General features: G+C 33.3%; 4 protein-coding genes and 1 pseudogene across 4 annotated transcripts; 3 read left to right on the top strand and 2 right to left on the bottom strand.

The window, feature by feature from the left end:
* The first annotated feature begins 6738 nt into the window (after window positions 1-6738).
* Window positions 6739-13362, top strand: LOC113742637 (serine/threonine-protein kinase 52). Its single transcript, XM_027270518.2, has 6 exons — window positions 6739-7498; window positions 9219-9340; window positions 11743-11939; window positions 12042-12216; window positions 12625-12759; window positions 12902-13362. The coding sequence occupies exons 1-6, from the start codon at window positions 7099-7101 to the stop codon at window positions 13106-13108; spliced, it is 1236 nt and encodes a 411-aa protein (XP_027126319.1). The 5' UTR covers window positions 6739-7098; the 3' UTR covers window positions 13109-13362.
* A 748-nt stretch (window positions 13363-14110) lies between these two features.
* LOC113740815 (bidirectional sugar transporter SWEET5-like) lies at window positions 14111-18859 on the bottom strand. The gene is made up of 6 exons (XM_027268334.2): window positions 18676-18859; window positions 17219-17255; window positions 16716-16932; window positions 15842-16000; window positions 14604-14723; window positions 14111-14438 (listed from the first exon to the last, which is right to left on the bottom strand). Exons 1-6 carry the CDS (start codon window positions 18716-18718, stop codon window positions 14301-14303), a joined length of 714 nt encoding a protein of 237 aa, XP_027124135.1. The 5' UTR covers window positions 18719-18859; the 3' UTR covers window positions 14111-14300.
* Window positions 18860-26251: 7392 nt separating this feature from the next.
* LOC113743085 (U6 spliceosomal RNA) lies at window positions 26252-26348 on the top strand (annotated as a pseudogene).
* A 3490-nt stretch (window positions 26349-29838) lies between these two features.
* LOC113741793 (bidirectional sugar transporter SWEET5-like) lies at window positions 29839-33029 on the bottom strand. The gene is made up of 6 exons (XM_027269418.2): window positions 32825-33029; window positions 32327-32363; window positions 31503-31719; window positions 31056-31214; window positions 30810-30929; window positions 29839-30209 (listed from the first exon to the last, which is right to left on the bottom strand). The coding sequence occupies exons 1-6, from the start codon at window positions 32865-32867 to the stop codon at window positions 30084-30086; spliced, it is 702 nt and encodes a 233-aa protein (XP_027125219.1). The 5' UTR covers window positions 32868-33029; the 3' UTR covers window positions 29839-30083.
* Window positions 33030-41633: 8604 nt separating this feature from the next.
* Window positions 41634-42002, top strand: LOC140005486 (uncharacterized). Its single transcript, XM_072046486.1, has one exon. The coding sequence runs from the start codon at window positions 41634-41636 to the stop codon at window positions 42000-42002; it is 369 nt and encodes a 122-aa protein (XP_071902587.1).
* Window positions 42003-72089: the final 30087 nt, after the last annotated feature.

The following is a 72089-nucleotide window of genomic DNA, read 5'->3' on the forward strand; positions in this document are numbered from 1 at the left end:
GATAAAAATAAAAAAAAAACACTCTCACAAGGATATCCTAGGAAAAAATAAAGGACAAATTTCACTTTGCACCCCAAACTTGTATCAATTTCTCACTTTACACCCTAAACTTCAATTTTAAACACTTTGCACTCTAAACTCTCAAGTTTGGACACTTTATACCCTAAACTCTCAAATTTTTTCTGTTTAAGTACAGTCAACGATAGCTTTTCCAAAATTAATGGCATAAAAGATCCAACAAATTAATGATAATGTGTCAAAAGTAATTCAAATGTGCCAATATATCATAGTAAAAATAAAATAATACATTATCATTAATATGTACTATCTTTTATCCCATTAATTTTTCTAATAATGTTAGTAATTGAAACCATATAAATAAATGATAATGTGCCAAAAATGGTCAAAAAAAAAGCAAAGGAATCGTACTTCGAACAAAACAACACATTGTCATTAATTTTTATTGCCATTTATCTCATTAATTTTGCAAATGTAATCATTAATTGGATTTAAATGGGATGAACTAGAGAGTTTAGAGTGCTAAGTATCCAAAATTAAGAGTTTAGGACTCAATGTGTCCAAAACTAAAATTTAGGGTGCAAGGTGAAAAAGTGATATAAATTCGAGGGTGTAAAGTGGAGTTAATCCAAAAATAAAAACTCTCAATAGAAAATTTTAGAATAGAAAAATCTCCCACTAGAAAACTCTAGGAGAGAACAATCTCTCACTAGAAAATTTTATGAGAGAATTTATTCAAACAAAGGAAATAAATGTAGGGAAAGAGTTCCCTCCCAAGGGGAAAGACCGAATTATCTAGTCTCTCTCCTAGGGAAGAGTCAAATGAAGTATTGGTTGAAAGAGCTTTAGAGAAAAGAAAAGGAGAATAAGTTCTAGGGAAAGAAGAAAGAGAAGTTTAACAACATAAAATAGTACCACTAATATTGTCAACATTAATCTAGTTATTAATAGCACATTTATTGATTCTTGGGTTAATTCGACTTTAAACTCTTTAACTATATATAGGTTCTTACTTTAATTCTTAAACATCAAAATGGGACACTTTAATCCATAAAATTTAAATTATGTCCTACTTAAGTAAAATCTATCTAATTTTAACCTAAAGTATAGAAAGTGGGCACATTTTAAAATGTGCCCACTTTAGACCCACTTTAGGGTCTAAAGTATAAAAAATTTTATTCTTTAAGAACTATAGTGGGATAACATTTACTTATATAGGACCTATTTTTATATTTTATGGATTAAAGTGTCCTACTTAAAGTTTAGAGATTAAAGTAGAAATTGGGTATAGTTGAAGGGTGCAAAGTGAAATTAACCCTTGATTCTTACATGCCAAATTCAAGTACGTGCAACAAAATCAGAAAATTGATATATGACCAATGAAGTTACCTCATTTTGAAATCAATTTCTCTTCAAACAGATGAGCAAAAATATTGGAAAAATTGGTCTCCTCTCATTCATAGCATGTATATGTTTTTAAATAAACATGATTAGATTTTATTTTTTTAAAAAAAAATTTAAGTGGGGGAGAAGTGAGACTTAAGAAATAGAGTGGAGGAAGGGCTTTTTGAACTCAAGATCTCTAAATTTTGAGATTTCAATTTTAACAATTATATCAAGGCCTTTTTAGTATCTATATATATATATATATATATATATATATATATGAAAGTAACTATTTTAATAATTAGAGTTGTTTCTTATTCCTATGTAGCATGCCTAATTGAAGAGAATTAATGAATTTTGGGTCATTTGGGTTTTACCCATATTGAATATTATATTATATGTTTAAAAATTATCCCTAATTTTAAAAAAACTAATCTTATCTTAATGTTATTTAAAATAACTAATCTTATCTTAATGCTTTCTATGAAATTATTACATAGAACTAGAGTAAAACCTTTTTCAAATCACATTTATTAAAATCTTATATATTCCATAAATTACTTCTTTTCGCTACCATATCATTGATTAGTATTTAAATTGTTCATCATAGTTTACCTTAATTTTGAATTAACTTAGTACAAAAAAGAGAATTAACTATTATATCAACAGATTTACCAATATTGTTGAAAACTAAATATTTATTGATGAAAAAAACTGGATTATTGGATCTTTTCTACTTAATTAAATGTGAATATATAGTTCTAGATTTATAGTCATTATAAAAATTTAAATTATCTAAAAGAATATTTATAAAAAAAAAAGAATATCTACCAAGTTTTTGATATGGGATACGTTATTTGATATATACTATCATATTTTAGTGAAATTATGTGAACAAATTTTTAAAAATTAGTAAATAATTAAACATTTAGAATACATTAATTTTTAAAGTTAATATGAATGAACATGTATGATTGTTGTTAATTTTCATATTTAAAATATTCATATTTGTATAAATTCACATAAATAAGAAAAGGGACCGTGCTAAGGCACTGGCAAAATTCTAGAGTTTATACAAATTAATTAAGTGTATCGCAAATTCAGAAATTGTAATAGACTTAATTTGTGATACAACTTTCCCTCAAGTATATATGAACATGCACATTTATTTAATGTATTTTATTTATATAATTAATTACTTAATTCAAAGAAATCAATAAGGTCTTGGTCTCGTAATCAAGATTACAATCCTAAAAGCTAGACATTTTGAGTTCAAATTTTACTAGTTAAAATTTATTTTAACCTTATGTTATTGTTTCTCTACCAAATGTGGAATAATCTTATGTTAGTTGTTGTATTGAATCAAAATTTGCGGGTTACATGCAGTTTAATCTGTTTTAGAAAAAGGAATCCGCCATATCAAAATAAGTTGAGGGATCAATGCTTCTTTCACCTCCATCATTTTTGTGCTTCGTTCATTTCATTTTTTTCGTCTTCTACTTTCCTTTTGAGAGAGGGTCACTCACATCATCCTTGGAGCTAGGAAGCAACAAAAGTTCTTGCTTGCTGGATTTTGGGATTTTAACTTTTATTTTTGGGAACAATAATGTATACATTGCAATTAATTTTGACTTGTCAAAAGCGGCAACGAAGTTGCCACTAAACAGTCTTACGTTGACTCCAATTTCTTGAGAAAATGACATGGTGATAATTCGAGTTTGGCATCTTTCATTCAATCCAATGCACCAAATTCTATCAAACATCGCATGCATTGACTAAAATTCCACAATAGCTGCACCAGATGGACCTCCCCAGCCATGGCTGCCGTTGCATCATGCATGCCATAGACACACCAGCATCTTTAGTCCCGTTTAGTGGAGGCTGAGATGAAGAGGAATACATCTGTACATCTTTCTTTATCCATGTAGTTATTTTATTTGTCTCAAACTGAAATAGTTTGGTATTATGTGAACCGTATGCATAATAAGCAGCATGTTTTGAAAACTACATCAGCTCGGTTGGTTCGATTGCTTGATCGTGAGTTGATCATGATGATACTGATCCAATTTTCTATTAAACTCAAAAAGTTAAATTGAACTAGTCAAACCTAATCAAGAATCGATTGAATTGATCAAAATTAGTAAACTTGAACCGTTGAATTGGTTTTGGCTAATTTTTTCCTTTTTTTTTTTTTAAATACATTTCAATGTTATCCAAGTTGTATAATTTTAAAATAAGTAAAAAATTTAATTCTTTGATCAAGACTGGACCGATTGAACCGGCTCAACTTTGATGGAAAACTCGTCCAATTTACTCGAAGTCCCGGTTTAGAAACATTGAGAAACAGAACTATTCCAAGGTCAAGCTATTTGTTATTCAGTTTCTTAAGAACTCTAAGGGCTATGCTAAAGAAAATGAGGCTTGAATTTATGTTGTGATATAACAAGCCACCAGTAGATATGCCCTTTAACGCAACTTGACATTTTCTCTTAACTTAAATAAGGCCCCGTTTGGACAGCCATTTTCTGCCAGAAAATTGCATCGTTTTTCGTGATTATATTTCCCTATTACCTTTTTTCCTCACATACATCAAATCGTTGCAGTAATTTTTCTATAAAAAATCCAAGAAAATGCAGTCCAAGAAAATCATTACAGTAAATTCCTTGTTTGAATTGGACTTTTTTAAAGACAATTTTTTTGCGTTTTTTGTGAACATATTTTTAATCATCTTTTACCTCACATACTTCAAATTATTACAATATATTTTTTTTATAAAAATTTTAAAAAAATAGTAATTCAAACAGAATTACATTTGAGAAAAAGAATTACAAACAGAATAAGCAACGATAGTTTTGAAAGTAATCGGGGGTCTTGTTTTTCAACTACCCTTCCCTCACCAAAAAGATTTGCTTTCTTCAAAAACTACAAAAAGAGAAACAAATTTTAAAAATTATAAAATAAAAGCACAAAAGCTACTAATGAAGCAAGACTTGCTTATGGAGGAATGCTACTAAAATGTGAAATTATCACCTTATTTGTCCACAGCCTAATAAAAGCTAGCTAAGGATTGTGAAGACAAATATCAATAAGAATAAAGAAGTAAAATAATCATATGATCATGAAGAGAGAAACAATCCAAGCAGATAAATATACTTTATATTATCCAAGTTATTCCGAGGTCTCTTATGCTTCTTTATATATATATATATATGTACATATATATATATCCTTAATCTTGTCGTCAAACGTGGAATATAATTAGTTTTTGTCGACGCTATATTGGATGACTTGATTGACTTGTTACTTAGTCATGTATAAAAGATGAGGATTCTCAAATTAGCCACCCTGCAAACCTCATTTCACAAATAAAAAATTGTGGAGTGAGAAAAACAAAAGAAAGTACTCCTACGTAACCAAATAATCTATTTAATTACTATGAACAAAATCCAAAGCGGAGAATAATTTATTCAATCTGTCATCAGAACTGATATGATTCCATAAGATGTTTAGTTATGTAACTAAATGATGTAAACAGGATTACCGGACAATCTGAAGATTTGACCGTCTAAAGCGGGTCCAAACTTGACTAATCTGGGGATTTGCAGAAGATTGACATGATTCCTTTGTCGAATTATCAATTGAAAGATTGGCACAATTACGTAATTAGTTTCTTGGCCACATATCTCTTGTTGAAAACGGCTAATAATTGATTGTTTCATGGCAAAATTAAATCTGACAATACTTCTAATTGGCTTTGGATCCCCACACTTTTTTTTTTTTTTTTTTTTTGTAATGTTTGGCCAATAGTGTGGTCTCAGCACTGTAAAAATAAACTCTAGCAACAAAGCATGGACCATGACAGAGTTCATTCAGAATTCTACTTTACTCTTTTTGGATATGAACTTTGTTTTCCTGTAACATTTAATACTTTTTTTTTGAGGGAACATTTAATAATTTAACCCAAAAAAAAACAATTTATATTTTGTGATTGAAAGGATCAAAAGTAAAATCTGGTGTGCTGTCTATTGCTCCATTGATAAAAATAAACTAGTTTTGCTTAATACTGATTTGGTAATCAACCCAAGGCATATGATTGAGAAAATTCTGATAAAACCCTTAAGAGTTTAATTCTGTATTAGCACTTTGCTTGTGCAATCAAAGGTATATACTTTTAGGTTTCACCCTCCTATCTTTGTATTAATGTAAATACCATTTACCTTGATTCGTTGTTCAGAGCTTCAACTATTCTCAACATTAATAATGTTCATCTGATTGAATTTCAAAGCATCTAGTCATATATTTTCAAATAATTATTTCATCTATAAGTTGTCAAACACGCTCGAATACTGAGTAATTAAACTGTGATAAACTGACCAAGTAGGGTACTAAATTTTCCACCATCTTTCTAATTGATTAACGTTGCTTATAAAAATTCTTAAACCCAAAAAGGAGAAAAAATCAAACATATAATAGCTCATACCACAGCCAATTTACTTAATTTTTTTTTTGAAGTTTCTGTTTTACCTTTAATTATTACAAATAAATAAAAAGGGTGGCGAGTCAAATACAAGATGCTTGAAATTGTGGTAAGGTCAAGAATAAAAGTCATTAGTCACGATTGAATACTTATATCAACTCAAATCAAGTTAGTACCAGCACGCACCCTGTGGATTGATGATGTTGATATGTCTTTGGTACATATCAAAATTATGTCGATGTAAACCTATGTCGATGGTACCTTTCATTTTTTTTTTCGGAGACGACAACTATAATATAACCTAATCTATTCTACACTAAGGGGGAGGGGGCGGGCCTAAGGAGGCCCAGAGATAACCCGGAGGGGACTGAATCACCACCGGACCAAACAGGTGCACAACACACCCACCTGAAATTTTTGAAACAAACCACTTAAATGTGGCATTTTGGTGGGAGGCAAACCTTGCCTCCCACCCCACCAAGCTAGGTGGTGGCCACCAACCCAAAGGCTGGTGGTTATGTAAACTGGATTTCATGAGAAGCTAATAAATTGGTACATAGTACTACTTCTCGTATAATCTATTTATTTTAGACTACAGGGAAGGAGGAGTTTAAAGAGACTATGTGCTAGGGACTAGTAGGTACAGAAACCTTACTAGAACAAGAGAGTGTTTTGACACAATTCTTGAATTTTTTTTACTACAGATGAAATTTAAACCCTCACCTACAACCTAAACAGGAATTTTAAGACCCAAGCTCAGTGGTTACACTAGTATATATAACATTAAACAAAAGTAAATAAAAGCAAATGATTAATGAGAAAAGAAAGAAGAGGAGACCTCTTGGTCCAGTCTACACACACACACGTTGTCTTCAGGCAATTCCATGTGCCCACATGCCACTCTGCTCATACAATAATACTACTACTTCTCCCTACAGTTTTTCCTTCTCAAAACAGAGCATTTTCCCCATTTGTAATCCCATTTTTCCCACCTTCCCTCAGCTCTTCTCTTCAAAATTCCAGCATCCCACTTGATTGTTTTTTGCAAATTAAGAAAAGGGTCAGTTCCAGTTTTTCCATACACATCACAAAACATATAGGATCAATCAAGAAAAGTCAAGAAAGAGTTTTTCAGAAAGATTTTCTTTTTAAATATTTTTGGGTGTGTTTTCTGGAGAGAATTGTTAAAGGGTTGTTGGGAAGAGTAGGGAAAGAAAATGGAGAAAAGCAGTGATGGATTTGTGAGAGCTGATCAAATTGACCTAAAAAGCTTGGATGACCAACTGGATAGACATTTAAACAGAGCATGGACTCTGGAGAAGAACAAAAAGAAGGCACAAGATGACTTTTACATCAACCCCACCACCACCACCATGGCCGTAGCCCCTGCCCCCACGGCAGTGACCGCCAATAATAATAGTACCACGGCAGCCGCCGCCGCCACCACCACCACCACCACCCCCACCCCCATCCCCACCATCACCACCATGAATAAAGCTTCAAGGAGAAGACATGATTGGGAGATTGACCCCTCAAAGTTGATCATCAAAGGTGTCATTGCTCGTGGCACTTTTGGCACTGTCCACCGTGGAGTTTATGATGGTCAAGATGTTGCCGGTCAGTCACCTACCCATGTTTCCAGCTATAGTTTTAGTCACTTCTACTTCGTTTTAGGAAATTTTGTTTGTTAATTAATCTCTTTTATGTGCTAATTCTTAATATATTTTCCTAAGTGACTTGTTAATACGCATAATTAACCATTTAAACTTCCTTTCTTGATTTCATTTACTCTTGTAAATTAACATTTAAATAAGCACTTGGACTAACATAAAGTAATTGGATTATTCAACATTTCTGGATAGCTATTGTTGTTTATCTATATTCTTCCTCTTTTTTCTTTTTGACTCAGTTGTGTTTGTATTTTCTGTTTATGTGCGTTAGTTTATTTCTTAACGATCCAATTATTGGTCTAATCAACTAAATAAATAAACTCAAATTGTGCGTGGACTTTCAAAATTTTGCTGGCTTCATAAATTGTGTTTTTCTATTTTTATCTTGTTTGTCCCAAGAGAACAGAGTCCATCCAGTAAAATGATTAGTAATATTTGGAAGCAAAATCCTGAAATCAATCTTAATTTGGTCGGTCCAATATAGTTAAGGTGGGTCTTTCTCTTCTTTTCTTTCTTCCCTTTTCCTAGAGTAAATTAAGGTGGATTTTTCCACCGGATTCTTTTGCATTTTTTCTATTAATCTTTCTACACTGTCAGTACGAATATATATTTTTTTTCTCTCACTTTGTTAATTAATTTATTCCTTTTTATTTTTTTGGGGGGGGGGGGGGGGGGGGGGGGGGTGGGTTGATGTTGTTGGTGGAGAGATTAGAGATTACTATTTCTTGTTTAAGGGAAAGTGTATCGTGAGACGTTTCATGAAGATAGAAAGGCCTGATATCCTTCTTTGGTAAACATGTGTAGCTGTAGCAAAGGATAAGAGTCCTCATTGGGAAGTTTTTAGGATAAAAGGTGCTGGGGTTGCAGTTGATTTTTGGGTTAGTTTTGTTTGGTTTGAAGGGAAATCATGATTCATGACTGTGTTCTTATGGAATCCGTGACTCGTGGCACGGGTTTGCATTGAATTTGCAGGTGACTGCAATAACTGGGCTGATGATGCTGTTTTTCTGAACTTTCATGTGACCCCATCTCTCATTTACTACTAATACTAACTAGTAAAGTTACAACAGAGACATTAATTTATGTCAACTTGTCAACTGTACCAAGAAATTAGGATCTCAAATTCTACAGTCTCTCTTTATTTTCTTTTTTCGATTTTCAATTTTCCTTGAGTTTAATATAGTACATGCAAATTGACTCATTGCTAGAAATGGTTAACTAGTAAGCTTGTGACCCTTTTCGGGAGTTGTTCTTCAGCTATTACTAGAAATGGTTAACCGCCCTGAGGGGATTAGAATCTTGGCCAACAACTTTAAAATCTTAAAATCAGAAAATAAAAAGTTCTTGCAGAATTTGAGATTAATGGATTTGATAAGGCCAAGCTGATGGACCTAATCTTGTTCGTGGAAATTGACACCCTCCCACTTCCCAATCATACACTTCTAGGTTATTGTACTCAGGGGACCCCCCGGGTGGGGGGGGGGTGGTGGGGGGATGAAGGAGGGAAGGAATAAAGTAAGGGAAATTGAAAATTTTGAGATCAAAACAATTTACTTACTTTATAAGATTGTCTAACATTCACCTGGTGGTATCTTGTGCAACTGAAAATTGGTCAAATGGAGTGCACTGAGTTTGTTACTTATGTTTATGGTTTCTTCCTGAACCAGTTAAGCTGCTGGACTGGGGAGAAGAGGGTCATCGGACTGAGGCTGAAATAGCATCATTAAGGGCAGCTTTTACCCAAGAAGTTGCAGTGTGGCATAAGCTTGATCATCCTAATGTTACCAAGGTCACAATTCTAGCTCTTCTACCTTTGCAGTGCTCACTGCTCTCAAATATTTCACTATCTAACTTATGGGCAGTGAATTCTCTTAGATTGGGGAAAAAAGGGGTTGTCATGGCCTTTTCCGTCTCCACATCAGGGCCATATGTAGGATTCCATTAGATGTTTGTCAGTATCTTATTGTGCTTTTACTGAATTTCCTTTCCCCTTGCATGCATTATGGATATACAATACATGAAACCTCTCTTTCAATTGTCTTATAAATGGCAAATTACATAAGTTGAATAAGAGTAATTTCTTTTGTAATAGTATATAATACATATGAAGAGTAAACTAATATGGTGAAAGATTGAGAATTATTAGCTTCTCAACATGGAGCTTAGTTGCTTTTTGACTCTAGTGACAAGGGGTTAGTACCTTTCTGGTGTATGTGTTATTAATTGATATGATTAAAAGAGTCAAACCTCATTAAGAAGTTCAGCATGTGTATTCTGTTATGCTGAAATTGTCTTTAGGCATGAGTAGAGGCATCTTTTACTTTTCCTAGTTAAGTTATTTTAATTTAAAAATCATTTAATTCAAATGAAGTACAGATTATTACTTGGCCGACATCCACCAGTAATGCAGGTATCTTGCTTTCAAAAGTTGGAATCTTTGATACTTAGACCAGTGTTTTTTGATTCTTGACTTCATCGCTTTGAACCTATAAAAATATCACATATATCTGAACAGTGTTCTCAATGCAAACGCATGTGGTTTACAGAATTCTTACACTTTGAAGTTAAATAACCGTCAAGAAAGATGGAGCAATGGTGAATAACATAAACAATAAAAGGTTTTGACAAGACTAAAACATCATGATGCACAAATTGTCTGTTCCTGTCATTACATCCTGAGCATAGAAGACCTAATACCATACATCATACCTAGAAATAACTAGTCTGACTAGTCTTTGCTGCCTTAGCCTCAATTCTCATAGAATATGGTTCAGAGAGCTGTCTTTTGATTAATAGTTAGGGAGGTTTATTATATCAACTCAAGAAATGGCCAACTTACTTTACAAACCCTTTTTTTTTAAATTTTAATTATTAAGTGTGCAGAGAATAGATGTTGCATATAGCTAAAATTTGTTCGTCTGGCTCATTTAGTTGCTATAGTTAAGCAAATTTTCTGGATGCCTATCAAACTTGTTCACACATCACTTGCTAGGGCAACGCTTTGAGTTATGCATGTTTGGTTAGTTGTTCTACCACATGCAATTATTGAAAAGTTGTCTAGTAGCAATATTTGCTCTCAGGAGGATTCAGTGGTTGCTTCTGCATCTAGTAAGGACAGAGTTAGAATGTGTTGGACATTGCTCATACATATTTTATACAGAGTTAGAATGTGTTGCATCTAGTTTGTGGGTGGAATATCCTTTATACAGCAAATAAATGTCATATCACCATGGTAGTATTCCTTTCCATTCAAAAACCATTGATGGCAACATGCTGATATGAGCGTCAACATTATGTGTATTCAAATATACAGATGCAAATCAACCTTAAACAATTGAATCACATAATTCACTTACCTTGCATGTAAGAGTGCAAGATATGAAATGAACATTTGTTCTTGTCTTGTTTTAGAGATAACCGTGTTGGAAATGTGTTGCATGTCCCATTCATCTATATAGATGCCAGTATTACTACTCTTTTCTTGAAAGTAAAAACTCAGTAATACTCTTTTCTTGAAAGTAAAAACTCAGTAACAATTAACGACGTAATGATCATTGCCTGCACTAATTGTTTCAAAATGGTAAACGGCAATCTGCTCTCGTTCTACTTATGAGATTCATATATTGGCCGATCTTCTTACTTCCACATATGACATATATATGTGCATATTATTTTCCTTGTATGTTTAACAGTTGTAACACTGTATTATGATTTCATTTTCTCTTTCATTTGTAGCTATTGTCTTGTACTCCTACTTGGTGGTCTTTTCATCTTATACACATTTGATACTGTTAACAATTTGAGGCTAGTAGAAGAAATGATGATTGGCTTTCCATTTGCTCTGTTTTCCCTGTTTCATCTTCTTAGTCAACCCCCAAAAAAAAAAAAAAATGAGGCCATGTTACTCAAAGTTGCTATTCAAATGTAAGCTCGCTTAATCATATTGCAGAGGATGACAAGTGGGTACTATATCTCATTTTGTGTGGACATAGAGCACCATATAGTTAATTGCCTAATGTATAAGACCTAAAGATAAGCAGCTAGAGTTCATGAATGCTTCTGTACAAGGACTTTTTCTGGATAGCGGTGATCTGTATCGAGTTTTACTTTTGCTTCTATCTAGCGAACAAGTTTTTTCAACACTACTGTGTCTTTTTTTTCATTTGTCCTGACATTCTTGTCTGTTTGCAGTTTATAGGTGCAACTATGGGCTCTTCAGAGCTTAACATACAAACAGATAATGGTCATATTGGGATGCCTAGTAATGTCTGTTGTGTAGTAGTGGAATATCTTCCTGGAGGTGCCTTGAAAAATTACCTTATAAAGAACAGGAGAAAAAAGTTAGCATTCAAAGTGGTTGTGCAGATGGCACTTGATCTTGCTAGAGGGTACATCAGTTCTGAATCCTGCTTTGCTAAAGGAATCTGATTTGCTAATTTGTCATATATGAAGATTTCTGACCTGTTTTCCTCATTCATATACTTTTGTAGGTTAAGTTACCTCCACTCCCAAAAGATTGTTCACAGAGATGTAAAGACAGAGAATATGCTGTTAGACAAGACACGGACGGTAAAGATAGCAGATTTTGGGGTTGCACGGGTAGAAGCCTCAAATCCAAATGACATGACTGGAGAGACAGGGACTCTTGGCTACATGGCTCCCGAGGTACATTATCCATATCTCTGGCTGGATTCACATTCCATGACTGCTGTGGTTTGTATTTTGCATTCTAGTTTATGCATACCTTTCAAATCGTTACTGCACGTAACACTAGAGGGCTCTATTTATTTTGTATCTTTCCATTCTGATCCTACAAGAAATGTTGATCAACTGGATCCTGTTTTTGTGCTGAAATTTTAAAGCCAATGTACCAAGTTGCGTCAGATGCGCTCCTATCATGCCAATAAGACATGAATCTGGAGAGATTCCTATATAGGGAGACAATATACAACAAGGATATTTGTCTTTGTTATTCCATTGAAGATTAAGACAGTTTAAGAAAAAGCCTAGAGACAGGTTGCAATATCTCTTTCTTCAGTTAATTCATCTCATACTTGAAAATTGTGGTTACAGGTTCTTAATGGTAACCCATATAATCGGAAATGTGACGTCTATAGTTTTGGCATCTGCTTATGGGAGATATATTGCTGTGACATGCCTTATCCTGACCTCAGCTTCTCTGAAGTTACTTCAGCTGTTGTTCGCCAGGTATAACTTCTCCCTCCCAAGTTTGAGTGTCCTGCACTTCTGCTGCAATCGTCGGTTGTATTAATAGTCAAATAAAGCCGTCTGTTAGTTTTCAACATAATTTTTTCTTTGATTCACATTAGAATTTATGATTTCTTGATAGAATCTAAGGCCAGAAATACCAAGATGTTGCCCAAGTTCGCTTGCAAATGTGATGAAGCGGTGCTGGGACGCTAATCCTGATAAGCGGCCTGAGATGGATGAAGTAGTTTACTTGTTAGAAGCCATTGACACATCAAAAGGTGGAGGAATGATCCCTCTTGATCAACCTCAAGGGTGTCTTTGTTTCCGAAAGTATCGAGGACCGTGAATACTCTTGCTTAGGCACATATGCTAGTAGCTTAGCTTAATATCATCTCCTAAACCTCACAAATAGTAAGAACTGGGCTTCCAGTTTCATGCATTGAGCTGCAGCTCCGCTTCTATATCAAGCATTGTAAAGCTTTGGTTTTGCTTCTTTTTTATTCCGGTTTCTTCAATCGTTTTCGTGATTTTAGCTCTCTTATTTTACAATTTGTATATCAAGACATCTCGATATTTCATGAAATTTGTGCATTTTTTTAACCTTCTTTTTGTTTGTAAGTAGAAGATCTTGAACCTAGAATCTCCTACTTACAATTCTTCCCTCTCATCCAGAAATTTGCATATTAAATTGACTTTCAAAATCAGCTAGAATCACCACCTATAATACAAGTCTATATGAAGGTTTGTTAACTTTGAGTAAAATGCAATTTCCTTCAAGGATTTCCTAAAATGTGTACAATGAACTGTTGCATTTACGTATTAGATTTTGAAAGAACAATTTTTATTTTGATTTACTAATTAAAATTAATTAGTAGTATCTGCCTTCGTAGGTAACTTTTCTGGGTAGGAGACCAGAGCAAGTCTTTTTCTCAGTTCAATTAATCCGGGGAAAAATATACCTCTGTAATATAAGTTGCACCACTACACATTTATTATTGGCAATGTCTTGACGAAAAAATATTAAATGATCAAGATACAAAACCGAATGGGGTCAACAAACAACATACTCGCATTTTTGACAATAAACCAAAATAACAATGTTCATGCAAGAATACAAATATAGCTTTTTTAAAATGTGTTTTTTTAAAAAAAAAAAATTCTAGTAGGAGAGGGATGGGATTTAAGAATCAAGGAAGCGATAGGGAATTATAATTTAAGACTTCTAATTTCTAGGATCTCAATTCTAGCAGCAAGATCAAAGTCTTCTCGTCTAGAATGCAAATATAGTTCACTACTGAATTTCATAATTCCTTTTACTGGTAATGATAATAAAGTGCAAAAATGCGACTTCAATTGAAGTATTCTGGCCCATGGGTTTGGCAGAAAGGGATTTATCAAAAAAATAACTAAAGTTTGACAAATATGATTCAGTTAACACATGAGAAATAAAGGGAAATGTAAAAGCAAAGCTTAAAAAATTGTCTCATTGAGGATAACAAAATTTCCCTTTCCCCTTCTATCCTAAGTCCTCGTGTCACTTAGGCTTCAGAGGATAGTTGGACCTCCTTGGCCTTGCCATTTTCATCCCCATCTTCATCCCAATTTGTTGAGCCGTAATAGGTAGCATATAATATGAGCTGAATTAGTCCACCAACGGTTCCAAGGCCATTGGGAATCTGCAAATTTCAGATGGAAAAACAACAAAATATGAAAATGAAAATATACGTAAAGTTGTATATAATTTTGACCATCTTTGTATATGTAATTATATTCAACAAAATTATAGATTTTGCAATCACAATTTTCAAACGATTATTGATTGCTAAAGTATAATTACTCACCACGAGCCAGGGGTCGAATCTGAGGAAAGCATATGAAAACCAAACAGCACCATTCACAAAATTAGCAAGCGACAACCAGAATGGCATGTATTTCACACTCTTTGTCTTAATTACGCGGCCCTGTTAAAAAAAAATTGAACAAAACTATTGAAAAAAGAACATCTAGATTATACATGTTAGTGAAAAAAATAAAAAAAGTGAAACACATGTATGAAAAAAGGCAATATAAATTAAACCTCAAAAAGTAATTAGAGGCATTTGTAATGTGTTAACATCATTAAAACAAGATATGTGAATAAGTAATTAGACGCATTTGTAGTGAGTATATTTGTGTTTAAATTCTAATTCTGTGCAACAGGTATTGATTGCTAAGCTACTGATCAATGGCAGTAACAAAAAATCAGAGAAACAAAATAGGTGATACAGAAAAATGTAAATGAGCCCTGTTCTGTATTGCAGTAATGGTTGCCAAGATTAATAAATAACAAAAGATAAAAGAATAAGAATAAGGGAAATATAGCTGAGCAATAACGAAGATTCAAACGAAGTACACAAGAATAAGACGTATTTCAACTTTCATTTAAAGGTCTGTTATTGGCCTAGTGAAGTCTCTCTCTCTTTACTAATTGGGGGATTTTTGATCCATGATGCATAAATGAGGATGCATGGTTTCCAGTAAGCACTAAGCAGCCAATTTTGTGGAATTTGAAGATATGTTCTTCTACCTCAAACTAAAAATAGATACTAAGTTGTGAATATTCAACAGAAGATTATAAAGTTCATTAGTTTTACATAATCTATTTTGAGTTTGCAGTTAATGCTTAAAGATTTCACTTCTCTTTATCTATTTTCTTTTCGAATACTGCTTTCTATAGCATGCAATAGAAAAACCATTAACACTTAGAATATATGAGTGAAATCATACATGCAGAAAAATACATTATTTGTATGGAATCATTTTGTAGTCCTTTCATCCCATTGTTAATGTCATATTTTCACTTTATTGATGTCCTAAAATAAAAGTCAAAATTTTAAATTTAACACATGTTTTTCAATCTTGCCATTTGAAAAAATATTTTTTTTAAAATTCCAATACATATTTAACAAGAAAATATTTTGAATCTAATAGATACATTTGTAAATTTACTAATACTATCTCATCTAAATATAATGATTATAAGGTCTCCATAAAAAGTTGAATTTTCAAAATATAACTCATTATAAAGGCTAGTACGTACCATAACAGTCAATGGCGAAAGGTACATTCCAACATTGAGGATTGTGCACAAGACGCCGACAAATAATGACCTTTTGCTGCCATGCAGAGCTGTTAAGGCGACGACGATGACTATGGCCAAAATTGCTGCTTCACCCGCAAGAAAAATGAAGATTTTTCTCTGAAAATTAACAATAACAACAATCATAAAAAATTTGACATATGAAGGACACTTTTGATTTGTGCAGTAAAATTTGCAAGACTCCTAGCTTTTTTGTGGCAGTGTTGCAGCAGTACAAATAGAAAGAGTAGAAATTGAAACCAAGTAGTTTTGATCCAAGAAATTTTATGTTGGTTCGAACCGACTACATGGCAATGCCTAATAGTTGGTGCAAGACTAATGGAAAAACTCTGCACTTGTGAAACAGGCAATTCAGGCTTGAATGTTAGGAAGACATCTAATGGGATGTAGCTGCTTGATGATAGGCCATTTGTGGAAGAAGAGAGAAACTGGGCTTGGACAAAAGCAAGAGTAAATTGAAGGGTTTGGCAGCTTCAACAATAGAAATTCTTCAGAGTTCAGACCAAGAAGGTCTATAGGAATCATCCCGGAATTGGGAAATGTAATTCTCAGTTTAATGGACATTGAAAATCAGGAGATAGCATTATATTAGGAGCTGCTTGTATATTTTGGAAGTTCAAGCGCTTGGAATCTGCTAAGCGTCTTATCATTTAATATCATATATTGAATTTACAAATAGGAAACCAAAGTGTGATATATGCTCGAATAAGTGCATGAAAGATACCCTAAAAAATTAGGCAAAAAAAAATCGTGTGAATTGTTGCAGCTAAAGTGAGACAATACAAAGATATAGGGTAAGAACTGTTATACATACACGTTTTTGCCAATTGGAATGGATGATGAACAAAGTGACAAAGATGGCCTCAATTACAAGTCCAACACCGTTGATCGTTGAAACCAAAATGCTATCTTTCTTGACGATTGGAAGGCCATAGAACACCCACATTGCACAATTCAGTATTGTGGCAAGGTAGGGGTCTGGCTTGAAATGTTGAACAGACTTGGCTTTCCATATGTTTACGAATGTAGGCCTGCATTTTCAAAATTTTAGATTAGTTAATTATCGGCACTATTTATTATTGATGCATTGATATTTCAATAGATTAATCTTTAATACACTCAAGTGTATACATTATTACTGTTGAATACATAATAATCAAACAAATTTTAAATTTTAAATCCAAATTTAACATATATATCATATATTCAATTATTATAATATATATATATTGTTAGTGTATATAAAATTCATCTTATCTAAATTAGTGTGCTGTGTAAATTAGTGTATAGGAGAAGTAAGGAATTGAAGTTACATACGTAGGGGAGACAAACATGCCAAAGGATATGACGTTTCCTGCATTGGTTAGCAAATTATAATTAGAAGGTATCATATCATTAAAAGGTATTACAAGGAACCAAATCATAGAGAATGAATAAAGGAGAGGCTACAAAATATTTCTCACCCCGAGTTCTTAAAAGTTAAGAACATCTTCGAATGCAATTGACGGACGAAAACAGTAAATTTTATTTGAACGTCAATCAAGATGACAGAAAATCTATCTTCTGTACCATTGAAAGATTTAAAAGAGCAGGAGAACCATAAATTGACATATGCTACAATCTCAAATTTATTAGAAGAAAAACGTTATACGCTCGAGCATGTTTGGAGACTGTATATTCTTTTGGATGATTTATTTGCAAGAAGGTATTGTCGGCAAAGATAATCTAGATTTATACATAATTGAATTAACATGATACTGAATGCAACTTGTGTTAAGTACTCCAAACCACTCGAATTACTTGTAACGTTGAAAATTCACCAAATACTCCAAAAATTCATGGTTCATGAACAGATATCTAATTATAAAAGTGAGAAAATATAAGTATAAATATATTTAATATTATTAAATATAGATATATATTGTATTTTCCTAAAAAAAAGTAAATTATACATAAAGTTAGTATTGTTTATTTTTTAAAACAAAGAAATACAACTAAACTTATTATGAATCACGTACTATTTTTTAAAAGAAATATAATTAAATCATTTCCAAACTCAAACTCAAAGTTCGCTCATTGAATTTAATGAGCCAAACTTTCGGAGATTCCTAAGATGTTTGGAGGAGTGGCTAGTTTCACTCCAAAGTTTAACCAAATTCTTTTGTTCTACTGGAATTTCCAGTAGTATCTAAGCCAATTTGAACTAGAGGTTTAATTATGACTTTAAAGTGCTAAATGAACAAATGATTTTGTAATCAAAATAATAGAATGGTAATAACTCTAACACACTGTCTAACCATAGATCATGACTCTGCCAGATATGGAGTTAAAGTAGGGCTATATTACCGCTAATTTAAAAATAGGGCACCGTAACACACCAATTAGAACTAACCAAATCCTCAGATCAAGCGGATAGTCATGTAATTATCCCAAATCAAGAATCCAAAACGATCAACATTAACCAAATTATCTTGTTCAAGATTTTTTAATCAGTACAATACACAGAAGTAGGGTATAGCTATATGATTATGAAGTAATGCAGAGAATTTCTGTTGATGATGGTGCAGAAATTCATGAAAGAAACTGATTCCTTCTTCCCCTAATCAGACCCTTGAACTAACATAGTCTTAATTACTACTTCTATTTAGGTGTCGTGCATTAACCAAAAAAAAAACATGTTGTTTCACAGAAAAAGCAAAATCCATTGAATATGACAAACAAGTCAAAAAAAAGGACTTTGGCTGAAAAAAAAAACAGAATTATTTAAAACTCACCAATTACTCCTATGATGGTCCTTACAAGTTCCTTGTGAGCCATCCCTGAATTTGTTAAGACGTTGCGAGTAGAAACTGGGAAAAATAGATGTTGCTGCGAGTATAGAAACTGGGAAAAACAGATGTTGCGACTAGAAACTGTGAAAAACGCCAAGTTGAGAAGGCTAAAAGAGTGGTCGGATAAAGTTGAGGATAAGTTGATTTAGGGTCAAGAAAGATAAACGAAAAAAGATTATGCAGTTGAGGAGGAGATTTTATAGATTTTATTGCCGTAAATAACTTAACTATTGCACATATCACGCAAGAAAGATTTGAGAGCTGGGTAGAGATAAGTGGCAGTATAATAGGTATTATTTACAATTTGTTACCAACTCTAATTGTCTCATAAGTTACCACTTAATTGCCAACTCTTTTTTTGAATTCTTTTTATGATGAGATATATCCAACAAGTGGTAGAGATAAACGGTATTATAGTAAGGTATCATCTACAATTCGTTGCCAACTCTAATTGTCTCATAAGCTACCACTTTTTTGCCAACTCTTTTCTGGAATTCTATTTTCGATGAGATATATCCAACCAGTGATCTTACACCTAGTGAGTTAAAAAGGGCAAGTTTAATAAATAACTTGATAATTACTCAAAAATAAAATAAAATAAAATAGAAAAAAGACACAAAAGAAATAATACAAAAATGGCATTAACCAGAAATAACTCCAAATAAATAGCTGAAAATTGATGCTAATTCTTTATCATCTTGCTTGTGTCTTCAGCAGAAATTTTATAATTTGGTAGTTTTGTTCTACCAATTTCTTGTGTTCAACTAAAATAAAAAATTTAGTTAAATGGGTGCAAAGCAATAAATTCCATGCCTGGCAATGTAGTAATATGCATTAATCAGCAAATCTCACAAAAGCTTTTAATGCATTTAATGCACACAATAACTACAAAGATTTTGATAGAATGATTAGTCCTTGAATTCTTTACAACAAAAAAAAGAAAAAAGAAAAAGAAAAATAAGGTTTTGTTTGATAATCTAATTCAAATAGGAATCATCTTAAATTTGACTAGTTTTAACCGTTATTAATAAATGAAGATATATGTCATGTATTTAAATATGTATTATGGTAAATGGAGATAGAATCATAACTTATCTTTGCATGAGACTTTTTAGGATATTAATGAACATGTGATGAAGATGGAGAGAGAATTCTTTGGAGATAAGAACTATTGCCTACATGAAATTGGAGACGTACCTTATCTTCCCATGAGACATTTTAGGATAGCGGTGAACTTGTGATGCAACTACCTAACGTTTTCAACTCGGTTTCAAAAACATGTCACTATAGTAGTAGAGTTTGTTTCTAAAATAACCTTTTTAAAAAAAATATTCTCATAATAGTATGCTTTTAAGTCATATTCCCTTGTAACTTGTTTAGTCGGCACAACGAACTTTCCTTCTTTTTTTTTTTCTTTCCGTTTACAGAAGGCTTCCACTCTTTTCTTAGTAATACTTCACCGTTTCTAAGTCACTTCTAATCCTGAATAAATCAGTATAAAAACTTCTTACAAAGTAATATGGAAGAAATCACCTATAAAAAAATAAAAAAAAAAAATTTTATGTGGGCACATCTCACTAAAAAGACGGAGACAGCTGAGAAAGGTTCAATCTTATGGTTAAGGTTGAAACCCAAAAAATTTAAGGTTCTACTCCCTCCCCACTTCTTCAGTCCCAACCCCTCTAGAAAAAAGGGAGCGATAAAAAAACAGAAAAGAAAAAATGCAATCGGAAAAAGATTAATTGTACAAGGATATATCTTACTGGATGCATTTAATCTAAACCCAAAAAAAAATAAATCAAAACCACTGCTTCAAATAACTTGTATGACCGTACGATGATACATACCACTATTAATAACAAAAAGAAGGGGCAAATTACATTTTAACCCCTATGATTTAGTGTTTTTATACATAACCCTCATATGGTTTCAAAATTTATACATAACCTACTCATGATTTGGATTAAAGTGTCAAAGTAACAGAAATAATCATTGTAATGGAGCCTTTGAAAATGTCGAAATTACCCTTATTTAAAAATTAAAATGGTTGAAGTAATTAAAATATATAAGCATAATATACATGACGCACTAACCCTGTATAGTTTTATGTTTTATCATTTAACCCTCTTATGGTATAATATTTTACCATATAACCCTATTATGATTTTTAAAATATACACATAACGCCCCTGTGATTAATAAATAATTTTCAACTTTATATAAGGGTATTTTTGATATTTTAGGTAACTCCATTATGAATTGCAAATTTCGTTATTTTGATGTTTTAATCCAAACCATGAGGGGGTTATGTGTAGTTTTTGAAACCATAGGAGGGGTTATGTACAAAAACACTAAATCACATGGGGATAAAGTGTAATTTGCCCCAAAAGAAGAGGAAAATGTTTGCTCAAATTCAAAATCCCTTTTTTTTGCTTGAAAAAAAAAATTGTGCTATCACCAGTAATAAAAACAAATGCAAATGATTTACCTTATTGAAATTATGAACAACGAACACTATGGAAATTATTATTAGGGTTAATCACATTTTATCCCCTTAAAGAGTACCCCATTTCCCAGTTTACACCCTAACCTTTAATTTTGCTCACTTAACGCCCTTTAGGACAAAATTGTCCTTGCATTATTTTAACTTTTCATTTATCTTGTTTTCCTTTCTTTTATTTCTTTTTCTCTTTCTTCTTTATTGAATTCTTCCTCTTTCCCACAAAAATCTTCACCTTAATGATTGAAATTAAAAAAGAGGAATTGCAGAGATCTATCTTCTCCTTAAATGATTAAAAAAATATTCAAATCACTTTTCTAAAATACAATTTTTTTAGCCTTTCAATTCTTTTAATTTTGGGTTTTCCTCTTTCCTTTCTAGTTTCTCATTTTATTCCCAAGAAAATATCTTAAGATGAAATATCAATTTATACTAGATATGCATATATTATTGATGTGTAACTATAGTGTGTATAGCAAATCTAAACTCACAATCATCACAGTTATTTTTATTTTTTGGTAAATAACTTACAATATGTAAAAAATTCAAGCAAATAAAAAAAACCAAATAATCTTTTTGCCATACAATATAGTTATATTATGTATATGTATATATGTATAAAATTATATATAGACATTTATTTTTTTAATTTTATATTAGTAACAGGGGACGGGGCAAATGATGAGGCAGGGATATCCTGCAGTGTCTCCTGCACCATTTAAAATGGAGGAAGAAAAAATCCCCCAACCTCCGCACTTGCCCCACATCATCCCCCAGCCCTTGACTTCCCCGTGAGAGCGAGGGGGTTGCAATCTCTAATCAATGTTTTAAAACTCGGACCGTTAATTGAACTGGTAAGGTGTTCGGATCAAAGTTTAATCGGTCAGACTGGCTCACCCCTGGTTCAATGAATTTTTTTAAAATAATTTATATAAATATATATATGCCAAAATAAGACATGCAATGGACTAATTTAAAACTTTATATGATGAAAATTTTAATATTTTCAAAGAACTTGGATTTTCAAAAATAAAATTTTTAAATTATAAGTGAAAACAAATAAATTTCATCCCAATCTCAATTATATCTGCCAAAAAATAATCTTAAATCCAACTCAAAAATACCACAATATTTTGAAATTATACAAAATTCACATTTATAGGAATTAAACATTGTGAGTTGAAATTTTAATTCAGGTTTTTGGGATTTAGAGATTGCAACTTAAAAAAAAAAAAAAGTTTGGAGTTTGGAGAAAGTCAGGAGAATCGAAAATAGAGATGCAAACTTAATAAGAAACAAAAAATGAGATAAAAGTGATTGGTTGTGGCATTTAATAATTAGTCTTTGGAGGTAAGGTCCATGTCCCCCTCCTGTGTTTTTTTTTTTTTTTTCAATAAAAGACCAAAATTTAATTTAAAAAAAAAGTCTTTGGGGTTAAAGAAAAACAATTATTATGTTAAATTTTTTTCAAGTTAATAGACAAAAACAAAATTAAAAGATGGAAGAAAACATCAATAAATTAAAACTAAAGAGGTTTGATTAAAATGGGAGTGACAAAAGAAAAGATGGGAGAGAGAGAGAGTTGAAGATTAAAAAGAAAGAGTCATGAGAGAATGAGATTTTTAAGGAAAACGGAGGAAAGAAAGATTGGAGATTTGTTTTATATAAATGTGGTATAAAAAGAGACTAATTGAATATGATGGTACAATGGTTACTACGTTGACCTTCTATAGCAAAGGTCTCAAGCTCAATTCTTGCTAGCTGCAATTTGCAAAATTTTAAAAAAAAATATTGAGGGGAAAATTGGAAATCCGGTATCACGAAAATCGAGAATCACTAGTTTGACCGGATTTATCGGTTTTGATGGATTTGACCGGTGTTGACCAATTATTTGACAATTTCAACTGTAGTATAGAATCGGATTGGTATCATGGCCAGTTCGCAGTTCAATCGATCGAATCGCTGGTTTGATCTAGTTTTCAAAACATGTCCCTAATTGGAACTTTTCCTAGAAGATATTCTTGAAATACTAGCATTTTGACCCGTGCTATGCATGGTTTATATTTTAATTAAAAATAATAATATATACTTATACATTGAAGTACATGATAGAGGATATGTAAAAGATAAAAAATTTCAAAGAAGTTGTGCTTAACATGTACAAAAAAAAAATTAATTTGTGAGCACAAATTGGACTTTCTTAATTTTAACATCTTAAATAAATTGAAACCAAAATTTGTTTGCCGATTGTCTAGCAATATATGATAAGAATTTGAATAAAATAATTTAATTTATAATGATTTACATGATAAAGTAACTGTAAACCTATTTATCAATTGCCGATAAAAGATATCATGTTATATTGACATATCAAAAATTATAATATAAAACACATAAATTATAACTAATTCTTTTTTTTCAATTTTAGAAAAAAAAATTTCTCACATCTTACCCTTAAAATTGTTGAGTGCTTTTATAGAAAAGTGTTTTTCATATACTTTAACATAGATTACAAAAAAATCTTTGTAAGATACAAAATACAGTTTTTAAAATTATTAAAAACTATTATTCTTTCCACCTCTCTTACTTGCCAATTGGCCATTCGCTGCCTCATATGACTTTCACACGTCCTATCGCGGTGTCATCCTTCCTATCATTTTTTGTCATCTTTGTCATATACGCATACTTCCCTTCTTTCTTCCCTTCTCTCTTTGCACAATCTCGTTATTCACTTTTCTTTTTCGACTTTTCTCATCACTCTTTAACTCCTCACCATTCTGTTCCTCCCTGCCTCTAACTTCCTATTCTCGCCACTTAATTTTTTATTACTTTCATTTTATCATTCTCCCAAACCCTTGGATAGCCCCCAACCTCTATCCTGCATGGGCAACCTCCTCCATTCCCCTTTCCTCTACTACTCCCTTTTTCTTCTACCCATCCAATCAGAATAAAGTAATATCACCATTTTTCATTCTAGATATATTATGTTATAAAAAATCTATATTTTTTCTTATATATTTATAAGAATTACATATGTATAAATGCAAATAACATGCTCTGTGTGTGTTCGAATTTTCTTTTTTGTAGTAATTGTGATCGGCAGTTCTCACACTATTGGTCTGAGAGTCCTAATTTTTTTCATTTTTTATTCAAAATATAACTTAACATATTGCCAATGTTACACTATTATAAAGTGAATTTGGTGAGTAAAATATAAAAATGAAAATTCAATACAAAAGTATAAAACACCAAATTTAATTATCTTTCATATACATTTTGAATTGAATAATTTCAAAATTTCAAAGGAGAAGTTGAATCCATATTCTATTGTTAATTTTTTTTTTTGGTATAACTGGTGTTGTTTTTTTTTAATAAAAAATAAAGATTTCAAACAGAAATTTCCACATCTAAATGCTAGTAGTACTTTGTTTTCTAGTTAGTGATTTCATAATTTAGGTTTCATGAATGGTATCATTCTTGATTTTTTAAATCCATGACCAATGAATATTATTTCCTTTTCATTTTCTATAAAATTTGCCCTCTTAGTTAGAATTACTTAGTTGAAGGATAAAATATTATTATTTACTTTTTTACTTTTAGTTGTTTTGGTGATGTTTCTTCTTCTTTTTTTATTTATTTAGGCTCACATTAATAGGCTTCAAACCAAATTCCTATGTAAGTTGAGTCACTTCTCACTTTTTGAATTCAAAAGGTATGAAAGGATATGTAACAACTTAAAGAAATCAAAATTCTATATAAAAAAAAAGAATGAAGAGTCGGAAGTATTCTGACTTAACCATCCTAAAAACCCTTTTGAAATTTATATAGATAGAGATTGTACCACTAGAGTTAGCTAGTGCTAAGAGAATTGTGTACACACGTAATTGTGTGTGTAAACTTCTTTGTTGTATCAATAAAATTCTCACCTTTATGTGTAAAAAAAATTAGGTGTGTAACAAAAAATATAAATATGCATCAAATCATATAAAATGTATAACAATCCGCATAATTGTACAAAACTATCAACCATACTGGTCCCAATCTCCACGTTATCTATATCTGTCATGATAAAAGTGTGGGTTTGTTTTCAGTTTTCTGTTCCTTCCTATGTTGCTACACCTGTGTAAAGTTTCGGCATAATAAGAAACATCCAGTCTAATCCCTCAACATTACGGGCCATACTAATCTCATTTTAAGTTTGCAATATAATTTTTCACCACAACAAAGACTTCGCTAGGAAGGTTGAATAGTTCTAATTCTATAAAATCTTGATCTTAAGCACAAAAAAAATATTGATCTTAAATTTGATACAGTAGTAAACTTCTACAACATCTCAACACTCAAAAGTCACTAGAGCATTATGTGATATGAAACCAGCCTTGTAACTCTTTGAATAACTATCCGGCCTTCTAACTCTTGAATTTGGTGTAAACATTTTTTTTTATCACTTTTTAAACTTTAACTTTTATACTCACGAAACCTATTCTTTACCCTGACCACAACCTATTTTGATTATAGCTACCAAATTGCATCTCCTCATAAACAACATAATTATACTCTTAAAGGAAAAAATACTTAAAAGATCAAAGTTATGTTTAGTTATGAAAATTTTATGTAAAATAAGTTTATACAAAAAATTTTATTTTTAAATTGCACACAGAGTGGATGTGCCTTTTATGACTAGTTACTTTAAATTACATTGGAGTCTTAGTCTCTTCCACCAACAATAGAATTGTATAAAACCTACTATTTTTAATCCTTTGGGTTATCCAATACCGAAAAAATTGATTCTTCATTATTATCTCAAAACTCTCATCGTAGAATTCTTCTTTTGGATATGTTTCCATCGAAAACTTGCATACAAACCACGAAATAGCATTAAGGTGTTGGAAAACAGTTCTTTGTTTCAAAGAACCCAATACTTCAATACTTTGGATGGAAATCAAACCGTTCCGTGCAAGCACAACCAAGGAGGCCTAGATTCAATCATCTTTTGATACGGTTAAGGAAATATGATACGTTACTTCGGAAACATCTATTAAAATTGGAACAGAGAAGATTAGCATGGCCTCTGCTGAAGGATAACACGCACAGATAAAAAAAAGAACATGTGATACAGAAGATGAATCATAAGTTGTTGGTTACTAGGAGACATCTGATCGTCATATTTATTTCATATTTGATTCAATGAGTTTGTAATTTCTTATCTTGTGGGATATTTGGGCTTTAATTCTTTTTGTTGTAAGCTAATTGCTGTTAGAGTTATTTGACTTTTTAGTTACCGTTCTCTAATTTATATAGAGTTTGAATGTAACTGATTTGTAAAGATGAACGCAATGAAAGCTTACAGATGGAACTACATACTTGGTCTTCATACAGTGAAGAGTTTGGTCTTCTATATATATATATTATATATATATTTCAATGATTCTATCTATTATTCTTTATCTTGTAAATGGGGTAGTCTAATTATTTATTAATTTTTTTATGAATTTCTGAATTCTTACTATATTTGGTACTAATAAAGTTGACTCAAACTCAGTAGAATTAAGTCTCTTAATATAGGTTAGGTTGAAATTTAAAAAAAAAAAGAAACAATTTAATCTGAACTTCCTTAGTTTTGTGTTTAAGTAGTTTGTATCTGCAATCAAAATCCCCTTTTTCATTTTTGTTATGTCCCATTATTCCCATAGAACGGGTGATGTGAGACTTTCATCTCGTACAGCTCAAGCAAAAATACCCCAATACTATTTCCAATGGATATATAATAGAAAGTCTGAAACTTTTTTGGATTCCATCTGTTTTCTAGATTTGGAAAAGTGTGGATTTTCAAGAACAAGAATCTTATGATATGTTGGAAATCTCTTATAATAATCATCCGCACTTGAAACGTATCTTAATGCCTAAAAGTTGGATAGGATGGCCCTTACACAAGGATTATGTTGCTCCCAATTTCTATGAAATACAAGATGCTCATTGACGGATAACAAACTAATTTCCTCTTATACAATTTCATATATTCAAGGATTATACGTTTTGTTCTAGATTAGCCAGAATAATGGAAGTCTCCTTTGTATTTGGGAATTCTATGTAGGTAAACATAAAAAAGGAAAATGAGGGGTTCGTTGGTATTGTTAAATCCCATTTATTTGGTTTGTCAAAAGAGTAACAATTCTTGATCCTGCTCTTTGAAGATTGCTAGTCTTACTTTCAATTTTTCCAGATGTATCAGAACTTTTTTCAATTTCTTATGAAATAAAAAAAGAGGGGTTTTATTGATTAAATAGAACTTTTTATAAAAAATTTCAAATTGGATTAGATATTAAAATAAATAGAATAAAGTTCTATTGGTATAGAAAGTATTTGCAAATATTTAATCAACAAAAATATATATTCTATCATCCAAAAAATTAAGTGACTCCTTCTTTCTTCTAACCATTGTTATTAAACCTGATCCAGCTTGACAATTCAACCGGTCAACCCGATGAACCGATTGGTTTTATGAGGAACCCGGTTTGCATGTTGTCAAGGAAAAATTTGGTAAAGATACTAGAATAGAGATTTGAACCCGAGACCTCATGCATAGAAGTAGAATACAATCACCACTGAACCAACCAACCACCCATTTGTAAGTTATTTGTCCTTCTTATATTATATTATATTTTTATTCTTATTTTATTTCTCCAAAACAAAATTATTTGGAATCTTTTAATAACATTTTATTATTCCCCAAACTTTATAAATTATGAAATTGACTTAAAAAATAACATATTACAGAATCCATTTTAAAGACAAATATCATTCTTAATAAACTTTTGCACTGAAAATTCATAAATAAATTAGATTGTACCCATATTTGGTGGATTACTAATTAAATTTAGACTGTTAATTCTTATAAGAATTAATGATTCTATAACAAATTAGACTAACCGAATATTTATTATGGCATAAAAATTATTAGACATAATATTTAAATATATTTAGTGACCCATCGGTTAGATCACTGACCCACTGATTGAACTAGTAATCCGCTGACTCACCTCTTTCACTGGGTTCCTCCCTCGGCTGGATTTAATAACTATGCTTCTAAATTTGAAATGAAAGTACCGATAGATACTATCAAGGGGTGAATTTTCTGAATCACTTAATGAATTTCATACTTACATATATGAAGAAAAAAAACCTAAACCACGAACTACATACTTAATGTTAAATGAACCACATGTATCTAGCAAGTTTGTTGTAGGCGTGGTAGGAAGGGCCCGTGCTCATAGATGCCTAGACTCAAATATTTTGGATTAGATGTGATAACCTATGACATATATTCACTTGTTTGATGGAAAAACTTACAAATATTTCCTCACTACAGGTAAATTCAAAAGATAGCGTAGCAAATTAGGTGACAGTACCAAGTGGTGTACCATGACCATGTAGTACCCTTTCCTGATTTGAGACATTTAGGGAGTTGGGTAAGGTACTTTCATTGTAACATTAACCAACAAAATTGAAAAATAAACAATTACACGCACGAAACTAGCATATTTCTTGACTACATTTTACGTACCATGCCTTTTAGTATGTACAATATCAAGCTTTTTAACTTTTTCCTGGTCGCCCCAATAAATAGTTCGAAAAGTGATTCAATTATCTCTGCTCTACTTGCTTTCGAAAATGTCTAGTGATTAATTTGCATAAAGTGGTGTGGTTCTACCTTTTTTTTTTGTGTTCAAGGGAAGACTCTAGACATTACAGGAGAAAGGAAAAAAGGAAGGGGCTTAAAAGTCAAAATAGAGATCTCGTAGTCACTTGGTTAATGTCCTTGTCAGTTAAACTATATCATAGGAACAAATTAATGTGATTTTAATTGCCTAATCATCATTAAAAAAAATGGTGATTCTACAAATTTTCTAGGTTGTGAAAGGTTACAAATAGGATATTCTTATACTATATAAGATTGAGTTCTGGTCAAAGAGGGGGTTGAATTTCAACCGCACGGATAGGGACTTTTTGGGAATGTGAGATGTTGTGTGATTTTTGTAAAGCTTTTGGTACGGCTTAGGGTAGCATGTGTTTGTATATGTTTACCGAAATGTCCTCATTCTGATACATTAAAAGCTTTGATTCATGGAAACTTACGGGTATTTCTAGAATGGGAACTTCTTTTGGAATCAGTTTTTGCATCATGTACAAGTTATATAAGCTTACTTATTGGTATAGTTACTGAAATGATGTTGTAGACACATTTAATGCCTTTGCTGTGCAATTAACACAAAGACACGTTGCTTTAACTGTTTGTTTGATGACATCCCTTTGTTTGAAATAACTTGCCTCATCGCTTCCCATCTCATCTGAGCTCAGGTCTGAAACAACCCACTTCTTTGCCATTTACGTCTCAATTTTAAAACATCAATTTGCTAATTTTTGTGCCACTTTTATTGTCTGTAAAAATACTAACTAGGTTTTGGCTATGCTAATTTCCTCCATTTATTGTCTGGAAGTGGCAGGATTTTGGATTTTGTAATGTCACAGATTCTTTATTAATTGATTTTTTAAGATGCGGGATGGGTTACATGGTATTTTTTTGCGCCTCTACACAAATACTCATACTAGAGATTTGTGCGACTATTCAAAATGTTTTACATAAAGTATCAACCTCTAACTTCTTTAGAACTGGAAAATGAATTTCAAAATTGATTTGTCATATTTTATGACTATTTCTTCTCAAATTACCTCAAACTACTCCTCCCTAGTAGTTAAGGTATAAGCAAGAACAAATTACTACAAACTACAAAATGTGTTTCACTTTGTCAATTGAAATTGCCCTTCCCCTTAAATCCTCTTTGTTTGTGCGTTAGGCTTCAGAGGATAGTTGGACTTCCTTGGGATTTTCTTCTTCGTCCCAGTTTGTTGAGCGATAATAAGTAGCATATAGTATGAGTTGAGTTAGTCCAGCAACAGCACCACAACCATTAGGTATCTGTAATATTCACATGGAAAAACAACAAAAGTAAAAATAATTAGAGAATTATATTTTAGAGGCAATGTGCAAAATTTGATTAAAAAATAATGCTGAATTTTGAAGTACTTTTTTTATATATTTTTTTAAGTTACAACTTTATGACCGCTAATTTCTTTGTTTGTAGCATGACTATTTTGAAATTATATTAATTGGATAAACAAATAAAAATCCATTTTTGTAGTTGATTCACTCGATTTTTTATTGTTTACATTAAACAAGATGATGGTGAATTTTGTTTCCAAACTAAATGATACTTTAAAGAATTGTTAGTCCCTTGTTATCTTATTATTGAAGTGCTTTTAGACAATATTATTCTACCAATTGTTTAAAAATGTACTATCACATGAAAAGGTGGTTGAAACTTGAAAAACATATCTACATCTTTCCAAAAAGAAATGTCTTTGTCAAAACATTATATTGAATTGTTTGTATTTGCTTTATCCCTATCATTGCTTTTATAATTGCTTTTCCATCTTTTTTTTTTTTTAAGAATTTAACTTATTGGTTTTGAAATCACACCCATTTGTTGATTGATACAGTGGGAATATAATTACTCACCACAAGCCAGGGGTCAAATTTGAGGAAAGCATAAGAAAACCAAATACCACCATTGGCAAAATTAGCAAGTGACAAATAAAATGGCATGTATTTCACACTCTTGGTCTGGATTACTCGACGCTGCAAAAGAAATAGTAAAAGAATATTACCAATCATAATTGACTTGATCTAATCTAGTTAATTAGATTTATCAAAAAGATCAAATTAATATATATCACATATAGCATCAAAATAAATAATACATACCATGATGGTCAATGGCGAAAAATACATCATGATGTTGAAGATGAGGGACAATACACCAACAAACAAAGACCTCTGGTTGCCATGAAGAGCAGCTACGGTAATAATAACAACTATGGCAAAGAATATTGCTTCGATCACGAGGAACATGAAGATTTTGCGCTGAAAATTAACAATAACAATAATCAATAGAAATTGTAGTTATCCAACTTACTTGCCTTGTAATTCAATTTCAATAAAATTATAGTCGCCTGTATATACAATTAGTTTACTTTGTTTTTACTATCCAAAAACATTATAATATGATTTAAGCATTTCGTTGGCAATTCCAAAGTTAAAGTATTTTAAACCAGTTGTGATGAAATGGAACTAGACATAATAAATATACAAACATTTTAGAGGCTAAACTGTGACGATTCTAAAATATAGGATCAAAGCTGTTAAACTTACTCGTTTTGGCCAGTCGGAGTATATGACGAATATGGCGATAAAGATAACTTCTATGGCAAATCCCACACCATTGATAGTGGAAACCAAAATGCTATCCTCTTTGACGATAGGAAGGCCATAAAATACCCACAATGCACAATTCAATATCGTCGCAAGGTAGGGGTCTGGCTTGAAATGCTGAACTGACTTGGCTTTCCATATTTTTGCAAATGTTGGGCTGCATTTTGAAATCATTTGCACACAATGTGTTAGGTTGTTTAATAATGATTGCTATTTTTCTTTTTTTTTTTTGTGTCTTTTTGTGCATTGATATCTAAATTAGCAGGCAGGATCCTTTGTCTATTATATTTATTCATTTTTCCTATCCAATGCAACACTACATAGTTCCACTTACTAATACTGCTGATGTAGCACATAACATTGAATGCATATTTAGGAGGTGTTTGATAAATGAGTTTCAAATTCAATTTTAACATGGATGACCTACTTTCTAAATCAACATGAGTGCATGTAACTACAACTTTGACAAATTCAAGGAACTCATCCTCAAATGCTTGCCTAATGTCATCTGAATCATGCGGCGTGAAATTCCAAAGTAGAAGACTATGGGTACAATTAGGCATAAACAAACATTATTTATGGATATTATTGAATTTGAAACCCATTTACCAAACACCCCCTACATATGCATTCAATATTATGCGCCATATCAGCAATATTAGTAAGTGGAACTATTTAGTTTTGCATTGAACAGATATAATGAACAGAGGATTCTGTCTGCTAAATTAGTGTGTTATTTAGGAGAGGTAAAAAAGTGAGGTTACGCTGGCGAGAGGAACATGCAAAAAGATATGATGTTTCCTGCATTGATTAACAAACAATAATTAGAAGATATCACATCAGAATAGTCTTATTTCCGAGATCTTAAAAGTACATCTGTGAAACCAATTGAAGCAGAAAAACAGTTAATCTGTTTTCAAGTATCTAGAAATCGCAAATTATCATTTAAAAGATTTAAAAGAGGAGGGAGAGCAGAATTGTTGCTCCAAGATAAGGCAGCAAAGCCCTTTTTTATTAACTTTGTTAAGAACAAAGGCTACAATCCACTCTCAAACTTAAAAGAATAATTATGTTTTTGAACACGCTCGAGGATTAAATCCAATATATAGGACTTGTTCAATGAGCCTAAAAAAAAAAGGACAAAGGAAAAACATGTGTTCATAGACAAAGCAAAATCCATTCAAGCAATGACAAACAAGGAAAACCAAACTCTTCGGCTAAGAAAATCACGACGACATCTGGGATGATTATTTAAACCTCACCAATAACTCCTAAAACAGTCCTTGTAAGTTCTGTGTCCGCCATATTTTGGAACCCAAATTTGCTTAAGCTGTGCAAACTGGAATGGTGGAAATGGCTAAATAGCGCCTTGAATAATCGGATGAAGTAGTGAATTGCTTGATCCAAACATAAAAGAAGAATTATGCAGATCTATATGCATGCAATAACCCTGAAGGCTGTCTTTTACAAATGTAAGAGCCTCCGGGCTTATCTTCTTTCTGGATGGATTCAAGGAAATCTTTTAAAGGAAAAGTTTGCAAATTATGTGGCCATTAAATCACTCAACGGTAGAAAAGTTATGTACTCAATTACTCAATGGTAGAAAATGTTTACATTGTTAGAGAGAATTAGTCATGCCTTTAAAGCGAAATTTACTCTAATTCTCTTATTCTCTACTACATTTTGATCCCATATCTCTGAGGTCTTAAACAACGTGGTTCTTCATTTACTAAATTGTACAAATTTGGCATCTATTCTACACAAAAATTGACCAAAATTGGACCTATAACTGTAATTGAGAAAACTCAATGGAGAAATCACGCGAGCTTTTTATGCACCATTGAAACAGTACTTACATGAACAATTTGGACCTTTATGTTTACAATATAACCAATGTGGTTCCTTGGTATCATCACGAACCAAAATTAGTTTGTTTTGGTACTATGGGGCCACATTGGTTAACAGTAGCTGAACCAGATGATGATATAGATGATGTATATAGATATAGATGATGTTGAGTTCAAAACAAGAGAGGGTGACTCTTATTTATAGGAGAATATAGAAGAAGAGTTCAAAATACATCAATTAGTTATAATTCTTATCAAGATAGTAATAAGATCTTCTCGAAAATAAAGATAGTGATAAGTTTATCATCTTGAAGATAGTGATAGGTTTATCACAAAAAAAGTGTGATAGATTGTGATAACATCCATTAATTATTTGATTATTTTATAACAGATCTAACTATTTAATATCTTTGGTTTTATAGAATTAACTAATTATTAATTATTTAGATTTGTATTAAGCAGGATCTATTGGTATCCATGTCTACTCAAGTCTATGTAAGTAGAAGTGTCAAAATGGATGACTTGGACGGGTTTGGGTTGGTTAAAATTGGTAACGGTTATAAATGAATCAACCCATTTATACCCATTTAATTAGATAGGTATAAATGGGTAAATCAAAAAATAAATTGGGTAACCCAATTACCTATTTATAACCCATTTATTTTAACTTTTTGTAAACTCATTTAAATTCATTTTTGCAAACTAAATTTGCACTCATCATTAGTTTTAAATATTTACTTATAATGCTCAATAAGCCTGATTACCATTTTTTCCGATTTGTACTCTATGTAGCAAAATTACATGCTATTTAATAATCGAACAATAAGAATATAAAAATTTGAACTAAGTACAATAAAAAGAACATAAAAATTTAATCCAAAAATTTTGAACCCTTAACATTTTTTTCGTGTGTAAATTTAAAATTTTATTTTGAAAAGGTAGGAAAAAAAAGCTAAAACTTATCATAAATTGGTAATGTTAAAAAATGAACAAGTTAAAAAACTAAGAGAAAATAAAATGATAAGACAAAACCAACAAATAATAATAATAATGAAACAAAAGTAGTTAATATCATGATAAAATGAAAAATCTGAAAAAAAAATAAGTGGGGGAAGAGAGGAGATTTAGGGGAAGACAATTCTAAATGGGTTAATTGGACTTGATGGGTTGCCCAATAATACCCATTTATTTATTAAATTGATATTATTGAGTAATTCATTTATACCCATGTGCAAAAACTTATGATACCCATACCCATTTATTCATGGATGGGTATGAATAAATTTAATTAAATGGATTTATTTGTCACATATACACATAAGTTTGAACCAAGTTTTCTTCCCCGAAAAAGCGTTAGGACAAGAGGTATGTCTTTGTTCTTAGTAAATGAATGAGTCTGAGACAAAGTACATCAATTTCATTAATTCATATTTCATTGACATGGGGTTTGTAGCCAAAATAATCTTATGTATATAAAATGTTCTTCATGTCATTCACTTTCATATGTTTTTCCGAAAGTAATTCTTTTTTCTACCCTATTTTCTTCCAATCCATGGTCGAAAGTAACAAAGGCAAGCTTGACTTAGTCACCACTTGTGAGTTTATTATGTGACATGAACTAAGCTTTCGAGTTTTTTTTTTTAAAAAAAATTTCAAGACAACGGCATCCCATCCTAGTTAGGTTAATTCTCAATTATTGTATCAAATTAAATTTTCAACAAAACCAATTATTCCATTTGAAATTTTCTTTTAAAAGTTATGAAATTTTCTGGCCCTTTTTTTTATTCAACCAAATGATATTTAGGTATTGCTAGGAAACAAACGAAGAAAAAATGTCTCGGCAAGAAATGGGGAAAGGCTATTTTGATGTCTTGAATCCTTCATTTGAATGCACTAAAAGAATCATTTGAAACCATGGACATCCCCAAACATACAAATTATGTTACAATTAATGAACTGGTACGTATATACAAATTAAAAACATGCTTTCAACACAAATCAAACAATTAGATATTAGAGTCACACAAATGTAAATATCCTAGATGGTCACATTTTCCCACGTTGGCATGTTAGGGTGGATAATCAAATAATAAGATCCATTCTTGGAAAAAAGAAAATGCCTTACAAATTTCATAGTCACCCTACAATTAAGAATTTTTTTTTTTAAAAAAGCAACTTTGACCTGCATAGAGATCATGTTTGCAAGTACTAAAATTTGAATTACTAAATAAATTTGAGATAGTTGTTTAACAATATTAGGTTTCCTATGGAAATAACTAGAATTTTGCTCATGCCTTAGCTTGGTCTTTTTTTATTTATTGTGAATTTATACAAATATGAGTAATTTAACTATAAAAATTAACAACAATCGTATATGTTCATTCATATTAACTTTAAAAAATTAATGTACATTAAATATTCAATTATTTACTCATTTTAAAAAATTTATTTACATACTTTCACTATAATATGATAGTATATATCAAATAATGTACCTCATATCAAAAATTTGGCAGATATTCTTTTTTATAAATATTCTTTTAAATAATTAAATTTTTATAATCATCGTAAATCTTGAACTATATATTCATATTTAATTAAGTAGAAAAGATCTAGCAATCCATTTTTCTTCATCAATAAATATTTGGTTTGCATGTTAGGGTGGATAATCAAATAATAAGATCCATTCTTGGGGAAAAAAAAGCCTTACAAATTTCATAGTCACCCTACAATTAAGAATTTTAAAAAAAAAAAAAAGTAACCTTGACTTGCATAGAGATCGCAAGTACTTAAATTTGAATTACTAAATAAATGTTAGATAGTTGTTTAACAATATTAGGCTTCTTAGAGAAATAATTCCGCGTTAGAAAGAAAAAAGAAAGCAATTAAATGTAAAGACGAAAGGATAAAAAAATAGAGAGGAAAAGTGGGACAATGAGAATGGAACTGAGAGATCAAAACTGACTCTCTTTCCAGTGTACGTAACTTGGAAATTTTATGTGGCAATAATTCGATTAAGAAGAGAATAAAATTTGAAAGTAAATCGCTTTGGGATTAATTTTCAAAAGTAAGATTAGAATGGCCAAAAACCCCACATGACATGATTGTTCAACCCTGTAAAGTGTGGAAGTAGTAGGATTTGGATCAGCTAGATAACTCATGGTGGTTGAGTTAATCATGAATCGGATTTCGACATCAGGAGCTCCAACGTCAAATGAGATATACGTTTATTAGTAGTTAATATTTGAAAGATATTATTTTCACAAATTATTTTCTGTTTTATGTGGTCACTTTATTAATATGCGAAAGCTATAATTTTCACAGTTTATTTTAACTATTATGTACTTACTTCATTTATCAGGAATTCTCACTTAACCATTCATGTCAAAGATTAATTCTTTCCCTTTCTCAAATAGAGTTTGATATTTCCTCTCTCCTAACCAAGTTAACTAAATCCTATAATTTCTAATATTTCCTTTTTAAATAAAAAAATATGCATATACATTTAACAAAAATTTTATGGTAAAACAAATATTTAATTAGTAGATCACACTTTATTTGTGACCAACCATGCACTTTACCTACTTGAAATCATCTATAAAATGCTTTTCTTAAAAAAAAAAAAAAAGAAAAAGGGGAGAGACAGGTTTTGCTAGCTGCTTAGAATAATGTTACCTGAGACTTTTTTCATATGATAATGTTCAATGGCTTTGCTCCAACTAACAAATGTACCTTATCGATAGGCTTGCCAATTCAGCTGGGCTAGCCCAAACTGAACCAATCCGCCCTAAATATAGTGGGCTAGCCTTATGCAATGTGAGTTTAGTTATGTATGGGCTAATTTATTTTGACGGATTCAAATGTGAGTTATCTTTTAGTTGCACTAAATTTAGCCCACTTAATACTCGATATGAACTGCACATACACAAATTAAGAATATTTGTTTATCTAAATCTAGTTAAATAATTGAAATTTAGATGGCTAATTTTATGATAAATTGTTCTTTTTCAATCTCCAGTTGATAGGTTTTATGGATGTTATGATAAACTCTATTATTTTTTGCCATAAAATTCAAACTTTATTTTAGATATTGTAGAACGTCTATAGATTGGTTGGTTATTTGGTTTAACTAAATTTTGTGAACATGAAAAATGCATCATGTGAATTTGGGCCTCTTTGAATTAGGCTCAATTCCCAATTTTTTTTGTGAGTTGAGCATGAACTATGAAAATCTGAGTCTAGCTATGCTGAATTTGGGTTCAAAAGAATGATATTTTATATAAATTAAGTTTTAAAATGTCAAAATTCAACTCACATAACCCAATTGACAGGCCTACTTATAGATAATGGCAGAGTTAAGATATTTGGCCTGGGGTTGCATTGATCAATCTTGTTAAATTTTTACATCGTAATTAATTAGAAAATATTTATTTATGTTTGATGGTATAATGATAGATTTTGCCATGTACACCAATACTTAATAAAAATTAAATAGTTGAACAAATACTGTGTTGGATTTCAAAATCTCTGTATCCTTCTCCAAACCAATGTTTTAAAAGGTGAAAGTGTTAGGCGGGTTGTTTAGTATCCGTCCCAACGAGGTGAAAGCCCTAAGGCGTGAGGCGTAAGCCCTACCAAATTTTGTTTTTTAAATATATATATAATATGATATATATTGTTAAAAAAGTCATTTGAAGATATAAATAAATATAATAAAATTTAAAAAATTTATACGAATAAAGAATTATTATTCTATAACTCTAACTAATAATTTAAGAAACATACATATTAATATTACCCGCACAAAAAGCAGAATAATTAACATTACAAAAAGTTCAATCTTAGAAATAAACTAGTCACAATTCAAAAGTCACCACATTATCAAGCACTTAAATTACAAACACATAAATTCAAGTAGACACAAATTTCAAGGGTTAATTGTTTCAATAAACACACTTAACTAGTGTCAAAAATAAAATACCAAATTAGCAACCATATTGCTTATAATGCATAACAAGGAATAGCACCAATAATTAGAAATAAACTAACAAATAAAATGATACTATTCATCAAAGTCAATATGATCCATGTCATCATCTTCATCTAGTGTACATACACTAGGTAATTTTCCTCCAATAGTTGATGGTGGTTCCGGAATTTCCATCCCATCACAGGATCCAATCTGCAGGTAACAATCTCTTTTCCTTTACCTTTCTTGCCTAACTGTATATTATATTTCGAATAAATTCATATCTAATTCACTCAATGTCTTAATATAAAAGATAGTAAATTAGCACTAAAGCTGAATATTAAAAAGTTGAACACTTAATTGATGAAGTTAAATCTTTTTTTTTCTTTTTTTAAGGGAATTTGTGGGGCATACGTTTTTAATGCCCCACTTCAGAGGCATGCCAAAATGTTTGGGGTGTACGCCCCACAATACTTTCGCCTTATGCGATTGCCTAGGGGCAGTATTGGAACGCCTTGCCCCGCGAATGCCTTTTAAAACACTGCTCCAAACTACATATCTTTTTAAATTGGGATAATTTCATAAATCTCTCCTGAGGTTTCACTTAGCACTATTAAAATTCTAAAAATATCACTCGTCTCCCCTATTTTCCAATTATTGTAACAATCTCAACCCAATTCAAATTATTTGATTAACATACTATGTTTAAGAAAGAGAAAATTATTTTAGTCCAAAGTTATCCTTTTGTCATGGTTCCATAGCTGAAATGACAAATCAATTTAAAATATTTGGACATTTAAAAATTTGATAGATGTGTTTTCAATGAAAATTTATAAGTTTGGGGTTTTGATATTCTTTAACAAATCTTATATATGATTTCGAGATAGAATTTAAAATTGACAAATTATAAATAATTAGCAATGCATGTAAAAACTATTTGAAATATTGTAAAGAGAAGAAAATAACTTTTTCAACTTCTAAAGATCTCAAATAAGTTTTAAATGCATAGAATAAATAAAAATTAAAGATTCTAAATATTTTATAAAATTTACTAAATTTGTTCAAAACATTTTATATAAAAAGAAAGATTTTTCCCATTTGGTAATCTAAAAGTACACAATAGGCATATGGATAAATGAAGAAGTGCCCAATACTTTAGTTTTAAAATTATAGCTAACCCCCTAAATTGCAACACTTTTGAGGAAGAAATATATGCTCTTGCCAAAAATAATAATAACAATAATAATGGGTTTATTTCTTGCTATATGATCTTAGAGTTTCCCAAATAGACAAACTCTAAAGGAGATTTTTTTTTTTTGTAATTTGAAAACATGTTAAATGAATTTTTTTTATATGTTTGTACTTATCAGAAAAAAAAAGCTTATGGTTGCGGTTACTATACTTTGTCCCTTTTTAAAAAATATATCTTCACACTTTTCATCTTTATTTTTAACATTTGATTATTGTATTTACAATTCAATAAAAAGTAAGGCAAAAAATGGGCATCTTTGGAAAGAAATTATTTTCTCTTTCCTAAGATGGTAGTATAATAATATAATTTGAATTGGGTTGAGAATGTTATAAAAATTTGAAAATAGGAAAGGCAAGTGATATTTTTAAATTTTCAAGAGAGCTCATTGAAACAAAGAGAAATCCCAAGGGAGGTCTTTGAAATTATCCCTTTGAAACTTTGGACCGGTGCAACAATGTTTTCAAATGCTATATAACTTTTTTCAAAAGTTTGATTGGGGTCAATTCTTAGAAGTGATAGGCTATTCTCAAATTTTAGGAGGTGAAAAGATAGTGCAATTTGGAAAAGCAACATATTTACTAAGATGAATCATGGAAAGGGAGGCTACTTTCGCATGGCGGTAAATTAACTCTTCTCAAGAGCGTCCTCTCCTCTATGCCTATTCACATATTCGCTGCATCAACCCCTCTTAAGTCGATATTCGGCATGATGGAGAGAATTTTTGCTAATTTTCTATGGAGCTCCTCAGAGGCTGGGCCACGGTTCCACTGGATTAAGTGGGACCAGTTGTGCACCTCATACGACAGGGGGGGTGTTGGTTTGAGGTCCCTTAGGCACGTTTTTGATGCATTTTCCATGAGACTATGGTGGCACTTCCGGTTGCGGCAATCGTTATGGGCTGAGTTCATGAACCAAAAATATTGTCCCAGTCTTCATCCTTGCTTTGCTGATATTTCCCCCGGGGATTCGTGGACTTGGAAGAGGATGGTGGCTATCCAGGCTGTAGCGGAGCAACACATCCACTGGGTTTTGGCTAGGGGAGGTGTTAGTTTCTGGCATGATAACTGGTTGGGGACAGGACCGTTGTGTCGTCATGTGGATACTTTTCAAGAATGTAATGTCTCCAAGTTTGTGGAACAGGGTGGCTGGAATGTACAACGGTTGAGCGAGGTGGCGCCTAGCAGTTGGGTGGGAAGGATTATGGGAGTGCCTCCTTCGTTGGACAGAGATGATTCCATGGTTTGGGCTCCCAGTATCTCTGGTGCATTCTCATTAGCATCAGCCTACTGGATCTCTCGAGAGGGTGGAAATAGCTCTTGGCTCTACTCACGGCTCTGGCTTCCTGGGCTACCGCTAAAGGTTTCATTTTTCATGCTAAGATTGGTAGGGTTCCGTTTGCCGGTGATGGACATGTTGCATAAACTTGGTATCCACGGCCCTTCTCGGTGTTTTTGCTGCCTATATCCATGTTAAGAGTCCATTGATCACATTTTCTACACTGGGGTGGCGGCAAAGCAGATTTGGGGATATTTCGAAGGGGTTATTGGAGGGTTTCGGGATTCCAATACGCTACGACACAAGTTGGTTAGCTGGTGGTTGAGGCCTACTCGAAACCGATATCTGCTGTATCTGTTCCGTGTATTGCCGTCCTTAATCTGTTGGAATTTGTGGAAGATGCGAAACTCGTTTGTATTTGATGACCATTTGCAGCCCGTGGCTCAGGTTTGCGCGGCAATCTTTGGGGATCTCAGGGACATTTTTCTCCATAGGTTTCAGCGACGCAGGCCCCTTGGTCAGGATTGGCCAGGTTTCTATGGTATGGTGGGTGGTTTGCACAGGGTTTCCAGGACCTTGGTGGTTCGATGGAGTTGCCCTGATTCCCTGATGGTAAAGCTGAACTCGGATGGTTGCTCTCGGGGTAATCCGAGAGTGAGCGGAGGTGGGGGGTGCATCGGTGCTCGGAAGGAAGGTTTCTGTTAGGGTACTCGTGCTTCTTTGGGGAGATGACGAGTTTGCAGGCTGAATTGAAGGCGTTGACATTTGGTGATAGATTGGCTATTGCAAGTGGATACTCCAATTTACACTTGGAATCTGACTCTTTCACTCTAGTTCAGATCATTCAAGGGAAGGCTCGGTGCCCATGGCGTTCGCAAGGGGACCTACAAGACCTGCTACAGGTCAGCAGGTTTGTTAGAAGGGTGTCACACTGTTTTCGGGAAGCGAATAGGCCGGCTGATCGCCTTGCCAGTGTTGGTGCGGATTCAGGACAGACGATAACATATCATTCTTTGCGTGATTTGCCTTCCTTGGTGAGAGGTGACGTCTCCCTTGATCAGTTGGGTGTTCCAAGCCTGCGTCGAGTTAGGGCGTAGGTTAAGGTTGTGCTAGCAATGGCTTTACACTCCATGTATGCTCTCCTTGATTTGATCAAATAAATAAGAGAAGTACTTTCGTTAAAAAAAATGTTGAGGTTCATTTTACAAAGCCTATATATAGGCATTGTGCTGTTGTACAAATCAAGAATTCAATAAACAATATTCTCCCAAAAAAAAAAAATGAATCAGTAAATTTCACAAAATTGGGGGGATGCAATTGCACTATTCAACTGAATATAGCTCCACCAATGACTACAAATTTAAGTAAGAAGTTATCATGTTGAGGTTTCATAAACTTTATTCTACTCAAAAGTGGAAAAAATTGTAATCGAAGTTCAGTGATGCCATATAAATTCTATTTACGTCCAAGTTTTCACTTCTTATAGAATTTATCCTATTTCTATTGTCATTTAAAAATGAATGTGTGCTGAAAAATAAATTGTTCACATACTCAGCCATATATATATATATATATATATATATATATATATATATACACACACACTCACCAAGGAGGAGGAAAGCAAAGCATTTGAGGCTTTACTATCCCTTAGTCAATGTCCCCATCACCTAAACTGAATCTCAAAGAAATAAATGTACATAATTATACACTAGTACAAATTGAGCCTTCCTCTTGGGTTTTGGATGGGATTGTACAGACACAAAAGCTTTGCAGACTTGGAATTTTATGGGATTGGTTTTTTCTCTTTTTTCGGACACATAGAATTTATTTTAGACCTACTCCTATTCTATAAGAGGGGGAGGGAGGGACCTAAAGAGGCCCAAGGGGAATTCGGAGGGGACTAAACCACCACCGACCCAGACGGATGCCTACGCACCCGGAGGTAATTTGATCCCTTGGCATACACCCAAATAGAGACCTACACCCAAGTAGAGTTCTAAAAACTCTCTTGGTGGCCAACTATATGAGATTGGTTTATTGATGTATGTACAAATATAAGAAAATTATAGTGGGCACCGGTAACTCATCGAGGTCCACACTTTTACAGTCATAGATAGGCCTATCATAATGGTTTAATATTTATGCTTGAACAAGCCTTAGCCCAATCCTAGTTCAAGGTAAAAAATGATAATTGTTGGCCCAATCTCAACAAATCTATTTTTGCGGGCTTTGATTTGAGATAGAAAGGACGTGAAATTTTGAGAAATCATATTTGTAGTTTTTGTAAAGTGCTTTTATTAATTAGATAAGTAAAGAAAAAGAAAATGAATGTATACAGTTAAGATGAATAACAAGTTAGTGAATTAAGCTGGATATCGGGTGTTATTCTTGGTTTTGATGATCACAAAAGTTCGTTTATACTGACCAAGATTGATCAGGCCTGATGGAACAAGGAAAGCATATGTTTGATTGACTCCAGTCTACGATGCTTTGGATGTGGCAAACAAGATTGAAATAATATAAACGAATTTAGTCATTGTTTTGTTCCGATCAAAGATACTGTCTTTTAAGTATGTCTAGTTTGTCATTCTTGGTACTTTGAAATGTTTATCTAACCTTCTTCAAATACAAGTGTTTTTGTCTATCCAAGAATCAGGTTCAAATATGTCATGAAATGCAAGACAACCAAAATGAGAAGCAAAAACAGGACAATCAGGTCGGACGGCCGAAAGGAAACTGTCAGACGTCCGGAAGGATCGGACGCACACCTCGGACGCATATCAACCAGATTGGACGTCCGAAAAATTCCAAGATAACTTGCTAGCTCTCGGCCTACGATCGGACGCTGTGCTGTCAGACGACAAAAATCTCATCGGACGTCCGAACTTCAACTTGGCGGTTTTCGGACGTTTGGTTCGGACGATGATTTGATCGTCGGACGTCCGAAAGCCCCAACGGCTAGCTGACCCTTCATCTGCCTTCTATCCGTTGGAAGCTTTAATGAAGCCCATTTTTGTTCCCCTTTAAAAGCAAACTGTTCTGAACGAAGGAAGGACTTTTGCACACTTTGTTTACAAGATCTCAAGAGATATTTTAGCTAGAAAATAGTCTCCAAAGCAAGATTTGTTTTAAAGTGGTGTGAATTTCTGGTGAGCATTTCTTTTGTGACTGAAAGGATCTTTAGTGTAGCTTTGTTGAGGGTTTTCTGAGTGATTGTAAAACTTGTTAGCTTGACTAAGTGAGGCTTAGGGCAAGGAGGAAGTGCTCCCTCCATTGTACATCTAGTTGATCTTCTTCCATCTAAGAGAAGTTGCTCTTCCTAGTGTGTGGTCTTCAAGTTTGAGGATAGCTTGGTAGACACTTGGTTTGATTCCCTAATTTACTTTTCTGTTTAATAAAATTCTCATTGCTTATCTATACTTGTGCTTCTGATCAATATTGCTCTTGTCTTCTAATCTACTTGGTTGATCATTACTAGAAAAGAAGGTAAATTTTTATTAAAGAAAAAGTGCATAAACTTGGTTAAGATTTTAATCAACCCAATTCACCCCCCCTCTTGGTTGTCTTTGGGACTTACAATTGGTATCAGAGCTTGGTCTCCTTGAGATTAAGCTCTAACGGCTTGGAGTAAAGATGACAACCAGTCATGCTATGTTTGTTGAGGGGCAATCTGTTACTAGGCCTCCCATGTTCAGTGGCTCCAACTATGTTAGCTGGAAAGAACGGATGATTATCTTTTTGCAATCTATTGATATTGAACTGTGGTTTATTGTGAGTGAAGGACCGCATGAAGCTAACTTTCTTGATGCAGATACAGGGCTGCTTCGGCCAAAAATGAGAGCTGAAATGAATGCTCAAGATAGGACTAACCTCACATTGAATGCCAAGGCCATGAATGTTCTTTATAGTGCCTTAGATTCAAATGAATCAATTAGAGTGAAAGGTTGTAAATCAGCCAAAGAAATGTGGGATAAGTTAAGAGAAATCCATGAGGGTGGTGACAATGTGAGAGAACAGAGAAAGGCCATCTTGGTCACAAAATATGAATCATTTAAGATTGAACCTCTTGAGGATATTGACAAAATATTTTGCAGGTTCACTGACTTGATCAAAGATCTCGAGGTGTTGGGCAAAGAGTACACCTTGGGAGAGAAGAACAGAAAAATTCTCAATGCATTGGGCAAAGAATGGGAAAATAAAGTGACTGCAATAGAGGAGGCTAAGGATTTAAGTTCTGTGCCTATTGAATCTATCATTAACTCACTAACCTCTTATGAGTTAAAACTGAAATCTAAAGTGCAGGAGGAAGAGGATGCTAGAGCAAAAAGAAATATTGCTCTAAAGACTACTCAAAGTGAAGATGATCCAGCTCACTTGGATGATGAAGATTCGGATGGGGATGATAATGATCTTGCTCTCATCACAAGAGGTTTCAAAAGAATCTTGAATAAAAGGAAGTTCAGAAAGGGAGGACCTAGCAATCAATTCCAAAATTATTCATCAAATGCAAGGAACAAAGGAAAACAAGAATTCAACAAGAAGCAAGTGGACAAATGCTATGAATGTGGACAGCCTGGACACTATGCAAACGAATGCCCCATGAAGAAAATGAAAGATGGAAAAGCTGATCGAAAGCCAAGATTCAACAACTTCCAGATTACTTGGAATGAATGCAACTCTGAAGGGGAAGTTGAAGAAGAGGAAGAATGCAACTTCCAGATTATGGATTCGAGACCTCCCACTTACTTCTACAAAACAAAAAATTAGTGAATTAAGCTAACAAGTAGACAATTATTTCACAAATTTTCAATAATTTTAAACATGTATGTATATAAAGCATGTATTATTATTTGATATAAGGAGTTGGGTCAAACTTCATTTGGACTAAGCCTATCTTGGTCCAAGATCAAGCCATACTTAGATAAGCTTTAAACTTTGGCCAAAACTTATTCCAAGTGTACTTATTTAGAGCTAAATGAGAACCAAATAAAGGAGGGGGAAAAGAAAAAAAAACAGAAAAAAAACAAAGTGAATCCAAGAAATTAAAAAAGAAAAAAAAGAGGAAGAAAATAGTGATATGGATTATGAGATGAGGGTATTTATGGAAAAAACTGATTCTTTGGCGAACAAAATTTGTCTTTAATCATTTACACTCTCATATGAGGCGTGTGAAACACAAAATCTATCAATCTAGATGAGTTTCATTTTTTTAAATCAGTTGACACAAAGGGTTTTTCTAAATATTTTTAAATCATAGGGTTGCTATGATGTTAGCACAATGCAAGATAATTTTGAGAAATTTGTCCTTGTTTATACTATAAATATTTTACTAGAACTGGTATCCAACTTAGGTTGTGTTTTGGATCGTGATTTTTACATGAAAAATCACCATATTTTTCTATAGAAAATGTGAAAACCCATTTGGATTGCACATCTTCAAAGACTTTGTTTGGATTGTATGGTTTTTTCGCAAAAAATATTGGTGCCATTTTTGAATGGCAGTTGACTACCGATGTTCTTTTTTCTTAATTTTTTTTGTTGGTCTCCACACTTCAAAACTTGCATCTTGAATAAAAATTGTCAATCGCATAATTTTCAAGACCACCCTTGAAATTTTTTACAATATCACCTATCATTCATAGGAAAAAATAGTGTACATTGCTTGCCTTCGTCATTTTCACTATTGTGTAAATATTTTACACCTAAATCAAAATATAGTAATATACTACTATTTTTTGAAAGAGACTATTGTTTGGTTCAAACTTTGCCATCGAAGGCCTTACTATTAGAAAGTCAGAAGTACATGCATCAAAAAAAAAAATTTTCAACCATCCACAAACAATTCAAAACATAGTCATGATTCATATTACCAAAATCTCAGTGGCCTTTCGACTACAATATAATTGCATGTTTCATATTATAAAAGCTCTTTTATAGTGAAATTAACAAATTTTGTAAATCATTGCATGTCGATGGCCTACAAATACAAAATCGAGCAAAAATGTTAAAATTTGTGTGTATAATGTATTTAACATGGCCCTAAAAATTAATTTCAAATGTTATCACATATCCAAATAGAAGTTATTGTCTTAAGAGAGCAAGAGGGACGATAGTTCTTGAAATTCAAGCATTTAACTATATTATAATCCTACAAAGTACGGGCCGCAAATTACAGGGGTTATAATGGTTTATCCCACAATCTTCTGAATAACAGACACAATTGTCTTGGATTCCTTTTACTCAACTAACTATATTCTACCATTTTGATGCTCATACATATGATCAGTGATAGTCATTCTAAATGCATTCCAATCATGTGTTATAACAAACATGTCTATTTCCTATGATTCTGGTACAGGATTCCCATTTAACTCTACATCATCCTCCATCTCCTTTGCAAATAAATCATCCATAGGTAGTTTCTCACTATTATCAATTCAGCTTGTCTAGCTTTTATGTGGTTTGATATTGGTCCTGTCAAGATAGGGAATCTCTCTTTTAAAACTTCAAAAATCCACTCAATCACATTTCGAAGTTGTGAGCGCCTGTGATTGAATAGCTCATACTTACTTCTTGGACCTCTGGATCCACCTCTAAACTGATCTCGCTGGTATCTGTATCCTCTATGTGGAGCCAAAAGATCGGGCATATTCTTATATGCCAAATCCACAAGATAATATTTACTTGCATGTTGTCACGCAGGAATAGTCTATTATCAATTAACAAACTTCAACTTGTGGCATATTTAGGTATGGTTTAATTGAACTATGAATAGGTATAGTGGCTCTACTGACAGAAGGCATAGGAAAGGAAGACCCAGGGGATAAGACAGTATGTTGGAAAACTCTAACATCATGTACACTACATTCAAACCCAACAGATACAAAAGTGAATCGCATGCAATGGTCACAAGCAGCTAACACATTCTTCGAGATTTCACACTTCCTACTACTAAAGGCTAATTGCCTTGACAATAGTGCAGAAACTGAAACAAGAGTACCATTTATGACCCAACACAGTCCTCCAACATATAGAACATAGCAAGTGTTAGTTTAGATGACTCAAGTTGGGCCATGTTACTACTATTATTTTCAAGTTGAGAAAAATTATTTTCTACTACAGTATCCAAGAAACCTATATCCTAAACCATGGATAGAACTTGTTTTTGCTTTATATTTTGGGGTGAACTATTGCCTAATTCCTCGACTTATGAAGAACAGGTGCTAGTCTCAGAATAGCTTGCAAAGCCTCTATTATATTCTTATGAATTATTTTAGTCAAATGTTGAAATCTCTCCACAAAATTTCTATGGCATTTATCATAGCTAACATAGTGTAAGGCCATGCATATTGCCTCTACAACTTGAACCCTTTTGCAGTAATCTTGATTAATGTTGACGGGTATTTTACATATACGTACAAGTTAAAAAAAATCGAATTACACCCGTTCACTGCAAGTATATAGGTCAACTAGTAGTTTAGGGTATATATCGGATCGATCCCACAGGGAACAGTGAACAATTACCGGTATTACTAAAACTTCTCTATTATTTAGACTATCAATGAATTATAACAAATTTAACCTATTGAAATTATACAAAATAACAAATAAAAGCTCCTTAGGTTGTGGTATCCCTAACTACTCATGCAAGTGCTATATTAGGATCATTGAGAACTACATCTACGCTAGTTATGGTGTAATTTCCTTATGCATTTGAATCTTACTTTCGTAATGAATCAATTATACTTATAACTAATCCATACCTATTCTCATGGTTATGAAATTAGCTACAAGTTCATTTTTTCAGTGAAATTACATGAAATGAATCACTAAAAATCACATAGGTGCACCTCTACTTTCGTGAGTGTACTCCTTATGTTTAGCACTTCTTGAACTAGTGTAAAATCTCAATTTTCATTGCAGAAACAACACCTTAAATAATCACAATCAATGGTACCAGATTAATCATGATTTAAAGAGCCAAAGTGTTAAATAACTTGTTCAAATCATAGCAATCAAATAACCAAATAATAAATACTAACAATCATAGAAAGTTCAACCAAACCCAAGGTATAAACTTTAAAGATGTGACGCCCCCACTTCTCCCTAAAGCGAACCAAAGGGTATCCGCTGGACGCCTGCCCAATTCTCGCCAGGACTCGGTACAATCCACAATTTAAGACTAGGAATACTTCAAATAACTTCAATACATAACTAAAGTACTCCAAATATCTCACACTTACAATTATGCAGCTTTCAAGATTAAATAGAACCCAATGAAAAAGGATACAATAGCCATCTATTATAATATAACTTAAAATCTTCAAAAGAAAACAATCTAGTACTACTCATGAGCACCTTTGGTCTCGAACCCTGTAAAAGAAAATCACAACGTGGGATGAGTTACACAGCCCAGTGAGGTTCCAAGACACTTTAACAGTTCAAATAAATCAAGTAAGTTTGGCATATCGTATGCATGGTTCAAGGTTACACAATGGCATGTTATCATGAGGTGATAATTATTATATGGGTAATTTGAGACATTTATCATGGTATGAGACATTTATCATGAGACAGTCATCATGATTTAAGACATTGACATGTATAGTTCACGAGTGATTGGAGCTTATTATAGGTGCGAGTAATTAAGTATGTTACAGGTATGGAGCATTAACATGAAGCAGGTATCATGATATGAGTACATTGGACAGGTAACAGGTATAGAGCATATCACAGGCATAGCTCAGGATTTCATGTTGACATTTTAGCATGAAACAATTATCATGATACAAGGTAAACATATACTGTAGGATACGGTGTTCCGGTGGAACTCTGTCGGTCATCTGCACCTTATGACTTCCGGATCCCCTCGATTTGACTGGCCATCACCTTATCCCTCCAGTGGTAATACTCGAGTATACCGAAACGGTGTCCCAAGGTTCCAACCTACCCGACAGAACCCAATCCTGGCTCGAGTAGTTTAGTAACCATGAGCAAAGCCCAGTTCAGCTTAGAGCTTACAACATGCACAAGTAATCAAGTAATTCGGCAACAGGTAAAATTCATCATTTGAGTAGGTCGAGCGAGGTAAAGTACACACTCGCCTAACAATAATGGATAGCTTCATATAACATGTGATTCATGATCATCAAGTAATCAAATAGATACTTAGCACGTAGCACGTAAGCGATACAAGTTGATTTCATGGGAGCATGTAATTCACGGATATCACATATTTATGTAAATTGGAAATCGAGTAAACAGATAATCAAGTAATCGGGTAGTCATGTGATTTGATAAACGGTTCACGGTTGACGGGTAACGGTTGAGTAGTGACGGTTAATTGACAGGCATTTGTCATATTAATAGGCCATCATTGGCCGTTATCCCATTTTTACCATGTGAGAGTCGAGGAGATTCACTCCAACGATGTATGCAACCATAGCATACCAAGTCATGTTATTTGAGCATTTTCAAGCATGAGTTATTCATTTCAAAAGAGAACGAGTGCGATAAAGTACACACTCGACTCCATTTTTTCAAAACCGAGTAGGCTAAGCATGCAATCTAGCAAGTTAAGCATGTATCGAGTTCATATGGTCATTTGATATGGTTAATCATTTAACCAATTCATGTAGATATGCAATGCAAGTATACATTCCTTAAATAGGCATGAGTATGGTAAATACTTAACACATAATACTTAACACTTAATAATCATGAAATAAGCATGTCCTAAACTTATTCAATTACGTATCCCTATATGGAACACTCACCTAGTCAAAACAAGCGAGTAGTTGTTAAACAAGCGTTTTAGGTGTCCGCTCCGGATTCCTCTTGGAGATTCCCTCGAGTGCCTGAGCAAACAATAATCAAGTACCACTCAATATCACTACGAATCTCTAATTATCGAGGAAGATTGCACGCTAGAGCAATCTAAGGAAATCTTATGAAAATGAACCTCAATTACTCGTAAATTCGAGGTTCAGGAGGAGTTTTTTAAAGTACATGAGCAATCGAGTTTTCATTTTGAAAATCAAGTATAAAATGTTCGAGTAATATCGAAGGATTAAGGAGTATTGAAAAACTCCCTTCCCTTGGAAATTCAGAAAATTTTCAGGTTTGATACGATATTTTGAAAAATCGTATCTCACATTCTACATGTCAAAAATTGGAAAACTTGGTACCATTGGAAATTTCTTTGAAAGTACTAAAAGTTCTTAGAAGATAATTTTCCACAAATGTAAGTAAAAGGCACTCAAATTTTGGCTCAAGGTTGGTAACTTGAATTACCAAGACAGATTTAAGTTTATTTTTGGCCAACTTTGAAAATTCGATAAAATTTACTTGTTTTGAACTAACATTTGAAATTTGGAAATCAATTAGTGTTGCAATCCAAGAGTATAACAAAATAAGCGGAACGAGAAACGGAGTTTCGAGCACCAAGATATGGCGACCCAAAGTTACCAAAATTTCCTTGTTAAACAAGGGTTTTCAAACTTAAATCATGAATTTTGGAAGTTTGATTGAACATTAAAACGACCTTGGAATAGCACCAAATTTGGTATGTACATACAACCATATAAGGGTTATTTCTCTACCAAATTTCACAGAAAAATATGCACGGAAAGTCGGTTAATGAAACCACAAGAAATTCTAAGGCTAAGTTGCCTTTGAACTTCCGTTTTGCTGTTTTTCAAACGTTTGGCCAGGGCACATTTCAAACATAGTCCATTCCAGTAAGAAATGTCTGAAATATGTCCAAGGTGCATTTGATAGGTGATTTATACCAAAAAACTTCGAAAAACAAGTCCCAAATCATTGTTAGTCACAATTCTGTCCAAGTGGAAAATTCTATCACTGTAGCAGTTTCAAACTTTGGCCACAACTCACTCAATTCAACTTGGAATTGGGCGTAGTTAATGGCGTTGAAAACCTCTCTCATAAATCTGAACTTTCTCAGAAGAAACCATTTTCAAATTCTATCCACAAACAGCTCGTTTTTTAGCATCAAGAAGTAATTTCTGTCCTGTCTCCTGGAGAGCAACGAAACAGGGCAGTGATTTTCAATCGAATGGTATGGCTCACTCAAGTGAAACCAGAACATCAAATTGGTACCAATGGAAAGCTAGGAATGTCTAATTTCCAATGCCGCAAACAGCACTTGATTTCGACATCGGAGCAAAGAGTTATGGCCGATACAAAATGACTGCCTGGGCAATACGGGATTCATTTTCCAGTTTTGCTACCTTTGGAAATCAACTCATTTGACCAACCAAACCTCAATATTTTTCAATGAAATTTTATACACCAACTATACAACATATAAACATCATATACCAACCATTAAACCCTTAAAATTTTGCAGAAAAGGGTACGATCAAAGCATGGGCAAAATCGGAACTTTTTACTCCATACACTATTTGAAGTTCATACTAATAATACACCATTAATCTACCATTTTGAGCACTAAACCAACATTAAATTCATCATCAATCATCACATCAGCCATCAAGACAAAGGTGGGAGTTCATAGAGCCCACCTTCCAAATTTTCCAACAATAACAACCACCCATATGAATACAAGAGTTTAAAGGTGTTAATCAACCTCCATAAAACAAGATTTCGGTAGTTGATCGTTACCTACTTGTGTGGTGAACAAAGTCAGAATTTTTGGCCTTCCTTAGCACAAGAAAAACTGTGAATAACAACTCCTTTTCTTAGCTCAATGGGATCTCTAAATGTTTAGTTAAGTGTAGTTCGAATTTCGAGTGAATTGGAAGAGGTATGATGAAGATTTGATGAAGAAATTTGGTGAAGTAAACTTGGTCCTTTTCTATCTTGATGTTGCACGGCTGGAATGGAAGCAAAAGAGGCAGCAATTGAGGTAAGTATATGGAGGGTTTTAATCTAGTGTGATGCTCCCATGTGAAACTAAAATGTGTGGCTCTCATTGATTCAAAAGGTCAACTCTTTTTCCCACGTTTCGTGCTCGATTCCTCTCGAGTTTATTTAACTAGCGCACTAAACCTCTAATGTACTTATATTCATATAAATATTATTCACTCTCAATTGTCCTAAAATAAGGGTCTAAAGTTCCTAAATTTAAATCACGCGTGTGAAAACGCGTATCTCCAATTTAAGCGCGATAACGCGAAACTTTCGAGAAATTCTTATAACGACAGTACTAATAACTATCACTTGAGTATTTAAACATTAAAATACCTAATTTAGGTTCATTGTACATGTCTCCAATATTCCAAACTTATTGTACCCTCAATCGGTCAAAATTTCCAAAGACGTGTTCACTATTTTCACTAAACGAGCTCTCGAAAATTAATTTTTGAAACAAGTCACTTTAAAAATATAATGAAACTATATTTTCATGTAATTAGGTCTCAAGAGTTTAGAAAATAATATTCGGAGTAAAAGGCAAAAAAATAATTAAATAAGCTAGAAATAGGAGATTAAATAAGTAAATTTTGCGAGTCCTCACAACCTTCCCTTCTTAAAAGAATTTCGTCCTCGAAATTCATACCTTCTGTAATCTCAGACAACTCTGAACCGTGTGGTGTGTTCATGTCATGCGTTCTTTCAGATGCCACTGATCGGTTTCTCCTTCCATTGACTTGTCGAGGGACAGTTCCATTTTCTTGTTGAGCAGTAGTTTCTCGTGGATATCTCCTTGGACAGTCATGAACTTTATGGTTGGTACTCCCACACCCCATACATTTTCGTCCCTTTAGCCAATAGTTTTCTTCAGTGTGATTCGTCCTTCCGCAATATCCATAAGTCGGACGAGGTGTTGTGACCTGACTGGCTTGCGAGGTTTTCTTTGATCGTGTCTGTCCTACTAAAGTCCCTCGCGACATAATTCCTTTTGGTTCCTTTATCATGAGTGGTGCAGGAAGTAACAGTCCTACTCCATCCACTTCTTTTCTAACTTTGAGTGGTGGTCCATTTTCTTCTAGTGTACTGTCAGATGCATATTTTTTCCTTGCTTGAAAAGCTCTCAGTTGAGATTTTGTACTTTCTACCCTTTGTGCTTTTTCGAGAGCGTCACTAAATGTTTCAACTTGTGCTACGGTAAGAGCATCTTGGATTTTCAAATCTAATCCTTGGATAAACCGTTTTATTATCTTCTGTTCAGTAGCCACCAATTCTAGGGCATATATAGATAATTTCGTAAAGCGTGTTTCATACTCAGCTACGCTCAAAGTTCCTTGATGAAACTTTATAAAATTATCTTCTCTCTTTTCTTGGACAAGTGGAGGAAGAAATTTCTCATTAAATTCATGTACAAAGTTTACCCAAGTCCTTAGGGTTTGATCCCTATCCCACTTGTTTCTTATAATATTCCACCAAATTCGGGCTGCTCCTTCAAGTTGAAATACAGCAAAGGTGACTTGTCTCTCCTCTGTGTAATCCAAGGCATCGAATATATTTCTTATATTTTCTAACCAATTCTCAGCCACCTTTGGATCAGGTCCTCCAGCAAACTTGGGCGGAAAAAATTTCTGAAACCGCTCTAAAGCTCGATCCTCCCCTATTTCTTGGTTTCCACGTTGGTTTCCTTGTCCAACACCTTGACCTTATTGAGCTACTAAGAGCTCTAGTATATCCATCATGCGAGTTAAAACTTGTCCCATTTGGTCATTTCCTCTCCTAACACTTGGCTCAACGTTTTGATCAATATCGGACCCATTAGCTACTCTTTCATTTCGGGGTTGTCTAGGTTGACATCCTTTTCGTTGTCCTCTAGTTTTCATGTTTACAGCTAATCTATACGCACATGCATAAACCTCACACTTAGCTAAAATTGAACTATACTCATATACCAGTAGCAACATTTAAAGAGGATGAAGACACTTACGCAAATAACATTATCACTATACAAGTAAACACAACTAGAGTTTATTAAAGGGTTAATTCCACTTTGTCCCCCTAAACTTTGGACAATTATCCACTTAAATTCCTAAACTTCAAAATGGGACACTTAAGTCCCTAAACTTATAAATACCTCCCACTTAAGGAAAATTGTTAACAAATCCTGAATGCCGTTGGTGGTCGAAGTGTCCCATTTTATAAGGGTTTAGGAATTTAAGTGTCCCATTTTATAAGTTCAGGGACTTAAGTGGGAAGTATTTATAAGTTTAGAAACTTAAGTGTTCCATTTTGAAATTTAGGGATTTAAGTGGATAATCGTCCAAAGTTTAGGGGGACAAAGTGGAATTAACCCTTTATTAAATCATAACACAAATTATGGCCAAGTAAAGTTCATGCCAAGTCAAAGTCAATAACAAAAATAAACAAGTGATTATCACAAGTACATTCATCTCCAAGGCGCAAACTCTTAAGTTCTACTCCCATCGTCTCACTATAAAGATCACAAGTAGGGATTCACTAGATTAATTAGAACTAGACGATTCTCGTTCCCTAATATGCTCGATTTCAATCTCACCACAAGGATCTTTTGGGTTACGATATTTTTCATCTTCCACTCTTAATTATTGTACCATCTTAACCAAACAATTATTGGTTTCCTGTAACCATTCACATGAAATATCGATTCATTCTTATTCCCCACAAATGGAGATATCAAGTCCTTAGGGTTGCTCTCAACTCTCAAGTACTCGGGTACAAGAATCCAAAATAGGATAATTCACATCTCGAGCCGGCCGGTCCCAAGAGTAAATCACAACATTCAAGATTCCTACCCAACATACATATCAAATTCCCTCCAATTATCAAGATAAAGGTTTTACAACCTATAACATTCATGATTCATAGCTTACATTTCTAGAAGGGCACTTAAGCCTTTACTCAATCACATAGTAAGGACCATAACACCACTTGGCCCTATCTTGCTCCTTTGTAGAGACCATGTGAAGTGGCTCTAAATTTCATCGCTACAAGCAATCATTTAACTTTCAGACCAGTCTCACAGTCCGGCATCCTAAACATTTAAGTTTAGGATACACTACAAAGATCTAAAGCCTAAGTTCTGATACCAACTGTGACGCCCCCACTTCTCCCTAAGGCGAACCAAAGGGTATCCGCGGGACGCCTGCCCAACTCTCGCCAGGACTCGGTACAATCCACAATTCAAGACTAGGAATACTTCAAATAACTTCAATACATAACTAAAGTACTCCAAATATCTCACACTTACAATTATGCAGCTTTCAAGCTTAAATACAACCCAACGAAAAATGATACAATAGCCATCCGTTATAATATAACTTAAAATCTTCAAAAGAAAATAATCTAGTACTACTCACGAGCACCCTTGGTCTCGAACCCTGTAAAAGAAAATCACAACGTGGGATGAGTTACACAACCCAGTGAGGTTCCAAGACACTTTAATAGTTCAAATAAATCAAGTAAGTTGGGCATATCGTATGCATGGTTCAAGGTTACACAATGGCATGTTATCATGAGGTGATAATCATTGTACGGGTAATTTTAGACATTTATCATGGTATGAGACATTTATCATGAGACAGTCATCATGGTTCAAGACATTGGCATGTATAGTTCACGAGTGATTGGAGCTTATTACAGGTGCGAGTAATTAAGCATGTTACAGGTATGGAGTATTAACATGAAGCATGTATCATGATATGAGTACATTGGACAGGTAACAGGTATAGAGCATATCACAGGCATAGCTCAGGATTTCATGTTGACATTTTGGCATGAAACAATTATCATGATACAACGTAAACATATACTGTAGGATACGGTGTTGCGGTGGAACTCTGTCGGTCATCTGCACCTTATGACTTACGGATCCCCTCGGTTTGACTGGTCATCACCTTATCCCTCCAGTGGTAATACTCGAGTATACCGAAACGGTATCCCAAGATTCCAATCTACCCGACCGAGCCCTGTCCTGGCTCGAGTAGGTTAGTAACCATGAGCAGGGCTCAGTTCAGCTTAGAACTTACAACATGCACAAGTAATCAAATAATTCGGCAAAAGGTAAAATTCATTATTTGAGTAGGTCGAGCGAGATAAAGTACACACTCGCCTAACAATGATAGACAGCTTCATATAACATGTGATTCATGATCATCAAGTAATCAAATAGATACTTAGCACGTAGCACGTAAGCGATACAAGTTGATTTTATGGGAGCATGTAATTCACGGATATCACATATTCATATAAATTGGAAATCGAGTAAACAGATAATCAAGTAATCAGGTAGTCATGTGATTTGATAAACGGTTCACGGTTGACGGGTAACGGTTGAGTAGTGACGGTTAATTGACAGGCATTTGTCATATTAATAGGCCATCATTGGCCGTTATCCCATTTTTACCATGTGAGAGTCGAGGAGATTCACTCCAACGACGTATGCAACCATAGCATACCAAGTCATGTTATTTGAGCATTTCCAAGCATGAGTTATTCATTTCAAAAGAGAACGAGTGCGATAAAGTACACACTCGACTCCATTTTTTCAAAATCGAGTAGGCTAAGCAAGCAATCTAGCAAGTTAAGCATGTATCGAGTTCATATGGTCATTTGATATGGTTAATCATTTAACCAACTCATGTAGATATGCAATGCAAGTATACATTCCTTAAATAGGCATGAGTATGGTAAATACTTAACACTTAATAATCATGAAATAAGCATGTCCTAGACTTATTCAATTACGTATCCCTATATGAAACACTCACCTAGTCAAAACAAACGAGTAGTTCTCAAACAAGCGTTTTAGGAGTCCGCTCCGGGTTCCTCTTGGAGATTCCCTCAAGTGTCTGAACAAACAATAATCAAGTACCACTCAATATCACTACGAATCTCTAATTATCGAGGAAGATTGCACGCTAGAGCAATCTAAGGAAATCTTATGAAAATGAACCTCAATTACTCGTAAATTCGAGGTTCAAGAGGAGTTTTTTAAAGTACATGAGCAATCGAGTTTTCATTTCAAAAATCAAGTATAAAATATTCGAATAATATCGAAGTAATAAGGAGTATTGGAAAACTCCCTTCCCTTGGAAATTCGAAAAATTTTCAGATTTGATACAATATTTTGAAAAATCGTATCTCACATTCTATATGTGAAACTTCTTTGAAAGTACTAAAAGTTCTTAGAAGACACTTTTCCACGAATGTAAGTGAAAGGCACTCAAATTTTGACTCAAAGTTGGTAACTTGAATTACCAAGACAGATTTAAGTTGGTTTTTGGCCAATTTTAAAAATTCGATAAAATTCATTTGTTTTGAACTAACCTTTGAAATTTGGAAATCAATTAGTGTTGCAATCCAACAGTATAACAAAATAAGCGGAATGAGAAACGGAGTTTCGAGCACCAAGATATGGCGACCCAAAGTTACCAAAATTTCCTGATTAAACAAGGGTTTTCAAATTTAAATCATGAACTTTGGAAGTTTGATTGAACATTAAAACGACCTCGGAATAGCACCAAATTTGGTATGTACATACAACCATATAAGGGTTATTCCTCTACCAAATTTTATAGAAAAATATGCACGGGAAGTCGGTTAATGAAACCACAAGAAATTCTAAGGCTAAGTTGCCTTTGAACTTCCGTTTTGCCGTTTTTCAAACGTTTGGCCAGGGCACATTTCAAACATGGTCCATTCCAATAAGAAATGTCTAAAATATGTCCAAGGTGCATTTGATAGGTGATTTATACCAAGAAACTTCGGAAAACAAGTGCCAAATCATTGTTAGTCACAAATCTGTCCACGTGGAAAATTCTATCACTGTAGCAGTTTCAAACTTTGGCCACAACTCACTCAATTCAACTTGGAATTGGGCGTGGTTGATGGCGTTGAAAACCTCTCTCATAAACCTAAACTTTCTCAGAAGAAACCATTTTCAAATTCTATCCACAAATAGCTCGTTTTTGAGCATCAAGAAGTAATTTCTGTCCTGTCTCCTGGAGAGCAAAGAAACAGGGTAGTGATTTTCAATCAAATGGTGTGGCTCACTCAAGTGGAACCAGAATGTGAAATTGGTACCAATGGAAAGCTGGGAATGTCTAGTTTCCAATGCCGCAAACGGCACTTGATTTCGACATCGGAGCAAAGAGTTATGGCCGATACAAAATGATTGCCTGGGCAATACGGGATTCATTTTCCAGTTTTTCTAACTTTGGAAATCAATTCATTTGACCAACCAAATCATGTTACTTTTCAATGAAACTTTCTACACAACTCATATAACATGTATACATCATAAACAAGTCATTAGAACCTCAAAAATTCCGCAGAAATAGGTACGTTCAAAGCAGGGGCAGAATCGGAACTTTTATCCCATGCATCTCTTGAAGTTCATACTAATAATACACCATTAATCTACCATTTTGAGCACTATACCAACATTAAATTCATCATCAATCATCACGTCAGCCATCAAGACAAGGGTGGGAGTTCATAGAGCCCACCTTCCAAATTTTCCAACAATAACAATCACCCATATGAATACAAGAGCTTAAAGGTGTTAATCAACCTCCATAAAACAAGATTTCGGTAGTTGATCGTTACCTACTTGTGTGGTGAACAAAGTTAGAATTTTTGGCCTTCCTTAGCACAAGAGAAACCGTGAATAACAGCTCATTTTCTTAACTCAATGGGATCTCTAAATGTTTAGTTAAGTGTAGTTCGAATTTCGAGTGAATTGGAAGAGGTATGATGAAGATTTGATGAAGGAATTTGGTGAAGTAAACTTGGTCCTTTTCTATCTTGATGTTGCACGGCTGGAATGGAAGCAAAAGAGGCAGCAATTGAGGTAAGTATATGGAGGGTTTTAATCTAGTGTGATGCTCCCATGTGAAACTAAAATGTGTGGCTCTCATTGATTCAAAGGTCAACTTTTTTCTCGCGTTTCGTGCTCGATTCCTCTCGAGTTTATTTCACTAGCGCACTAAACCTCTAATGTACTTATATTCATATAAATATTATTCACTCTCAATTGTCCAAAAATAAGGGTCTAAAGTTCCTAAATTTAAATCGCGCCTGTGAAAACGCGTATCTCCAATTTAAGCGCAATAACGCGAAACTTTCGAGAAATTCTTATACCGACAGTACTAATAACTATCACTTGAGTATTTAAACATTAAAATACCTGATTTAGATTCATTGTACATGTCTCCAATTTTCCAAACTTATTGTACCCTCAATCGGTCAAAATTTCCAAAGACGTGTTCACTATTTTCACTAAACGAGCTCCCGAAAATTAATTTTTGAAACAAGTCACTTTAAAAATATAATGAAACTATATTTCCATGTAATTAGGTCTTAAGAGCTTAGAAAATAATATTCGGAGTAAAAGGCCAAAAAAATAATTAATTAAGCTAGAAATAGGAGATTAAATAAGTAAATTTTGCAAGTCCTCACAAAAGATACATAATGAACACAAAATCTAGAACTTGTATATTAACTATACTTAAGAATCTAATACAAAAGATAAAGAGTTGGAGAAGAGATAACCCATGTCACTTGAGTTTCAACTCCTCCTTCTTCATCTCCATCTTCATCCTAATCTAGCTAACATACAAGAATGGATGAACTATACTAGTCTATACAAATGCTAACCTAACACTCAGAAGATGAAAGAGCTACATTTCTGCACTCTCCAAGTTCTCCCGTATGTCTCTCTATTCCTCCTTCAATCTTGCAAGTTTTGGCTATACAAAGGTGAAAGTTGGTCAAGAAGTGAGATTTACACCTCCCTTTTACAGCTGGAAATGTTTCTCACATGTCTAGCATCACATATGACTTAGTAGAGATGAAATTGAGTTTTTCGCGTAAAGAGCAGACTTCTCCGACCACAATCCGGCCACAAATCTGGCTAAGTTCCGGTCGGATTGCTACAGTGACATTTTGGTGCACTTTTGTTCAATTTCCTGCTCTGCTCCAATTTTGCGTCAACTTCAACTGAACTTTTCTTGATGATAAAAGCTGATTTAGCTCTTGCCCAAAACATAAAACTTGTAACCCTTTGAGTTAGCTTTCCAATGCATCAAGAATCACCTCATTTGAATTTGTATAGGCTGAGAAATGATCAAAATACCCTTGACTGCTCACTGTCCTGTTTCAGCTTCGACCAACAGAAATTAGCTACTGTAATTCGGGTTTTTGACCTGGAAAACCTTCAAACCGGATTCAGATGTTTTCACCAAAGTTGTAGATCTATCTCTTATCTTCAAATTGTTTAAGAATCATCTCAATTCGATCATTGTAGCTCAAGTTATAGCCGAAATATGAAAATGTGTCAAAACTGTCAAAATGCACGAAATCCAAGTAAAAAGTGATAAAAACCTCTTTTAATTGAACAAAAGCATTTTACACCAATTATAGCCAAAATGAATCATTTTCTTCCAATAATGTAACCAAAGTGACTAAAAATAATATAAAATATCATACAATTATTACGTAAATTAGTCACTTATCAAATGTAATTCTCTATTTTTACTATTTCACACAGTTTTCAAAATGTAGGCACATCCATCCATGGTTGTCAAAATCCCAATCCGAATCCTACTCCTACGATCCGGATTAGTAAAATCGATCCGAATCGTGCATAGAATCGAAAATTGCCTTAATATGCGTAGGATCATTAGAATCATTCGTGGGATCGTGGAATCGTACGATCCTATGATCCCATTGCGATCCTATGGATTTTTGAGAATTTTGTAAATGTGGGGCTAAATTTTGAAATTAAATGAAAACATTTAGAGCAAGTTTATAACTTATCAAAAAATTAGATCCTTTAATTATAATTTTGCAATAATTTTTGTCTCAAAAACAAAAGTTACAATGAAAAAGGCTTCATGAACAAATGAATGAAACAAACAAAGACAAAATCACAAAGGACAAAGAGAGAGAAAGCTTATTTGTTTCTTCCCATCTCCATTCCAAACTTTTTCCCCATCTAGATTCCAATAAAATGTCACAAAATTTTGCCAATCTCCCATTTCTAATTCTCCATTGACTTTGTATCTTTGTCCAAACTCAAGGAATTTTTGACAGAAGAAGTCGTCCAACGAAAACAACTACGAGTATCCGTAACCCCTAATTTGATTATTTCTTTTAATTATGCCTATTAGCTATATATGTGTATTAAATGCTTATATTTTCAAGTTTTAAGATGAGTTATATTCTTATTTCTGATTAGGCAAGACATCCAGACATTTTCTTTTCATTTTGGGGTTTTGTTGCTTTTCTTTATTTTTTATGTGGTTATTTTGTGACATTGAAATATATAGCTATGGACTTCATTGGGATTCCGTTTCTTTTTTGTGGTTATTTTGTGACATTAGTTGTGGATTTCATTCTAGTGTTTGTTTCTAATATTTGCTGTCCTTGTAGTACTTACTATTCTTGTGAATTGCATCTGAAGTTGTGTCAATGGTGTTTATTCTTCTATATTGGTTTGAATTTTACTAGAAGTCTCGGTTTTACTAGAAGTCAAAAAGGTCTAAAAATAATTGAGATATGTAAATAATTAATTTAGTTTCTTTAAAAAATTTGAGATATTTTTAGAGAATGATATCTTGAAAGTTCTGCTAGTTGCAGCCAACACATAGCTGAATTGTTAAAAGAATAAAAGCAAATAATTAGAAAATCATGCGAGGTAAACCAATGAAAATAAACAAAGGCGCTATTTTAACAGATGACATTTTACTAGTTAATTTTAACGTTGGAGATCTTGGATTTGGAAGTTATGGCTTTTTATTATTGGTGGAGATTAATAATTATTTCAGGTTTGAAATTGTTATTGTGTAAACTATAAAGTATTTGATTTTAAGACTTGTAATCATAATTTATAACTATTTATATTTTTCTTCTTTATTTCTTGTCAAACTCTAGGTAAAAAATGCTATATGTTATGAATAATTTACTTATTTGATATCTTTTAGGTTGTACAAAGTTGTATATGAATTTCAAATTAATTAATTTACTTAATTTGAAAATTTTTGGCTGGATCTTATGATCCTACAATTCGATCTTGTGAAACTAAAATCGATCCTACATAGGATCCCGATTTTGCAAACCTTGCATCCATTTGCATGTTCTCCAATATTCTATTATGATGTCCCATTAACAGTTCATCAATCCAATCTTTCTCGGATAATTTAGAATCTTGGCACTACTGCTTTTCTCTCCACTACTTTTTTAGTTTGAAACCAACCCTTGAAGATACACCAGGACCAAAGAAAGCTAAAAACGACATTTTTTTCATCATCTGAGGATGAGCTGGAGTTTTCACCTTCACTTGCATTCCATCTTATGTCCCACCTTATTAAAAACAAAGGTGGAGGTCATGACAATAACTGGAGTACACATTCTATACCTTCCTACAATCAAAGAGATTCAAGAAAGCATATCACTAATAGAATCATGTACTTGACAGAGTTAAAGTACAATAGAAGGTTTTTGTTGTAACTCTTTATGCGACCCTATTTGCTAACTATAATGCAAGTACTTTGACCATAATAGAAGTCAAAATATAAACAATACATGTATATATATATTTTTTGATTTAATGTAGAAATATTCTATAATATTTAACACACAAGAAGTTGCCAATATGAGGGAAAGTTGTGTACAAAAAGTAGTTGAGTACATGCTACTGTTATTGAGTCTGTCGATGATATGAATTTGTCTTGTCTAAAGACAAAAATATAGGCTGGAACATGAGGTACGAATTATTAATGTTTTATATTGTTAATTTTTGAATTTTCTAATTGCAAAAATTCGTACAATTCACAGTTGAATTTGTTGGTATAAGGCAACTCAATTGAAGCTTTTATCTTTGTTACGCTCAAATAATTCACAATTGAGAGATCTATTTCTATGTATAAATTGAATAGTGTTAGCATGCAATTGAAGAAATGAAACAACAGAGGAATTTAACTATTCTACAGGGGTCTTACATAGCAGAACAATCTCACGAATATACCTACTGGTTTAAAAAGACTACTTAGCACACCAATCTTGTTGAATTCTAGTTGCTGTCTACTTATTTGTTTCAAAAGGATTTCATGGTCAACTCATTCATATTCTCGGTCTCACTCTCAATCATATTCATACTCAACTTTTTGATTTGCTTATAACATCCTTGGCATGATAAGGCTTATGAATCTGAATAAGTCGAATGTGAGGTCATAGTCGGTTCAAACTACTCATACTTGTTAGCAATAGTGAGTATATTCTAAATACAATTTGAGAAACTAAGAATAATAGAAACAAATCTCCCTTTTGAAAATATGCACACTTTGCATGCATTAATTATCATAATAAATAGAAATAAGAAAATAAGTAAGATTAATCAACTTTAATTTCTATACTTAAAAATCTTAAACAAATAACACACAATGATTACACTGCCTAGAAATACTCTTTAACTCAATATTTTGCCAGTTAATGATTTTGAATACAGTTGAATCTATAGGTAATGGATATAAATATCTCTTTTCATGATTGGCTCAATTCAAAAGAAAAGTACAAAAGCTCCAATATCTCGGCAATGTCAGAATAATAGTACAAACAGTCATAACATGATTAAAACATAAAGCAGATGCAAGATGTTAAAATATCTATCTTGTTGTTGATTCAAGTTTGCTCACATCATTATAGAATCTGACTCCAAGTAAGTTATTAATATACTACTTAGTAACCATACTAATTGACATTTATTTTTTTTAAATGCTTCTCATTACAGACTTTTAATCCAACAGATAACCTAAGTCAAGTTTAAACGTGTTTATAGGAAAGAAAATAGAATGGTGGACTGGTTAGCTAATATAGAAGTGGCGTATGAATTGGATTTTTTCTCTATTTTGTAGTATTTCACAACCTGTACCATATATTCATAGTAAACAAAGCACTCAATAATTTTCAAATGTTAGATTTAAATATGGTCATGTATCGCAATAGAAGCATGAAGTAGAACAAGTAAAAAGCATACAAAGAAAAAATTACTAGAACACATTATTAAAAAATACACTACTAGAACACATTGTCAACAAGTAACACATTATATGCCTCAATAGACATTAGCATAAAATAATTAGAAAACAGAAGTCTATGAAGGACCTATCGGTTTGTGTCCAGTCAAACTAGCCTGTAGGTGTACAACTTGTACACTTCCAACTTTCTAGATACTAGAATAGATAAGTTTGCTTACTGAGAACACAACTTTTTTGAAAACTACTAGTTGTTTTGCCATGCAAACTACATGGACACAAGATTAATGTAGTCTATATGAGTTATAGGATATTAAGACATGAAACCTTCTTCTCGTCCATCATAGCCATGAACATTTGCCTATATTCCGGATCTTTGAAGTAAGTATAAGCCTTAGTAGCTTGACTTGATAGGATACCCTCCGAGTTTATCCATTGCTCTCACACTACTAGTAGGAGAGAGAAAGCCATTGGGATTGAGAAAGGTATAAGATCCAGATTTGTTGGAGTAGTATTCACATTTGACTTTGCATGCAAAGGTCAACTCCTCATACGCATGATCATATATCTCTACTTAGTACTCTTCCTTAGTAGACCTAGACCCCTTTTAGATAGATAAGATAGCGCAGTTATTTTCTCGCTTCCTCTTTTGTGGAGGGCAAACTTGTACCTTATTGTCAAACAAAGGGATGTGGTTCTTTGTGAATACATCCCCAGCTGTATGATATACTTCCACTGATCTCCGGGTCATCACTATTCGACTCTCCAGTTCTAGCATAGTTAGTCTATTTTTCTCATACCTCCTGTCTTGAGAGTGGTGGGTCATTCGTAGACTGGCCATATGTTCCCAAGGCACCAATACCTTCAAAAAGTTCAATCAAGTACCAATAGTGGTCAGATGGCCTATTCTTGAGATGGGGAAGATTTTTGTCCTACACAATCATTTAAAATTTTGATATTACATGCCAAAACACATTAGTATCATACTTAATAACTAATTTTCAATATTCTAAGGAAGGCTAATCTAGTGGTAATACTTCCCAACATAATCTAGTGCAGCTAGACATCTCATAGTATCATTCTAGCCTACGCCAGTGTGGTTGGCAATTGCCTTAAACAGTCTTGACATCCTCATAAAACTATAGTACTTTCTTTTAACTTTGTCATAATCATATGACTTGTGAGTGAACTTCATATGCAACTTATCGTGCACATTTTTGAAGACACAAGAGCTTATATTGCTTTAGACAGGTTCTCGACTTCCTTGTGGCTTTGTAGAAGTTGAACATACTCACACTTAACTTCATTCTTTCACATTACTTTGTCACTAGATTCCCTACTGTCTACAGGTTTGCCTCGAGCTATCTATGATGAACAAATGAACAATTATTTTACTTTTTGGTAGGAAGGTTGAGAAAGGCATGTAAAATTTTACAGTACACTTGCTGCAATTTTTTGAAAAGTGATGGGTACCTTGCGGTAATTTTTAGAACACAATTCATGATTGTTCGATCCATACTCAGACTGAATACAAGTACTAGCACTTGAACACAACATAGGAGAGTTTCCTATAGCATATGATAGACTTAGAAAATTATACTAATTTATGAATGCAATGCATCATTGCATATTCTAATGTATCATAACATTAGTAGGAGGATGGCAATATTAGTACATATAGGAGTTACCTTTCCCTAATAGTGGATTAGAAGAAGGCATACAGTATAAAAGTGACCGCACTCAGTTAACCAAGACATACAAGCTGTGGCTTAACCTGGGAAGAATGCATGGGAAAGAATACAATAACTAGTTTTATGCCAGAGAGGGGTTCGTAAAAGGGGAACCAGAATAAATTTGAATGATACAACATATAGGTAACCAGAGTTTTTGAGATCCAACCATTCTCAATTGGATATGCAGCTTTAATAATGAAACTCTTTTAAAATATATGAAACTTCCCAACTTCAGAGACATTTGAAACTACATTTTATAATTAGTTTTAGATTCCTTTTTTTTTTCCTTTAGTAAGTCAATACTACTGTTATGGCATATGAATTGCACAACAAGGGTGTGATTCTCCATAGATTGAAAGGCAGGTTGATAAAAAAGGTACATTATTAGAAAGATTTCTCAATAGATCCTTTTTTCCAACCAGGGGGTTAATTAATTATTAGCAAATAAAAGTCAATAACACAATTAAACAAAATAATGCTATCCACCAAATTATGTGATTGAGAGATAGTCTATGTTGAAGAATGTAAGGAAAATGTAAAAGTTGTGAAATAAGATCAAAACTATAGATCCAATGGTCATTAATACAACACTTGCATTTTAATTGCACTCAAATTTTGACATGACTTTTGCTAGAAGAACAGTACCAGTAGCATAAACAGAGAAAAGTAATAAGGGTTAAGCCAAACATATTATAGATGTCTTACGAGTGAATTGGAGCTAAGTCACAACTATGAAGAAAAGGGAAAACTTCACTAAAAAAGGAAAAATAAAATCTAATTTAGGAAGAAATTTTTTCTTCCTTACCTTGGTGTTTTAAAATTACACTATGGTCGGCTTCCTCTCTTCCCTCTTCAATAAATTGGAGGCGAACTGAATCCTCAATTGTGGTTAGAAATATTGCCCTTACCTTTTGGTCCATTTATTCCGTGTCTCTACTTCGCCAGACATACTGCAACTTTTCCATATTGTACAACATACAAGGAGGGGAAAAATAAATTAGGATTCTTGGTCAATTAACACAACAAAATTCAGAAGAAATGAATAAACATATACAACTATTTTTAGTATAATAGTAATACCTAGTAGATTTTTTGGAAATCATGATTGGTCAAACAAATCTATTCTTGACAGCTATTATATCAGTAGAAATTATTAGTATAGAAGAAAGATTTTACGAGCACCCTTAAGGCAAATTCCTCTGAATATTATAAAAAAAAGTCTGTCAAATGTGATTCTAACAGTATCAATTTCTTAAATTATGCCAATTGTATTGTGCCAGCACGGCAGGCATACGAAATCTTTTCTAAAAAACTACCTAACTACATAGTAGCCATAAAAAACAATTGACAAATAATGCTGTAGAGAATCAGCCTCAACTTTTTTTTTTTTTTTTTAAAAATGGACCCTACTGTGTTGTCTGTTGTGCTGAGGTGCTTTTTTTTTTCTTTAAAAAAAGTCTCATTTGTAGACTCAAAATTCTTCTATGCACCTATAAGAAAAAGAGGCTACATACATAACCTTACCATCAAAAATAGATCCCAACTCTTGCCAACCCTGCCTTTTACCATACATGTGGTACTTCTACATACAAAGAAATACTGGCCTTTTTGGAACACAAGAACACAGTTGAATTGTATACTGACATGTATTGGAGGAGCTAAACTCACAGATAGAATAATAAATGCAGTTGAGAAATCAGGTGATTAACCTTTACCAGGTGTTAAGAAGTATGTTATTTAATAGTGCAAAAAATGAAACTTGATTTGGGTTGGCATGAATAAGGTTGCATCACTTGAATCCCATGAAATAGAAATGTTAATGGGCTTCTCGCCCAATCACACAAATGGAGGAGGAATTTCTTGCACAAAACAATATACAATTCTTGGCAATGCTTTCCAGGTTATCATTTTAAAGCGAATCTTTTGTATTCATTGGTTTTTATCAAATAAAGTCTATTTGAATTATTTGGATATTTGTGTCAAATTAACACAGTTGCTTATCATCTTTGTGACGTCCCCACTTCTCCCTAAGGCGAATCAAAGGGTATCCGCGGGACGCCTGCCCAACTCTCGCCAGGACTCACTACAATCCATCATTCCAAAATTCGAAATACTTTAAGTAACTTCAATACATAATTAAAGTACTCCAAATATCTCACACTTACAATTATGCAGCTTTCAAACTTAAATACAACCCAACGGAAAAGGGTACAATAGCCATCCGTTATAATATAACTTAAAGTCTTCAAAAGAAAATAATCTAGTACTACTCACGAGCACCCTTGGTCTCGAACCCTGTAAACGAAAATCACAACGTGGGATGAGCTACACAGCCCAGTGAGGTTCCAAGACACTCTAACAGTTCAAATAAATCAAGTAAGTTGGGCATATCATATGCATGGTTCAAGGTTACACAATGGCATGTTATCATGAGGTGATAATCATTGTACAGGTAATTTGAGACATTTATCATGGTATGAGACATTTATCATGAGACAGTCATCATGGTTCAAGACATTGGCATGTATAGTTCACGAGTGATAGGAGCTTATTACAGGTGCGAGTAATTAAGCATGCTACAGGTATGAAATATTAACATGAAACAGGTATCATGATATGAGTACATTGGACAGGTAACAGGTATGGAGCATATCACAGGCATAGCTCAGGATTTCATGTTGGCATTTTAGTATGAAACAATTATCATGATACAAGGTAAACATATACTGTAGGATACGGTGTTCCAGTGGAACTCTGTCGGTCATCTGCACCTTATGACTTCCGGGTCCCCTCAGTTTGACTGGCCATCACCTTATCCCTCTAGTGGTAATATTCGAGTATACCGAAACGGTGTCCCAAGGTTCCAACCTACCCAACCGAGCCCAGTCCTGGCTCGAGTAGGTTAGTAACTATGAGCAGGGCCCAGTTCAGCTTAGAGCTTACAACATACACAAGTAATCAAGTAATTCGGTAAAAGGTAAAATTCATCATTTGAGTAGGTCGAGTGAGATAAAGTACACACTCGCCTAACAATGATGGACAGTTTCATATAACATGCGATTCATGATAATCAAGTAATCAAGTGGATACTTAACACGTAAGCACGTAAGTAATACAAGTTGATTTCATGGAAGCATGTAATTCACGGATATCACATATTCATGTAAATTAGAAATCGAGTAAACAGATAATCAAGTAATCAGGCAGTCATGTGATTTGATAAACGGTTCAGGGTTGACGGGTAACGGTTGAGTAGTGACGGTTAATTGACAGGCATTTGTCATATTAATAGGCCATCATTGGCCGTTATCCCATTTTTACCATGTAAGAGTCGAGAAGATTCACTCCAACGACGTATACAACCATAGCATACCAAGTCATGTTATTTGAGCATTTCCAAGCATGAGTTATTCATCTCAAAAGAGAACGAGTGCGATAAAATACACACTCGACTCCATTTTTTAAAATTGAGTAGGCTAAGCAAGCAATCTAGCAAATTAAGCATGTATCGAGTTCATATGGTCATTTGATATGGTTAATCATTTAACCAATTCATGTAGATATGCAATGCAAGTATACATTCCGTAAATAGGCATGAGTATGGTAAATACATAACACATAATACTTAACACTTAATAATCATGAAATAAGCATGTCCTAAACTTATTCAGTTACGTATTCCTATATGGAACACTCACCTAGTCGAAACAAGCGAGTAGTTCTCAAACAAGCGTTTTAGGTGTCCGCTCCGAGTTCCTCTTGGAGATTCCCTCGAGTGCCTGAGCAAAAAATATTCAAGTACCACTCAATATCACTACGAATCTCTAATTATCGAGAAAGATTGTACGCTAGTGCAATCTAAGGAAATCTTATGAAAATGAACCTCAATTACTCGTAAATCGAGGTTCAAGTGGAGTTTCTTAAAGTACATGAGCAATCGAGTTTTCATTTTGGAAATCAAGTATAAAATGTTCAAGTAATATCGAAGGAATAAGGAGTATTTGAAAACTCCCTTCCCTTGGAATTCGAAAAATTTTCAGGTTTGATACGATACTTTGAAAAATCCTATCTCACATTCTACATGTCAAAAATTGGAAAACTTGGTACCATTCAAAATCTCTTTGAAAGTATTAAAAGTTCTCAGAAGACACTTTTCCACGAATGTAAGTGAAAGGCAATCAAATTTTGGCTCAAAGTTGGTAACTTGAATTACCAAGACAGATTTAAGTTGGTTTTTGGCCAACTTTGGAAATTCGGCAAAATTCACTTGTTTTGAACTAACATTTGAAATTTGGAAATCAATTAGTGCTGCAATCCAAGAGTATAACAAAACAAGCAGAACGAAAAACGGAGTTTCGAGCACCAAGATATAGTAGCTCCAATTTGCTGAAAAAGTTAAGACTGTTGGGCTATTTTCCAGGTTTGAAGACTAGATTCGAAGTATCATTTGGTCATCGAGTTGGCATTGGAAATACATCAAACTTGGTACACTAAATCTTCCATGTGTGAACAATATTTCTACCAAGTATCATACAAAAACTCTCACGGTAAGGCAGTTATTAAAACAACCAAAGTTTATGAAGAGTTGCAAGGCTAAACTACCTTCTCACTTTTCTTTTGTTTACAAACTTTTTGTACCATGAAATCAGTTCCAAATCTCTGCATTATTGAAACCAAGAGTTCATAACATCCACTGAGCAATTTAAAGACCATTGACATCCAAATTTTTGAAATAAAACTCTCCAAATCAGATTTGACCATTTGGCTAAGAGAAAACGAAAAGTTTTCCAGATTCGATAAGCGAATTTTGTGACATCATTTGCATATCAAAATGGTCTTAGAATATTACCAAATTTTGTACAATTAAACCTCCATATGAGGATTACTCTTCTATCAAATTTTATTTGAAATTTCACACGGGAAGGTTGTTAACTAAACCATCAAAGTTCAAGAAATTTCCCAAGGTAAAACTGTCTTCTAGCTCTTCTTTCCTTTTAAAACATTTTGTCCAAAGCAACCAACCCAAATCTGGTTTATTTGTGAAACAAAGTCCAAGGAACATATAATATAAAGTTTGGTAGATGTTGGACATCAAAGTTTGCAAAACAACAAGTCCCAAATCATTGTTAGATACAAATCTGTCCAAGTGGAAAATTCTATCACTGTAGCAGTTTCAAACTTTGGCCACAACTCACTCAATTCAACTTGGAATTGGGCGTGGTTGATGGCGTTGGAAATCTCTCTCATAAAGCTGAATTTTTTCAGAAGAAACAATTTTCAAATTCTATCCACAAACAGCTCGTTTTTGAGCATCAAGAAGTAATTTCTGTCCTGTCTCCTGGAGAGCAACGAAACAGGGTAGTGATTTTCAAACGAATGGTGTGGCTCACTCGAGTGGAACTAGGTCGTGTATTTTATACCAATGGAAAGTTGGGAATGTCTAGTTTCCAGTGCCAAACGACACTTAATTTCGACATCAGAGCAAAGAGTT

Source organism: Coffea arabica, chromosome 4e (genome assembly GCF_036785885.1).
Source record: "Coffea arabica cultivar ET-39 chromosome 4e, Coffea Arabica ET-39 HiFi, whole genome shotgun sequence".
NCBI lineage: Eukaryota > Viridiplantae > Streptophyta > Magnoliopsida > Gentianales > Rubiaceae > Coffea > Coffea arabica.

What these genes read in the sequence shown, in the direction of transcription:
- LOC113742637 (XM_027270518.2), top strand. Translation starts at nt 7,099, where the DNA reads ATGGAGAAAAGCAGTGATGGATTTGTGAGAGCTGATCAAATTGACCTA. An exon ending in TGATGGTCAAGATGTTGCCG is followed by an intron (nt 7,499 to 9,218) that starts GTCAGTCACCTA and finishes TTCCTGAACCAG; the next exon opens with TTAAGCTGCTGGACTGGGGA. An exon ending in ATCATCCTAATGTTACCAAG is followed by an intron (nt 9,341 to 11,742) that starts GTCACAATTCTA and finishes GTCTGTTTGCAG; the next exon opens with TTTATAGGTGCAACTATGGG.
- LOC113740815 (XM_027268334.2), bottom strand. Translation starts at nt 18,718, where the DNA reads ATGGCTCACAAGGAACTTGTAAGGACCATCATAGGAGTAATTG. An exon ending in ATTCCAATTGGCAAAAACGT is followed by an intron (nt 16,001 to 16,715) that starts GTATGTATAACA and finishes GTTAATTTTCAG; the next exon opens with AGAAAAATCTTCATTTTTCT. An exon ending in GATTCGACCCCTGGCTCGTG is followed by an intron (nt 14,439 to 14,603) that starts GTGAGTAATTAT and finishes TGAAATTTGCAG; the next exon opens with ATTCCCAATGGCCTTGGAAC.
- LOC140005486 (XM_072046486.1), top strand. Translation starts at nt 41,634, where the DNA reads ATGACGAGTTTGCAGGCTGAATTGAAGGCGTTGACATTTGGTGATAGA.
- LOC113741793 (XM_027269418.2), bottom strand. Translation starts at nt 32,867, where the DNA reads ATGGCGGACACAGAACTTACAAGGACTGTTTTAGGAGTTATTG. An exon ending in GACTGTTTTAGGAGTTATTG is followed by an intron (nt 32,364 to 32,824) that starts GTGAGGTTTAAA and finishes TAATCAATGCAG; the next exon opens with GAAACATCATATCTTTTTGC. An exon ending in AATTTGACCCCTGGCTTGTG is followed by an intron (nt 30,210 to 30,809) that starts GTGAGTAATTAT and finishes TGAATATTACAG; the next exon opens with ATACCTAATGGTTGTGGTGC.